The sequence below is a fragment of the Oxyura jamaicensis genome, chromosome 1, assembly GCF_011077185.1.
Source record: "Oxyura jamaicensis isolate SHBP4307 breed ruddy duck chromosome 1, BPBGC_Ojam_1.0, whole genome shotgun sequence".
NCBI classification, from domain to species: Eukaryota; Metazoa; Chordata; class Aves; order Anseriformes; family Anatidae; genus Oxyura; species Oxyura jamaicensis.
The window spans coordinates 194,244,273-194,316,361 of NC_048893.1; the positions used below are offsets into that span (position 1 = coordinate 194,244,273).

The 72,089-nt window shown below is 38.7% G+C and overlaps 1 protein-coding gene across 1 annotated transcript; it reads right to left on the bottom strand.

Moving 5' to 3' along the window:
* Positions 1-15,690: 15,690 nt before the first annotated feature.
* MTNR1B (melatonin receptor 1B) lies at positions 15,691-39,274 on the bottom strand. The gene is made up of 2 exons (XM_035328878.1): positions 39,013-39,274; positions 15,691-17,139 (listed from the first exon to the last, which is right to left on the bottom strand). The coding sequence occupies exons 1-2, from the start codon at positions 39,224-39,226 to the stop codon at positions 16,271-16,273; spliced, it is 1,083 nt and encodes a 360-aa protein (XP_035184769.1). The 5' UTR covers positions 39,227-39,274; the 3' UTR covers positions 15,691-16,270.
* Positions 39,275-72,089: the final 32,815 nt, after the last annotated feature.

A 72,089-nucleotide genomic window follows, 5' to 3' on the forward strand; every position in this document is an offset into this window, starting at 1 on the left:
CTTTGCAGCACAGTGAGAGCAGCCTGTGGGCAGGAGCTGCTGGCAGCAGCAAGAAGGGAGCTGAACTCTTCCTGGACAAGCTTTTCAGAAAGAGGCATCACAGTGGTTTGAGGGTCTCAGCTGTACTCCTACGTATTCTTGAAGATGAAATACTACATGACTCAGTCAATCTGTGAGGGCATCCTCTAAGTGCTGGGAAGTCTTTGGGACTACAGAACATCTTACTCCTCTCATGTGGGAAAAAGGAAAGTGCAACAACTAAAGAAACGCAACCCCATGTGTATTCATGGATTTCACAAGTGACCACACTGTAGCAGTGCCAGCCCTGTTGTGCCCTGTTCCCAAGTGTGAAATTGATCCCCCCACTGGGTTATTTGTAGAGCATGGAGATAACCCCTTAAGCCAGAAACATCTCTTTTAGCTAGTGCAATAGCTTCTGAGAATGGAAATAACAGCCAACAGAGCATAGGGATTTTTCTCTCAAATTATAATTCCTGTGCCATGAGTTTGGGTAGATCTGCCTTTCCTTCTGAACAGCATGCAAAGTTCAGTCTCACTCTTCTAGTTCTGTGTCTTCACTATTCATAAACCAGCTGTAAATGTCTGCCTAAGCTGTGACTAAGCTGTAAATTTCACAGAAAAGGTAACCCCATTCTGATAACAGACAATATAATGGCACCAGCAATCAGCTCCCTCTTTGCTTTTCAGGGTACTGGTGATCGATCTTTTAGATGCTCTTTTTAGATTTGAAATAAAAGGAACAGGAAGCTGCCATGCTATGTGATATCACAGCTATGTGAGATCTGCTATTTGAAAGTGGATGTAGTTTGTACTGTTATATCAAGTATCAAAACCACTTCTTATTACTTAGTAACAGAGGACCTAACTAAAAGGCCACACCTTGCTTTTCAAATTTTATATTCACCTTGATAAGAGAGGGTGGATCCAGCTTTCAGGTAGTATCCTACAGCTTAGGAAATCCATGGTCAGTTCTTAGTTTTTCAACAACTTTGCACAACTTTAAGCCAAACCCTTGTACCTTCACAAACCCTGGTTCCCATTTATGAAAGGGGGCTTATAATCTTGTTTACCTTCCACCTGTTGTCAGCCTTTAGATGCTTGTTTTGCAGGTCAGACAGTGCTGTGTATGGATAGCATCTGAGCACAACAGGGCTCCAAGCTCCCTTGCAGTCACTTGCCTCCAGTAACACAAGCAGTGAGTGAATTAAAAACGAAAAACTGTATCTCTGTAAATGCACAACACTCACAATGTGGCCGTGGCTAATCTGAAAGCACTGGGGATGCCTTCCCCTGTACAGAAGAATGAAAAATCTTCTGTTTCCATCTGTTTTCCTGTCTGACTTTCATAAAGTACTTACCTCTTAATGCCTTGGTTTTCAGAAGTGGATGTAGTATTTTCTGGTAGAACTGTTAAAAGGGCTAACCTCTCCCCCAACATTTTATGATTGCATGAATTGAAGTACTGATTGCTGAAAGATCTGGGTTGCATTTTATTCTGAGCTCAAGATTATAGTGTTTAATAAATAAATAAATCCATAAGTTCTCTTCTTCTCCGCTGGTTTGGGGGTTAGGTCCATGGTTTATTCTTTACAGATCCCCATCCAGAAGGGTGCACAGTTAGAATCATTGAATCATTAATATTGGAAAAGACCTCCAAGATATTGGGTCCAGCCATCCTCCTACCAATGTCACCCACTAAATGGGTGACAACCAATGTCACCCACTAAACCATGTCTCTAAGCACCATGTCCAACATTTCCTTGAATACCCCCAGGGATGGTGATGCCACCACTTCCCTGCAAATCATCCCAATGCCTGACTGCTCTTTCTGAGAATAAATGTCTCCTCATTTCCAAAGTAAACCTCCCCTGGTGCAACTTGAGGCCATTCCCTCTAGTCCTAGCACCAGTTACCTGTGAGAAGAGGCCAACCCCCAGCTCCCTACACCTTCCTTTCAGAGGGTAATAAGGTCTCCCCTGAGCCTCTCCTTCTCCAGACAAAACAACTCCAGTTCCCTCAGGTGTTCTTCATAGGACTTGTGTTCCAGGACAGTTCCACTTACAACCTGTGATGTGTGGCTATACCTTCTCCTCAGGTAGGTCAGGACAACACTGATAGCTGATTTTAAAAGGTTTTACCTTCTTTCTATCACAAACCTTGTGCACTCCATCCAGGTTTACACAAGCAGATTCTTGGTGTTCATCTCATGATCTTAGCAGATCACTTTCCTCCTTTACGTGGATTGTGAGTTGCATGACTGGACAGTTACACCCTCAATGTTTTTATTGGGTAGTTTATGAGCTTCTCTGTGCTATGTTATCTCTATGCCCTAATGAGGAGGCACAAAGAGTGGGCTTTTAGGCCAAGTATTTGTGGGCCAATACAAATTGTAAGACAGGCCTTGGGAAGATGTGACTAGATAAGGAAGAAGAACAGGGACAGTAGAATAAGGGAAAGAGAGTCAAAGATAATGGAAGAATACAGAGGATGTGGAAACTTCCCTTGTATTTCCCATTAAATATATATATATATAAATAATGGATTTTACAAAACCAAAAGGATGATAAGGAATTTGTATTCAAGTAAGGAGGCTGACTTAGTCTGCTTTTCATTCCTTCACACAGAATCAGAGTAGAAGTGGTCTCAGCTGAGAAAGATGTAAACGTGTAATTAGAAGCACCCTATATACTGCTAAATACTGTTTATTTTCAGAGTTGGCAAAACCACTATATTCAAATACAATATTCACACCTTCTTCCAAAGGTTTGATCTTTTAGTAACATTAATTTCTGGGGGAGGATAAACTACTACTTCACATTTTGCCTTTTAATTTATATTTTGTCCCTCTAAAACCTTTTCTACAATAACAAATTCTTATCTTCTTCTGAACATCTCCTTCATATAGTTAAGTCTCCCTCGTTCCCCTGGAGAGTAATTCCAACTCCATTTGGTTTGTGGGAAGGGGAGCTGGTGTTAATGACTTGCAGGAGTGATTTCAAGAAATGTAGGTCCCAGACTGAGTTTAGTGTATGTAAAATGAAGGATCAGAGTCACAGGCATAAGGTTTTCCTCCAAACTGGCTCATAAATTGGTTACTCTGCATAAGTCAGAATTTACTCCCTATGCTCAATTTGTACTGCTCAGTCTTATGCCAATGTCAAGAAGACCCAAGAAAGCAGATGGTCCTTCTGTCATAACTAAAAAATCAACAGTCACAGATCTTTTTAATTTCAGAATGAAAGAGGAGTAGAGGGGTGAAAGAATGAGAGGGAGAATTAAATTCATATATAAAAAAGTCTATTTAAAAGATACTGCTGTTTATTCCATTACATTTTTTTTCTGTTTTGTTTTGAAAGAAAAACAGAAAAAGAGAAGAAACAAAGTCTGTATGGATTTTAACTTTTCAGCTCAATGCTATTACTGAGTAATAATCATACAAGGTAGAGCAGAACAGCTCCTGCTCCATTACTAATAGGCAAAGAACAATTACAACGTGAAGCTGAGCTTAAACTATCAGGAAAGATCCATAACAGATGTACCTAAGGAAATTCAGATTATTAAGTTTTCCTGATAGTTTACCAGATGATTTGACCACTTCAGTGTAGTCAGACTATCATAAACTTGCAGGCAGATTTTTAAAGTTGGAGTCTGGGATTTTCAAAGAGACTTTCTTAACTCATTGGCTTCAGCTGGAGTAAGAGGACTTTTCCATTGGCTTCATCCAAATCAGAAATAGACTAAGACATCTGAGAATTTTCAAAAGCCTTAATTGTCTGAAAACTCTTTTTTTCCAAATCTGCTGCGGATGCTACCAAACAAAAAGTTAGAAACACTGCTGAGTGTCATAGAGTCACTATGCAAGGGCTTCCCACCACCAGTGAAGCCAAGTTCTACAAAACCCTCCAAATATGATTCGTGGGGACAAAATTCCAAATCATTTTAAGACCACTTATGTCTTTTTGAAAAGTGTATGAGGAAGCATGTGGGATAATGAGGGACCAGGTTCAATGGTCCAGGCATGTCTTTTAGACATATATTCCCTAAGTCCTTTGAAAGATTACTGAATTAAGCCCACAAGAATCTGATGTACACACTAGACAGTTTAGTCTGGTTATTTAAATTTTACTTCCATATTTAAGCTCCTAAATAAGTGTTTTGGTTATGAGACACAATGAACAACATTTACTCCCTTTGTGGTTAAATATCAAGATGCCTAAATTGCAGAGTCTGAGAGAATCTCCCTTTTTCTTGATACCTGGACAGTCATTCAGACTGGGACAGGAAATATTGTTTCTAGAAGTACAGGTACAGGCAAAATACTTTAAGAGAGAAAGATGCTCTTACGCTAATTCACCCTGATTTCCACAGCTGGAAATTTCATGTGAGGAATTATTCTCCAAATTTCAAACATTTCTCTCATTTTTTGAATAGTTAGAAGTGAAAAGAGCATTCTTTGGATGTTCAAAAGTATTTTTATAGACATAAATGCAAGATAAAGGAACTGCTCTGAAATCAGATCTGTAGACAAGTACTGGAGTTGCAATATGAAAACAGTGAGCAATTTATAATGCTATCTACCATTATTTCTGTTGCACACCAAGTGATAACAGAAGAGAAACTTATGTTTCTAAAATTGAACTGGCACTTTATTGAGCAGTGAGATGTTTATCAAGATGATGTGACAATTTCTTGTGTTTCCAGCTGTTCTTTGCATGTTTCTGGGTTCTGTTCTAGTTGTTACCTTCTTTTCCAGTATAGGTTCTGTTGCTTTGTGGAAGGGTTTCTTACCCAATTGTAATGGAATTTTAGGTTAATTTCAAGTTAATGCTTTTTTTTCCTGATAAATAGCTAATAAGAATAAAGCCACTGTCCCATTTTAATGACTTAAACGCTCAAAGAGGAAAAAACGTAAGCATGGTAAGTGGACAGGGAGGTCTGTAGGACACAACTCTCTTTTACTCTGTATTTGTACTACAGAACCTCACTCTTCTGGATGTGACTAGACCTCTTGAGTGCTGCAACTGAAGAACAAATCCTTGTAAAGGCCAAGCAGTCACAAAAATATGACAAGTTTCAAAGCTTGTCAGGATGGTCATAACAGAAGATGTAAGTGCTGGACTAGAAATGCCATTTATTTTTGTGCCTTTTTTTTTTTTTTTTCCTCTGTAAAAACTCACAGCTTCTTCAATGTTGCTTCTATTTGAGACTCACCTGTCAAACAATGATTTAGCAAGACCTTCCCCAAGAATCCCTGTGTGCATTTAATCATTTTTTAATACACAGCCACCACTAATATCTTGAAAGAGAGACAGGCAAATAGCAGGACTCTCCCTCTGTTCTGGCTTTTGAGTGGACAGGCTGAACTGTAAGAGTGCACATTTCAGTCCTCAGACTTTGATGCAGTATCATCACCTTTTCAGATCTGAGATTGTGGCTGGGCTCTAGGAACTGTTATTATTAGATTTCTGAGATGAAACTACTTAAAATGTTCAAAGATTTTGGTTTAATCTGTCAAAAAACATATGGCACTTAATGTGCACCAACAGCAAACTCTCTCAGAAGACCTCCCAGAAGTGAATGAGAAGAACAGTACATGTCCTGGTCCCTCCTAATTTTTCTAAGTAAACAGCAGAGAAATTCTGGAGAAGAATAAATGATATCAGAGCTGTGGTATCAGGCTGAGTTTTTCTAAACTTGCACTAACCATTTTATTCAGCAGCACTTAGTGATATATTTTGTTCAGTTACCTCTGCACCTCCAGCCTCAGGCAGGGATGCCTGGTTGGAAAACAGGTTGGCACCAAGTCCAAGTGCTGTAACCTGCCTGGAAGGCACCAGGAGGGACATAATTTCTTCCTGTTGCAATATCAAACTCCAGTTCTCTTTTCAGGTTCCTACTCCTGAAGTAGGAGACTAAAAGCAGACTGTCCCATGTAATGTCACACCACATCAGTTACCTGAATGCAAAGAAAGATGTGAAAGATTCTCCCATGTTGTCTGCCATCTGAGGTCAGATGTCTCCAGAGCTTAGAAGAGCTGCACTTGCATCATTCTTCAGTGAGTTACTGATGCTGACTTTGAACTTTAGTAAACACTCCTTAATAATTTCTAGTCTCATTTTTTTCAACAAGGCATCCCCTGTATATTCTGGAAACAAAATTTAGCTCATCTAGCCTTCATCAGTGCTGACTTTTAATCCATTTCTGTAAATCTTCTACATGAGCTCATCAGGGTAAAATACTTTCTCCACCTCTTATGGTAGCTTATCACTCATCCAGGTGTGGCCACTGCTGAGCTAAAAAGAAGTGTTAACACCATAGCCTGCATTTATCTGCCCTCCATCTAAGATGATCATGTCTCAGATATACCACCATAAGTGTTTGTGAAATTGCTGTCTAATCCAATTAATTAGACATAATCTAGCTTCTCTTACACTGCTTAAAGTAGATCTCTGGTAACCCTAACTGTAGTGTATTTAGTAATTCTCTTAGGAAGAGATTACACAGACAGTTATCCCAATGGATGGGAAGAGCAGTGACCAGCTGTTGGGCACAGGTCAGAGACAGAAAATCTTTCATCAAGGTCAGCCACAGCCAAGGACAGGATTTGTGACATCAATCTCAGGATATTTTGCATACAAGTAATATATGTGGGCCATCAGGGAACAGGTCCTGCTATTGAAGGTGTCAAATTAACTTTGAGATACAAATTACTGAGAAATTAGCACTGAGTTGTTTTGGGGATTTAATCTGGCCTAACAGGTAGTTTAAATGGAAAGCATGAACAATTGAAACCTCAGGCTCAACCTTAAGATAGCTCCCTTCCTGAAAAAGAGTGGAAGTATTTCACCTGGGTATTTTAGGAACTGTTCTTTCTTCCTCCTCAGAGAGCTGACAGTTTGCAGAATGATGTGTCAAGTCCTCCACAGATCAGCTCTATCCCCCACTGACAGCTGAGTTTAAATTTATTAAGCTTTCAGCCTATGTTGTGTTTCTTAACCCTGGAAATTGCTTTTGTTTTAGCTGTGATTTTTCAGCCTGAGGTCTCTGCACCACTGGGGACTACAGATCTGTGATCTGCAAAAGCAAGCCAGTTCTCAGTTAGCTTATTTGGTTTTGTAGGGGTTCATGGAAAACTTCTTAGAGGTTTGGGGTTCTTTCATAAGAAAATGATTGAAAGAGAAATGCTTTGCTCTGTTTCTTTTTTTTTTTTTTTTTTTTTTTTTTTTTTTACATTAGACATAATTATTACTGTCAATTAGTTTTGAGTGACTCTAATACATTTATTTAATTTATTTAATCATTTTAAGTCAATCTCTTCTTAAAAGTAGTTTCTGTACTTCTAGGTGTTTGTATTAAAGATGTTTGCATGAAATTAAGCTGACAAATTACTCATTATCTGAGCTGTGGAAAATTGGTGATTTAGGAATATGAATAAATTTGAAAATATCATGTGTTACCTGAGTCAGACCCAGTTTTGGTGGATGTGGAGGCTGTGCTCAGAATTGGAGTGTTGTCCATGGCTATCCATCAGTTTCCAAATCTCCTAAGCCCTACAAGACAGAACTATAAATTTGAGGTGAAATCAGTTCTTCTTTATTAATGCTGTAAAGCTTTAAAATCTGAAACATTTCTTTTTGTTTGTTTGCTACATTGGCTGTCTGCCTAATACCTCAGAGAATATCTGCCTAATACCTCAGAGAATCACAAGATTCTCTGCTGAAAACTTTCCTTGCTCTGGGGGTGAGAAGCACCCCACGAAGCAGCCAGGGAGAGGCAGCAGGGGGAGCTTCCCACCTCCCTGCCCACACTGTGACTCAGATGCAGGTGGGAGAGTCTCTATATGCTGTATGGAAGGCTCTTGCCTCCACCCTGCTGTCATATTACAGGGTTTTAACTCACCTACTGTGGATGTGCTGTATTTGTTTCCAAATGAATAATAAACAAACTGCAGGTACTATAAATATTCTGTGTAGTTTTTTAATAAAACACAAATGGCTGTCAATAAAAGGACCTTTCTGAATTAGTGAACTACTTGCCCCTCAATTACAACCACGCAGGATGTCAAAAACATTTAATTACCTTCTCAAGGGCTCTGTAATTCAGCTTTTAATGACTACTCCCGCCTAGTAGTCCTGTGCAAAAAATGCCCCTCTGATAAGTTTTTGTTTTGTTTGTTTTGTTGTTTTTGAATAAAGGAAACAAACAGCTCAAGAAAGGATCTTGCTGCCTGTCCATCACCAAAAATTTGCTGTCACTTCTTGTTTTCAGGACGCTTTGGTGGGATCAGATCTGACAGCAACTGAACTCATTAGCAATGAGACAACTCTAAACTAAGACATCAAAATGAAAATTGTTATGTGTGAGCCAAGTGTCTAAGCTCACATCTGAAGAGAGTGGAGAATGTGCGAAGCACTGAAAATGTGTGGAGCACTGAAAGCAAACAGCTGACCAATTCTTAGGGGCTCAATTCACCTATGTATGCAGAGACATCTTAAGTGATTTGAAATGCCCTAGGGTTTCTCCAGAATGGTTCACAACTCCCATAGGTCCTTCATCATACATGCCTTAAGTGTAGCCTCAGGTATCACTGCTTACTGGAAACAGCATTAAATGCCTTTTCTTTTTTAGGCAACCACAGAGTCATAGAATATCCTGAGCTGGAAGCAACCCTCAGGAATCAAGTTCAGTGGCAGCATTGGAGATTACAATGGTCTTTTCCAAACACTTTTCATAAAAGCCAAATGCAACCTGAGAGCTACTGACCTCTATTCAAGTGTACTTCTCAGTTAACAACTTGGCTGCAACCACAAGTATATTTTCTTCTGCTGAAGGGTATTTGAAAAATGTCTATGGCTTAGTTTACTCATTCTTTCAGAATAAGATAGTCACATGGGTGACCAGAGGATCCTTAATCAAATCTGCAGCACTCATCTCTGAATGAAGAGAGAGATAGTCATTATCCTTCCTGCAGCTAATCTCTCTGAAAAAAAAACATAGGAAATGATTCAGCCCTTATTACTGTCACATCTCATACAGTAGAGAAGAAATATGAATGTTACAAACAAAAACTGACCCTGTTTTCCTAAAGATAACTTGGGGATCTGCTTCTTCTTTCCTGGCGCTTCGCACTGCAGATGAAGAGGTCTATCAGCAGATCTAGTACAGGGAAAAGGAACCACACAGTAGCTGTGAGGTAATAAAAAACTTGCTCCCCAAGCATTTTCTTTTAAGAGGTTTTAAAAAATAATTTTCCTTCATTTTTAAGTGCTCTGTTACAATTTATCCAATTACCACTCTGAAAAAAACTGCCTAAATGCAACAGCCATGTCAGCTGTCAACCACTCGGAAACAAAGACTGTGTTGAGTATTTATGGCCTAATGGATAAGGATTATTCTTACCCTCCAGAAACATACACCTCTTGTATAAAACAGAACTCCTAAAGAAATAACTGATTTCTTAATATGTAAAGCTGTAAAATTTACGGTCTGCGTTGTTAAAACCTATACCTTTTTTTTTTTTTTTTTTTTTTCTGTTATGACTACAAAAGTACTTTGGTGTCTTGGTGTTTCCAGTGGGAAAAAAATATTTCCACATGCTTCTGTTGAAAAGTGTCATTTGCGTTGCAGAACTGTTTATCCTTTTATCCCATTTTTACCAGTCCAAGTGGTCACTTTACCACAAAATGGAGAAAACAGAGTAACAAGATGGAGCATTAAATTTAAAGTGAGAATTCCACACACTATGGAAGGAGTGGAAGACCTGTGATCAGACCTTTCAACAGCTAGTATGTCTTTATTTCCCAATTGCATCTCCCCTCTACCCCAAAGGCTTATGGTGTCTTTGTAGATGGAAAAATAAGAGTTTTTTATGGCATAACAACACTAAGGATCTTGTATATTTTTAATGGTATTACATGTCGACGGATATCTGTAGCTGATAACTAAAATATCCTTATGTGTTAGCTGCCAGCACACCAAACTCTCAGAGCAGCTCTGCACACCAAATCTTCCTTCAAGCACAGGCAGCGCAGGGCTGGTGGGGAGCACATCTCCCAGAAAGGTTTAAGTGCCCTTGAGGAATGAGGAACTGCGCATTGTAGAGCCAAGGTCCTCTCTTCAGCCACATCAGTGCTGCCCACAAGTGTCTGAGGTTGCGGAGTGCCTGTAGGGTTTGTGTGGGAACAGAGCCCAGGACCTCAATGGAGCAAATCTGGGAAGCCAGAACTGAACACTGTTGGAAATGCTGGCTCTTTACCTTACCACAGTCATAAGGAGGCCTTGTCTAAACTGGGAAAATAATACTTGTGAGACATTGAAACAATACCCCCTGCTTCAAGTTTTCCATGGAGTCAAGGAAAATACAGAATGATTTAGCCTTTTGTCATTAAACTTTAAAGCATTCCATTCAAACCAATAAGAAATATAATCTGGAAAAAAAAAAAAAAGACAAAAAAAAAAGCTTTTTATTTATTTATTTATTTATTTATTATCTGATTTGTTTCTAACACTTCTGATTGGTTTTATCTCTACTGTAATAACAGTTGTTTTCTTTACCATCTAGTTTCATGATACAAATATAGTGGCAGCACTGAAGCAGGAGGACAGTAGATTTTGCTTCCATAGTCACTGAGGTCCCATGGGCCTCTGTGACCATTTTCTGAGCAATCTGCCATGGTCTGTAAAATGTTTTTTGCAAGCATTTACTTGTCTCCCATGGGAGGGTATGAGAAGATCAGCAGAGTGTGAGGTGCTGTTACTTGTAAATGTGATGAGAACAGAGGCATTTTCCAGAATGAGTCTCGTCACTCTGAGAACCAGAAATATGCTGTTTGCTTGATCATTTATCTTACGGCAGCTCACAATACATTTGTCCTCATAAGCAGTGCAATTTGACCTCTTACTCAGCATTCTGCTCTCTACAGCAGTATAATTTGTGGTGTCAGCAGATTTATAGAGAGTAGTGAAAAGAGAAAAAGAAAGGCAGAAAATCAGCTTACCTGGGTTTCATTTTCAGCCTGATATGTAGGGATAGTTACGGTAACAGAGATTCCTACTGCTCTGGAGAGTATTCAGTATGTGCAAGTAATAGCGTGTGTGTGGTGTGTAAGGTCTAAGAAGGTTCCCATACCATGGAGATGCCTTTATGATTTTTCAGGAAGCCATGAATAAAAATTTTGAGACATTTCTTTCCATTAAAGACTGCCTTCCCAGGATGGATCTGAGTACCACAGATGTAGTATTTAGCAGGAACAAAAAAGATAAAATCCCTGTCTTTTGTATATTGTCCTGTTTGATGCATGCTGACTAAAGACAGACAGGATGGATTGAATCACAGGAGTGATTCCTGTACAGCTAAGGGGATTCTGACAGTATTATTGAGGATGAGAGGGAAAATTTACAGCTACTCATATACTGATTACCACACAGATATGAATGTTTAAGGCCAGAGGTAGTCTTTATTTTAAAGTTCCTTAAAATTATTATTTTTTTCCATTTAATAATAATTGTCCAAAAACATAGAAAACGCACTAACACTAAAAGCAAGAGGCTGAGAGAGATGTTGTCCTTCCTAGAAAGCTGTTTGTATCAGGTGTAGGGACAGATTTTAGGGTCCCTCAGACTTAGAAGCAAAATGTCCACCTCAAAGTTGAGGAAGCTAGGTTGGACCAAGCTATTTCTGACATGAAGAGTGGGGCAGCATGAGGAAAAGGTATAAGTGCAGGGAAGAGCCACAGATAAAGCCCTGGAAAATTTCTGCTAGTAGAGGATCCTCATCCTCATCTTTTATGTTCACAGTAATCAGGCAAGCTCTGTTTTGTGAAGAGAACAAAAAGCAATGAAATTCTCCATGTTTGGAGACTGTTGTGCATCCTTGTGCAATCTTTCACATTTTGCTCTCATGTAAATTCCGTGTGTGTCTTCAGTGTTTCATTGGGACTTCTGAAGGTTAGAAATTCCAAAGTGTGGGGGTCTACGGTAGAGTACCTTCTGTCTTGGAGAAGGATTATATTATCTTATTGTCTGGACTTTTGCAAAACCTTTTGGATTTTTTTTTCCATGATGAAACGGTTAGATTTACACTAAACACATATAAGCAGGTGATTTGCCACAGGGTTTCATTGTAAAGCAATTTAAAATTATGGTCATGTGGCTTGTTTTCACAGGCTTGGTTTTTGTTTTGGTTTGTTCTGTATTTTATATTTTTATTTTTTTTTCTAGGGAAAAAACACCAATGTTCATTAGTTTGTAATTAAAAAGCATAGCTGGCATCAATGGACCTCACTTGTCACTACCTATAATTTCAGTTGACATGCATTTAGTTAATTTTATCACAACTGTAGGTAGAAGGGAACTTCAGCAAGTTTACAGAATAGTAAAATTAGTTGGTATATATTGCAGACATAAAATACAATTTAAAAAATATTGTTTCTGTAGCCAGATCTTTATTCTTGCAAATAGTAATTATTTATGCAACAATTTCAGGGTTTTATTCTGCAGCCATTGAAAAATTTGGAGTTTTGCCTACACAAGAACATTAAATTGTTCTGTCAGTGGACACCAAAAATATTTCATGGGATGGTCCTAAACGTAATCAAGGACTGAAGTCCTTCGGGCTGAACACAAATCTCTGCAGTGACAGTCCCACCTCTGTGACCAAGTCTAGAGAGATACAGTTGGTCGCGTTCTTTGTGGTTTCAACCTCCAAATCAAGCTGTTACTTTCCGAGTATCCTTTTTTATTTTTTATTTTATTTTATTTTATTTTTGACAAAGCAGTTAATGTGGTTCTTACCCCAAAATAAATTATTTCCAAATTATTTACAAAGAGAGAGATTTAAAAAATATATTAGATATTTTTCTTACTATGACTGAAGGTGTTACTAACAAAAGAATGAGCACGAATCAGTTATACCTGCTAAAAATGATATCCACAGCAGTCTCTATGCATGCTCATTATAACTTGATACAAAATTTTGATTTATTATTATAGACCATGTGCAAGATACACATAAAATAGCAACATATCAACAGATGACTGAAAATAAATTTTCTTCCATAATTTCCATTGTCTGCAAATGTCTTTAAATGACAGAAATTGTTCAGATGATGAAAATTTTGTTATATACATGTAAAGAAATACAGTCTGCCATAGATATTTATTAATTGTGAAATTCCCAGACTTTAAAAATATGAGCAGGAAATAAAAGTAAACATTTTTAAATCTAAATATGTACTTAAAGGAAGTAATGGAGAGACTGGATTTCTACCCCTGAGAACGAGCCAGATAGGTTTGTTCTATTTTGCCAATAGTTTGGTATGAAAACCTGATCTCACTGAAGTTAACACCAATACGATTGCATCCTTAGCCTTAGTTTTAAATCTTCCTTTGAGCATGATGTTTTCACTTGCATAGAGAGATATCATAAGGCTATTGCATCTCTTTAATCTCATTTAGACTTTACCACATCCCAATTTTTTTCTTTACTGAAATAGGATTTAGGAGTGATCTTCACTCACATACATAAGGACAAGGTTTCTTCTAGTAGAGCTCTATTGTAAGAAAAAAAATATAATACAAGTATTTATTTTAATAAACACAAAACACAGTGCTTTTAATAAAGATAAAATTAAATATTTGAAAACACACCACGTTTTCTACAGACTTTGTCCCTAAGGCCCTGCTTTTGTCTTCACTAGTTAGCTGTGCAGAACATAGGGTCTATGACTTTCTTCCTTCTTTTGCTTAATGTATCTATGTCTGCTGGTAGAAATACTTCTGAGTCTTTATAACTGAAATAACTTTCTCAAAGATGTGTAAATCTGTACAAAGTTGATACATTCTTCCTGAGTATACTTTCAAACCATGTTATAAGCATATCACCTGTATTGATGGTTAGTTATATTTTAAATTGCATTTATGATTTTCTCTTCAAATATAAATTGAAGGAAAATGGATTTTGAATCGTAATAAGGGAGAAAAATAATTTAAGGCATTTTATGTAGGTAAATGGATAGATTACTATATGAAAAAATACTGTTACATAAAGAGATTTCAGCATAGAAGAGCTGTATTTAGTCATCTCAATTAATTTAGATTTTATAAATTTATTTGTTTTCCAGGTCAAATCAAATACAATTATTTGGAGTAATGTCTAGTATATAAGCTTACTTTAAGAGGCATGAGTTATTGTCCACGTCAGGACTCATTAGGTAGCAGTATCTGTCACATTACATCTACATTTATTTTGTGGCCACCAGGCAGAGCAGGATCCCATTCAGGAAATGTCATGGTGTAGAATCCATATGTAATAATTTAGAATTGTTTCAACAATATGCTATCATTTGTGAAGAAGGATCAACTTTTCAAGCATTTATTTCTCTGAACAATTATATGTATAAGCCTCATTTAGTTGAGGAATTACCAGCATAAGGGTCATAGAATCATAGAATCATAAAGTGGTTTGGGTTGGAAGGGACCTTAAAGCACACCCAGTTCCAACCCCCTGGCGTGGGCAGTGACACCTCCCACCAGACCAGGTTGCCCAAAGCCCCGTCCAGCCTGGCCTTGAACACCTCCAGGGATGGGGCATCCACAGCTTCTCTGGGCAGCCTGTGCCAGGGCTTCACCACCCTCTGAGTGAAGAATTTCCTCCTAACCACAAATCTATATCACCCTTCTTTTAGTTTAAAACCATTCCCCCATGTCCTACGATTATCTGCCTAAGAAAAAAGTTGCTCTCCGTATTTTTATAAGTCCCCTTTAAGTATTGAAAAGCTGCTATGAGATTGCCCTGGAGTCTTCTCTTCTTCAAGCTGAAGTTACCTGACAGATTGTCATAGGTCTTAATTAACTACTTCTTGCAGTGGATTCTAGATCTCTAGACCTTTAATCTAGAGGAAATAGTTACATTTCTTTATATATCTATTCACAGAGTTTGCATTGCCCATCAGTCTACATTAGGTTACATTAGTTTAGACACCAAGGGTGGATTTTGTTCAAGAGTACCTCCACATGTGAGGCAAGTATCTCAGTTGCAGTTATAATCAAAAGAGCTTCCTCATTTGGCCACACACTGAAGTCTGGTGTCATCTAGGGCATCCTGCTTAGCGTCCTGTTACCATTCCAGATTATAATTTCCATCATGTTGCAAATGCATCAGGTATGTCAAAGAGCATCAGATGATAATAGTTGTATATTTTTAGGAAAAATAAATGGGGCAAAATGAAAATTAATTCTTCTCTAAAGGAAGAATTTTGCCTAAAGTACCTGTGTAAGAAATCAAACACTTGTATTATATTCTCTCCCATAAAATAAACCACAGAAGATAAACAGAGTAAATACACTGGGATGGGGAATACAGTGTAATTAAAACAAAGAAACAAACAAAGAAAAAAATGTCAGGAAAGGTTCTAATATTAATATTTGTGATTATACCAACATTCTTCTCTTCAACTCACAAGTTTGATTTAAAGATACAACTACTGCCACCAGTACATGCACAGAAATCTGATGTTTAGCTTATGCATGGAAAATAGAGTATCTGGTTCACCCTTTCACAGAATCACAGAATGGTTCGGGTTGGAAGGCACCTCTGGGTCCATTTGGTCCAACCCCTGCTCAAGCAGGGACACCCAGAGCAGGCTGCCCAGCACCACGTCCAGGCAGCTTTTGAAGATCTTCAGGGAGCGAGATTCCACAGCCTTCCTGGGGAGCCTATGCCTCTGCTCTGTCACCCACACAGTAGAGAAGTGCTTCCTGGTGTTCAGAAGGAATCTCCTGTGTGTCAGTTTGTGCCCATTGCCTCTTGTCCTGGCTATGGGCACCACTGAAAAGAGCCTGGCTCTGTTCAGTTAAAATAGTAAGGAGAATACAACTCTGCATCTTTGACAAGCTGGTGTCCCCATAGGCAAGCACCTTCACTGCACCTTGTAACACCTGAATCCTGACCTTGGATAAAGCACATAAAGCTCCTACTGGAGAAAAAAATTCCTCATGTCTTGGAGCAGAATTCAGCTCTCAGAACTAAAACAACTTGCACTCACTTGTTGCTTTAATTTTGAAATGTATTTTTAATTGATATCTTGTATAAATTCTGAACTGAGAGCAATGTGCTTTATCAAGAAGATGATATTACTATCACAAAGTGCTACCCAAATGGAAACCCCCAAGCAAGCATGAAAGATGAGAACATTACAACTATATTATTGGAGCTCTCAATGACAGACTCTTGCATTGACTATCACACACTTACAAAGTATCAGTTTTCATTTGGTCATTGTTATTTAAAGCAGGAGAAGGCTTGCTCTTCTGACCATCAGTTCCTCCTTTGGATGTGTCCTGGAAGAAAAGCCTTGGCATCCACAGTGACATTAAAATTCGTTTGTATTCATTTCGAAAATTCTGGTTAAGAAGTCCATATATTATTGCATTAAGGCAGCTGTTGAAATAGGCCATGAAGTAGCTTACAATGAATAACCATTCAGGAACTTTTGGTGCCATTTCCAAAGGATCGATGGCTACAGCCAGTCCTATGAAGTTCAGAGGTGCCCAGCAAAAGGCAAAAATCACAAAAACCACAAACATGGTAAGAAAGTTTCTGAAGTCACTTGGCTTCAGTCTCGGCTTTGTTTCTGACTTGACTCGTCTTCTAACTTGAAGCACTAAAACCCAAATTCGAAGGTAGCAGAAACTCACAATGGTGATAGGGACGATGAAATGAATTACCACAACAGCTATGGTGTAGTAGGAGCTTGCAGTCTGAACAAACGTGCATGAATAGATGCGTGGATCATACTTTAAAGAGCCAACAAAAAAATTTGGTACAGTTGCAATTACTGTTAATATCCAGACTAAGGAGACGTAGAGCATTGTGTTCCAACAGCTATACACTTTGTCATAGGCAAAGCTATGACATATATAGCAATATCGGTTTATTGCAATTGCAGTGATGTTGAAAATAGAGCCTATTACACTTAGTCCCATCACAAAGCCACTCACTTTACAGTGCATTTCACCCAAAGTCCACCCATTGTGGAAAATAGCTAAGAGCACCAGTGGGTATGGATACAAGGCCACGACCAGATCAGCCAAAGCCAAGCTCACCACAAAGGCATTACCTAGGGGAAAAAGAAAAATACATAGACATAAGTCTGTAAGCAAGTATAGTTGTGAACAAGAAAAAAAAAAATTACTTTATTTTGGATATCTGCAATATTAAATTATTTATGATGTCAGTAAGCAGCAGCTATATTGCACCAATAAGTCTGTAGGGGAAATAATTTTGTCATTCAGCTTAGACCACCACAGAAATAGCTACGGCAACAGGATGTTTCAGATCTTTTGGTGACTGGATTATACTCTCTATTTTGATCTTCAATAAACATAACCGTCAATGAGCCATTATATAAGCACATGCTGAGGTGCTTCAGTATTGCTAACTTTGCAGCTGGATGGAAAAGGAGAAAAAGAAAAAAGTCTAAATTGCTCCAGGTGGGAAGGCTGCTATGTTGTTCTAATCTATAACTGGAAAACTAACAGGCTTGACAGTTATTAAGGGCAAGGGTACATAAAGATGAGGCCTACAAGGATTAGAAGGATGAATTGTTTTAAGTATATCCTGAATTGCTACACAATAAACTGTAATATAGAAATTTTCTGCATGAATGGCCTACCCTTCAGTTATTTTGCCAGTGGATTGACTAAGGAAAAGTAAATTGCATTCATTACCTTCTGTAGAAAGGCATATTTAATTATATGCACATGGTAAAAATGTGCAATTACAAGAGCAAGAAAGTATTCAAATGCATAGAAGGAGCCTTCAGATCATTTTCTGCCTATTATGTTCAAAGAGATTTTAGTGATATGGTTGAAATTTATTGTCTTTCTTTAAATGGTGAGCTGTTAATCAGTTTGAAACTTCTGGATGCTGTACTTAAAGTAACTTTAATAAAACAGTGAGATATTAAACTATGTTCATGAAAAATGAGGTTCTTACCATGGCAAGTAGTGTCCCCCTTGCTTTATTGGAAAAATAGTAAATAACTCTCTAGGTAAACTTCCCAGGAGACAGAAAGAAGTGGTATGAACTTTAGATTCTTGGTAGCATTTAAGATATTTCTGGTTGCCAAACTCACTTTTTTTTTTTTTTTTTGTTTTTCTTCAAATCCTTCACAGCATGAACTGAAGTGCAAAAGACACAAAACCTTTTAAAACTGTGTGGGCAACACTATTTTTTGAAAAAGGTATTTAGGTGATTAATCCTACAAAATCTGAGCTTTCTAGTCCTCATCAAACAAAATATTCTCCATACATTTAATTTTAAGCACAGAAATACTGCTGCGGATAAGGAGGCCATTAGCTGGGAGACAGAAAACGCAGGACCCCGTAGGATTGCTTTTTAAAAAATGGCAGAATTTCACTTCTATACTATTTTTTTCCACTTGCTTTTGCATCTGTACATTGTTTAATAAAAATGAAAGAACAAGGAACCCTCTTTTCTCTCATACAGTTTAGGAAAGGGATGAACATCAGAATTTCCACACCAGCTAGAGAACTTAATGGAAAGTGGGATTATCAATGCATAGCCACAGAAACGCGGCTCATCTCAAGACAGGTGTACAATTTTAGAAGTTTCCTTGTTATACATTTGGCAGCCTGTCTTTCACTCTCTTTATACTTGGAAGGCCACGCAAATGTTTTCACAGCTACAATTCATTGACATGGTAAACCCTAATTAGAGCTAATTTAGAGCAAATTAAATATCTATTAATTTTATGATTTGTGGGGAAAGATTGAATAAACTAGAGAGAAAAATGAGGGGTAGATGATAACAAACTTCAAATAAGTGAAAAAGGAAGGGTGCAATATATTCTCATGCCTGCAGTAAGCATGATCTTCATTTACAACAAAGACGCCTCAGTCAAGACATGGAAAAAAATATTTTAATGGCATGAAGAATGCGGTGCTGGAACATCTTGCTTTATGCCCTCTGTTGGAAGTTGTAAGAAAAAGTTAAATAAACAGTTCTCAGTACTGGCCTACTAGCCCAGCTGACCCCTGTTTCGAGCACAGGAAGGATGAAACATGACTTTGAAGGTCTTTTCTAGCCATATGAAAACTATGGTAAAATACAACACTAACAAAGGAGCACGGGTATCTTGACCAGCATGTACTTACATCACAGCAACAAGTATTACTCTTACCTTTTTCTTAGTGTATCTGGCAGTAGAAAATAGAGAAGTCAGGAGAAACAAACTTTTTTTGTTGTTGTTTTTACAAGAATGTGTGCTAAAATGAATATATCTAATCTCTCAGGCCTCCTAGCATGTGCTAATAGTTAAAATATAAGTATTCAGTTAAAATCAACTGAGCAGGCAGCTCCTTCAACCATATTTGGAAGGCAAGTGACTTTCCAAATTATGTATTTAGTTTAGAACTTCTTGAAAATTCCATCTAGTGTGAATAGGGGCAGTTAGCAATGAACTTGTCAAAAATACAATATACCACTTTGCAACACAGAAGGAAGATACTGCAATATGTATAAAGACCTCAAGCAATTTGCAACTTTTACAGCTGTTTACAAGTTTGGGTGTTCTCACTGTGCACCACAAAGTAAGGTCCAAAGTTTTTTTTTTTTTTTTGTGTGTGTGTGTGTGTGTGTTTTAATTTTATTATTTTTTTTTTCCCCATGTGTCTGACTGCAGAATGAAGTTTAGTATTATATTACTGAAATAAATAATCTACAAAACATCTAATTCATAAAAAATGTCATCAACATTTTGGGAAATTAAAGGTCTTAGAGACCTTTAAAGTGCTTAGAGAAAGTAAATGTTCCTTGATGTACCTAAGAAGCAGCATTTGGAATGACTTTAATTACATTGATAAGATAATCAGAGGAAACTTCTGGCTATCTCTAATAAAATAGAAACCACAGAATGTTCATCTAGGTCAAATGATTATCATTTTTTTTTTTTTGTTAATTTACCCAATAGATTAAGCTTCTAGATTTCAGTTTCATCAGGCAGAAGATTATATTCATTTATAAGAAACATGTCTGCTCACTGGAATGGAAAGACCACTTAATTACAAGGACTAGCTACCAGAAGCCAAATATCTAGCCAGGGACTCAAAAAGATACATATCTATACTGTTTTATATGTTGATAGCTGACTTGTCCGGATGGTTTGTAATTGTCTTTGATTTCTAATTTCTAATTGAACAATCTACTGGTCTGTCCACCAGGTTATACAAATGCCACAGAGCTCCTTTCTCTCCTACTGCAGAACCTGGGACAATGTAGCAACATATAGAAGCAGTAGGGACAGGCAAAACAGAAAGTGAATGAATAAGTTTGTAAGGTAGTGGCACATTTTTTGAAACACCGAGGACTGATGACTACAGACACTTCTATCCCTCCATTTTCATGTCTAAACATTTTTCCCTTAGGAAAACTCAGAATTACTTTTGCAGACTTCTTACTTCATTACGTCTTCATGTGGAATGTTATTGGGAAAGCTTTTTTGTTTGGATCTAGGGCTTAAAAACCTCTATAATAACCAGCACTGTGTCTATAATTAAATAGCCTTTTATACTGGCCGAGAGTGATATAAACCAGAGCTTTTTATGGTATTACTCTGACAGTTACCCAAAGGTATTTATCTGTACTATTAAGGAGAACTGTAAGATCTTGACTTTAATGATGTAAATAGGAGTTTCATCATTTAAAAAAAAAAAATTCCTTGATCACTCCTTGGCAAAGTTCACAGTAATAGATATTTTCAAGAAAATGTTAGACTGACAGACTGTCCAGGCATGTCTCTAGTGCTAGCTCACTCTTCTTTTATTCATTTGCCAGACTCTCATAGCCTGTCCTCAAAATAATCTGAAAAAGAGAATTCTGGAAGGCTTCTGATAGCTTTCTAGTTGTGATTGGTGTTTAAAGACAGCATCTGGGCTCAGTTTGTAGGCAGCTTTCTAGTCAAAGGCACAAGGTGTCACTTCAGGGATGTGTGGTTTAATCTACCTCTAAGTTACTTATATATTACACTTTTTTTTTTTTTTTTTTTTTTAAATGGTCACAAAATACACAAGGTGTGTCTAATCCTTTATTTCATTCCTGTAATTCATTAAAGGGGAAAAATATATTTTACAGTCTCAATCACAGTTCCAAAGTTCTGCAAGTGATATTCCACTTGCATATAAAATCCCTCCTCAGTAGTGACATCACCTCTTTCTAACAAAGATCCTGACATGAGGTGTGGTATGAAAGTTGCTGGTTGCATACAATTTTTATTTCTGACTACCAGAAATGGAAACAAAATGTTATTTTTATAATGTTGAACTTAATGTTATTTCCTTTACTTAAATTATGTTGGTATAAATTATCTGTCATTTAAGCCTCCTTAATGTCTGCTGAAGTTAATGGGAAAATTGCCATAGATTTAAAGGAGTCATTAATCAGACTATTAAAGATATAATAAATAAAGACCTCTTATTAACAAGAATGTGAATCATTGAAAACATTTGGTCCATATAACAAGAGCAATAGCAATAAAAAAGCAATTCCTAGAATTATGTTTGGATGTAAAAGAAAAAAAATATCAAAGTCTAAGCCCCTTTCATAGCTCCTACAAGTTTTAAAAGAGCAGATTTTACCACCAGACAGAGAAATAGGAGTGTGTTAATCCTGAGACATGTCAGCCAGGATTCATTACAGCAAGTGGCTGATTGCTTCTATTGTTTGAGTCTAAAACATCCAACATGGATGGAGATCAAAGAGGCATATGCAAAAACCTGAAGAAAGCAAGCAGTTCCGCAGCAAAGATGACTGTCCCTCCTTAATTTCCCCTTGTCTGTAATTAATAATAGAAACTATGTAGCTCTATTGCATGGAATTTCTCTTGTGCATGGTCATCTTTTTAGGTCCAAGCCTAAATACCTTTTCCAGGCCCCAATGTGGAAAGTAAAACATGACTCTGGAGGGACTGAAGAACTGGCGCCAGGTAGGTAGTCAGAACTAAGGATTGGATAGATTTTTGTTTCTGTTTCCAGAGTGTCCCCAGTAAATGTGGATCAAACAACATGCCCGGAGATGTTAGCTGCTCCTGGAAACAGGCTGATGCTTCTTCTATCCCAGCTGAAGGAAAAGGGAACAGGAACTGAGTGTTAATCCTACACCATGATTCAATTCTCTTTTGTTCATGGGATACAGCAGATATTAACAGCCTTGGATTGGCAAGTGCTGATCTGGGACATAAAAAACCACAGAAGTGAGAGCATCACATGGTTAATATCAAGCAAATTAAACTGGAACTTATAAACAGAATGTGGATGTCTCATCTTTCTCACTGTCTTTTTTTTTTTCTCTACTTTTCACTTATTTGATTAGTATTTTTAAATGTATTTAAGCTCTTACAGTATATTTTTAAAAGTATTTAAGCTCTTTTGATTTAAACTGAGAGCCTCTTAATCTGTTTAATATCACCTGTGTCAACATTTTTTTTTGTTACCTCACCATCTATTAAGAAGAATAAATCATAGAATCATAGAAACCTTAGGTTGGAAAAGATCTTCAAGATCACCAAGTCCAACCATCAACCCAACCTAACAAGTCCCACCACTAAACCATGTCCCTTAGTGCCACATCTGCACATCTCTTAAATACCTCCAGGGATGGGGACTCTACCACTTCCCTAGGCAGCCTGTTCCAATGCCTAAACACCTGTTCCATTAATAAATTCTTCCTAATATCCAGCCTAAACCTCCCCTGGTACAACTTGAAGTCATTGCCTTGTGTCCTATCACTTGTCACCTGAGAAAAGAGACCAACACCCTACTCACTGCAACCTCCTTTCAAGTAGTTGTAGAGAGTGATAAGGTCTCCCTTCAGCCTCATTTTCTACAGATTAAACAACCCCAATTCCCTCAGTCACTCCTCTTAACTCATGTTTTTTAGTCCTTTTACCAGCTTTGTTGCTTTTCTCTGCACACACTTACGCAACTCAACAAGAGGGGCCCAAATCCAAACCCAGTACTCAAAATGCGGTCTCACCCATGCCACGTACAAGGGGATAATCACCTCCCCATTCCTGCTGGCCACACTAGTTCTGATGCAGGCCAGGTTGCCATTGTTCTTCTTGCCCACCTGGGCACACTGCTGGCTCATGTTCAGTTGGCTGTCGACCAGCACCCCCAGGCCCTTTTCTGCGAGGCAGGTTTCCATCTTCTCTTCCCCAAGCCCATACCACCACACAGGGTTGTTGTGCCTCAGGAGCAGCACCCGACACTTACCCTTGTTGGATGTCACACAACTGGACTTGGACCATTGATTTAGCATATCCAGATCCTTCTGCAGAGCCTCCCTACACTCAAGCAAATCAACAGTGCTGGCTAACTTGGTATCATCCATGAATTTATGGAGGGTGCACTCAATTCCCTCATCCATATTATTAATAAAAATGTTAAACAAAACTGGCCCCAATACTGAGCTCTTGGGAGCAACACTGGTGACCAGTGGCCAAGTGTACTGAACTCCATTCACAATGACACTTTGAGCCTGGCTGTTCAGCCAGATCTTAACACAGTGAACTGTATAATCATGACTGCCTAATTCAGATGAAACTCCACTCATGTCATCGGGCATGAAGCCAGCAGAAGTGGACACCAGCAGCAGGTGGGGCAGAGAATTAAGTCTTTCACAGACAGACATTTGAATTCCCTGTGATACTACAAGTCACTACAGTAATCTTTGATTTACTGAGAAGTGTTAATGTAGTGTGATGTTCAACAATGTGTTACTAACAGAAGGTTTACCATAATGCTCCAAGAAAGTGTCAGACAGGTTTTTGTTTCCTTTGAATATGACTTTTTGAAAGCAGTGACACACTCCTTTGTAGTTTTGTTTCATGATTTCAGACACTTGTCGAATATACTGCAGATCTAAATGTAATGAGAAGGGTCAGGTGATAAATTTCCACTAGAACTGCAGTATTTTGGATATTCTGGCTAAACAAAGAAACAAACAAATATAAAAACATAAACAGTGAATTGAGGCTGGACCTTTGACCTATGGAACATTCAGCTTAAAATATTCAGTTTAAAATATTTGGTGACTTTAGTGCATTTGAGTTATTTTGTGCTTATGTATAAGGGAATTTCTCTAACATTGTTAGGAGTACTATATGCAGAACAGAAGGAGAATATTTACTGTAGGAGTTATCCTTTTCATGTGAAGCTACCTATGGGCTTTGAGAGAGCTTTCTTTTCAGAAGAAATTCAGGCTTAGATACCTGAAAAGTCAGAAGTCTGTGTTCCCCGGTAGTTTTCACAGAAAAATCTGGAATCCAGACCAAATAGGGTTTAAGCCCTAGTCATCTGCTGTCTCGATAACACTTTTTTTCCAATCTGATTCCACACTGTTATGCAGAAGATGGGAAAGACACTCCTCATTTTTAGATAAATAAACACCTGACTTTATTTTATTTTAGTGAAGAATGCTCTGCACACTCCTTTTCAAGATGTGCTCCAATGTAAATAATACAGGATTCATCGGATTTGAAGCTCAGAATGTAAAAAGTAGCTTAAGACAGTATGTTAGTGTCCAGCAGACTGCGGGACTGTGAAAGGCTGGTCTTGGCTCCACATTTGCAACTATGAGTTGAAGCTAGAAGCTACATTAGAAGGAGCTGAATGTTAGGCCAGTAAGCTGCAGGTCTCAGGTGTCAACACAGTCTTGGTGAAAAAAGGCACCTAAGTTGCACTGTTGATTCGTATGTCTTTGAGGTCATGACTTTGGCATGCTTGGCAACTAGCTATTAATATAACTCGAGCAAAGTTTCTCTTTCTTCCACAGACGGTGGTGACTCTCTGTTGTGACCTAGTGCACCAGAACTAGCCAAATCAGAGACAAGAAATTGTTAACGCATAACTACAGAAAGCAAAAGCAAGTGGTTCTTTCTTCCAAAGTGAAAATCCTCTCACTACTCAAATAGTACATTTATGCGGTGATAAATATTTTTCTGAGTTTATGATACTTTCTGAGACTGAATGAACTTTCCTGGTGCTGTTTGTTTTTCTGAGAAAAATGGAAGCCAAAGATGCAAGACAGTCTCTTCTAGAGAATCCACTATTGCCTTAGTGGTTAGGACACTTAGATAGTAAAAGACACTTTTTTTGTAAAAAGACTTGAGACTATGTCTTCCATAGTCCCAAGAGAGTGCCCTACACACCAGCCCTGCTGCTCTTCTAGGGTTAGCCTGCATGTCTCTAGGTTATGATCAAAAATTCCACCTTGGAACCAGAACACACAGGATATCACTTATACTGTAGAGTGCTCTTCATCACTCTGTGTGAAAGGAAAAAAAAAAATAATCTTATGATTTAACAGGCAGAAAACTGAGATGACAGATGCAGGGACTCTCCCAAAACAGAACTTTGGAAGAACACTCAAGCTTCATGAGCCTTTTCCTTACCTTTCCTTACCACATCTATTAGGCACACCTTGCAAAAAAAAATGTGTGCCTGTCCAGCACACTGCTCCAAAAGGAGTGGTTGCTGCAGTAGGTAGTACACTTGTGGAGCTCCTTAACAGAGGAACTTGCAAATGCAGAAAGTTTACTTATATTCAAGGGAAGGCCGGATGATTACATGAAAGAGATATAAATTGAAGGTCACTGAACAGATAGAACATACTAGGTTTAGTAAATCCTCTGAGCTGCAAGGAATCACAAACTGAGAGAATAGGGGGGAAGTATTATTATGGTCATTCTGTTCTTATTTTTTCCCTGAGTATTTGATTACATCTACAATTAAAGAAGATGTACAAGGCTAGCTATGACCCTGGTCTGTACCAACATGCCTGCTTTTATGATGAGGACAGTAGGTTTCAGTGACACTATTCAGGAGCACAGCTCCACCTATGCCTCCTCTGTTTTGCCGATTTCAGTTGTATGGTGCAACATTCTCATTCAGATACTTACCAGCCACTCCTCTACACAACCAGCCCATTTTTGTTGACAAAATGTCTGAAGAGGCAATATCCTTGTTCTGTATCTCATCTACTTGCAATTGAGCTGCATTTTGCAGTGTTCATAGGAGCGAAGTTCCCTTACACAACTGCCTTCACACTGAAGTCAGGATCTTGCCTTCATTGTAGTCTAAGAAGGTGAAAGGCCTTTCTTGTTACCAAGAGAATGTCTCTACTTAGGGGAACTGTTGCTTTTCAGGCAGGGAATGAAGGGAAGACATGCACTGAGTGCTTAACACTATGGGCACCAGTGACAGGCCCAACTTAAAAACCTCCAGTTGCTGAGTGCAGTAACTGAACAACAACAAGAGTGTTTTGTTTTTTTTCACTAATACATGAAAGAAGTTGTGTTTCCTGCATCTGTAAGTACATATCAGCTTAATTTTCTTCACTTGAAGTAATCACAGCTGTTGATTTCTTCAACTGAGGAAGAATAGGAAGCCTACAGGAAGAACACCAAGTACAAAAACTCATTTGCTGCTGACAGAGTCCAATATGGAAAGCTGTAAAACACTATGGGTGTAATCTAGTCAGACCCTATAAATTGCTAGATAACCTATTCTTGTTAATAATGTACATTTTTTAGTCTTCCAACGCTATGTTTTATTTCATATACAAAAAGTGAAATGTGTAGCTTTTTGTAGTGCGTTATTTTGTTAAAGAAATAAACAAAAACCCTGAAGCCTAAAACTTGATTCGGATCAAGACTTTTAGTGGTAATTTCCACAAAGATTTAGTCAACTGGTTTGCAGGACTCCTAATTAAGGTCAGGTTGTATGGGACTTTGAGAAACCTGGTCTAGTGGAAAGTGTCCATGCCCATGGAACTAGATGATCTTTAAGGTCCCTTCCAAACTAAACCGTTCTAGGATTCTATAACTTGCAGTGTGTGACAGACACACAACCAGTACCAAGCACATGCAAGCCAATTACAGCTGCAAAAAGAAATCAAATCTAAACTAGTTATTGCTGCTACATATTTTATGGGTTCGCAGACATGGTGGAGGATTCTAAGGTAGTCTGGGAATTATTAAAAATGGTATCTTATACACTGCAGTAAATATGGCGTCTAGAAACATCTAATATTGGGATCATGCAGGCTGAAAAGTTGCCAATGCTTCTAACATTCTCTGAAGTCCCTTCATTATGATCTTGTTTTCCTTTCTTTCCTTTTTTTCCTTTTTTTTAAATTTTCCTTCTTTTTTTTTTTTTTAAATCCCCATATTTTTTTCTCTCCTGTTTCCTATTTTGCCAAGCAAGAAAATCACAGAATCATAGAATCATTCAGGTTGGAAAAGACCTCTGAGATCATCTAGTCCAACCTTGAATAGGTAGCACTTGATTAAAAGAGCCATTACAAATCTTTCAGTAAGGAAAAGTCTTACCCTTTTTGTTCTTAGCTTTTAGAAGGCCTCATCACTGCATATGCATATGGAGTTGAATATCTTCAGAAGCTGTTGTCAGTCTGTGCCATCTGCTTCTTTTGGAAACAAGGTCTTAAAGTAAAGTACACTGACATGATTCATCTTATAATGATACTCATAGGTTTGTAAACAACATTTAAACTGATGAGTAAATAAAATGCTTTTATAAAAAGTGATCATATATTCTCTTCTAAAGCATTGGGTGGTTTGTGTTTCAACTCATTTTAAACAAAGTGTGTAATGATCACTTCCTCAATTATGGTCTTTCCTCTGAGACACTAGAAGTGTTGCAAAAAGACTGGAAATACACTCAGTTTGTTCTGAGCCCATGAGTCATGATATTGGTGAGCTAGTTAAATGAAGGGTAGTAGACATAAGCATATAACCAGAGAATCACTGAAGTTGGAAGAGGTCTCTGGAGATCATCTACTCTAAGCCACCTTCTCAAAGAAGGGTTCCTACAGCAGGTTGTTCAGGGCTCTGTCCAGTCAGGTTTTCACTGTCCCCAGTCATGGATACTCAACAGGCTGTCTGGGTAACCTGCTCCAGTAAGGTACCTGCTCCAGGTAGGAGCAGGTGTAGAGCGCATTTACTGTTCTCACTAGGGAATAGGGGGAAGGCAAAAATACTTGACCTACTAAATAGCAGAGGGCATCTAAGAATCTACATCTAAGAATCTAGTTATTATATAGGCAGAAAAAAGACATGATCACTAACAAAAAGAGAGTTCCTTGGTCAGAATGACAAGTTCTAGTGCAGATTAGAGCAGGCAGGATTTTGTTTTGACTGTGCTTCTTTCCTGACATTCCTTATGACAGCAAAATCTGAACAGTCTCTGTCTGGATATAATGGTCTGAGCCAAACAGAGAATCTGAACCAACAAAATTTTACAGACCTGGGAGGTGGAGTGTGGTAAGGCATGCACAGAAAGAGAGAAGAAGCACCAGATCCAAACAGAAAAACTTTTGAAAACCAGTTCCCACTGGCTTGGGCAGGGCCAGAATTTCCCATCTCATCTAGATATTCAAATGCTAGGTTCAGCTTACCCAGTTTGCAGAACCCTTTCCCATATGCTACTTTGATCATCTTTGTGCAGTGTGACCTTGCTGAGGGTACACTCTGCCTCATTGTCCAGATCATTAATAAAGATATTAAAAGAATATTTATCCCAGTGAACCCCTGGTCACACCACTAGCGATTTGTCTCCAGCTAGATTTTTTGCCACTGATCATGACCCTCTGGGTTCAGTCATTCAGCCAGTTTTCAATCCACCTCATTGTCCGCTTATCTAAACCCAGCTAGTCTTAAGAGGATGTTATCAGAGAATGTCAAAATCCTTACTAAAGTCAAGATAGACAACATCTAGTGCTCTCTCTCCATCCACCAAGCTAATCATGTATTTGTAGAAGGCTATGAGGATTGGATCAGCATAATTAGGCACTTGTAAATCCAAGCTGGTTACTACCAATCATCTTCTTGTCCATCATATGTTTGGAAACGTTTTCCAGGATTAGTTAATTTACTATTCATTACCTTAATGCTGAATCAAAACTGTTACCTTCTTATAGCATCCTGTAATTTTATTGACTGCCTGTCTTCCAAAATTAATTAAGTCAAACTCTGCCTAAGTTATGATATAATTAACCTAAAAAATGTCATCCAAGAACAGGAAAATAATTAGAAATGTCATGTGTTCTCATAGGCTGATGCTACCCATAGATCTGTCTTGTAAATTATTACTACAAATAAAATTTCTGGAAGTGATGTGGAAACCATTTCAACTCTTCAAATAAGTTCTGTTGGCCTCAGTGGTACTGGCAGTGTTTGGGGGTAAAAGAGAATACACAGATGCATTTCTTAGAGTTTCCAAAGTGTTTCTCCCTCAGTCCTTGGCAGATTATTTTTATTTACATTTCATGAATGAAGCACAGAGAATCCAAGAGCATTTTACTGAAAATAGAAAGTATGAAAAACTTCGGTGGAGCTACTACATATTGGATAGTGTAATTATCTGGGTTCTGTAGGAAGGCTTTAGAAAAAGTAATCTGTTTGCTTCAGAATGCATACAAGTATTCCTTGTGTAAGGAGATTGACATCTGGGTTTTGTAAATTTGAAGTCTACCTAACAAAATTAAGCAGTCTTGCACATAACTGTAATGTGGGGGCTACAGATTCTGAACAGCTTGACATCCAACAGTGGGAAGTCTATTACCTTCATTTCATACTTATCCAGAAGTTGTTGTGTACTGCTGACTCCTTGTGCATATCTCTATATCCGATGTGGTGGGTAACACCTGCCTGTCTTAGCTCTTGGCTATGTGAGATGGGGTCCTCAAGCCAGAACTCATAATTGATAACATCCTCAATGAATAAGGCTAAAAACACCTGCAGTGATGAGTGGCTTTATTTCAGAGCAGTGCAGTAGCAATTACTGTACATTTTACTACATCAGAATGGATTTGCTGAGGTGCTTTTAAGAAAATATAGGGATTAACTATACCTGAGAATCTAAAAGGATGGCTGTTTATTTTTAAAGGACAACATGGAAGAATGTACAAAAGTGTGTTAAAGTTGCAGGCTGTGCTGCTTTTGCAGATTCAGTCACAGATGGTTTGTCTAAGTGGAGATAGAAATTCCAGTTAAGGTGCTGTGTGAAACTTTTCCTCTCTAACAATCCAAAGTTTGCACTCTGTGCATTCCAGTGGGTAACACCCCTCTTCAAATGAGTTTGCTGGAACACTCAATATTCAACTTAGATTCCCAAGAGTGTTTCAGAACCACAACTTGTAGTTCACGTAAATAACTCCCAGTCGGCACATAGTGACTACACCACCTATATATCTTGTCTGATCTTGAAGTGAAGCATCATGTCCTAATAGAACATTCTCTTATTTGTCAGTAGGAAAGCTGAATAGAGTTGGCTACTTAGAAGAACATCCTAAAAAAGAGCCCTAAAGACTACATTGCTGATGATCACAGTGTGAGTAGATTAAATAGCCATATTCTTTTTAAACTATGCAGATAACATTCAGTAAAGGAGATTATTTGTACTTTCATGAAAAGGACTGTCCAAGCTATGAGTCAGAGGGAAATAAAAATCCCTAGATTGATCAGATAACAATATGCACAGGTGGTAAGTGTAAGGTCCTTTTCACTATTTGAACTCAAATTAAATATTGTGTAAACTGATATAATTGGAAAAAAAAATATTTGTATTTACTATGAGAGGGAATTTCAGGCAGGTTTTAAGCAAACTTGGAGATATGAGGATGTCCTTTATAGGTCCCTGTCTTTTCTACAGGGATATATTTTACGCTTCAGTGTTAGCTCTGAATTTATACTTTGTTAACATAATGACATTTACAAGGCCAATGTATTAAGCAGATATTTTTTCTTATTAGCTAGACTGCTAACTCCGGTGGCTGCATGTGATTTCCTGACAGCAGGTGTTGCCCTCACTGTGCAAATACAGCAGTCTTACAGAACAGATGAACAGATGTTGTTCTATAGCAGAAAGAATATGATGCTTGTGGATGGGATGCAATATTGGTATAGTCTTCATATGGGTATTTAAACACTGAAAATTAGCCCAGTTAAAGTCCATAAATAGTGGCTGAATAAAATTAGTATCTTTGTGAGAATTGGTATGTTTTTTCTCTAGACATAGTGTAAGCAGAATTTATTAGACAGTATAATCAAACATCTCTATAATTAATAAACAATTAAGAAAGAAACCCAGCAGTACAGATGGCAGCAATCAATAATGCCATTCAATGAATGTGTTTAGGCTAATGTCATCACTTGTCATACCAAGACATGACTGTCCCATAATCAGCTGCAATGTCAGGAAAACATTGACTGATACAGCTCACTCGGTACCAGTATCGAGACTAGCAGGACTCCAGAGCTGCCAAAGCAGCTACGCTTGTTAAAGAGCCCAATGGAGTTGCACCCACAGTGATTTAGACATATTTTTGTTAGCTTTTGCTGGAAATCTGTTTCATGTCCCTATGAAGGTGGAAGTTTAAAGACCAGAGTAAGTGCTCAGACTGATTTTTAGGAAGATGTATGCTACCATAGCCTATCTTCCTCTCAACAAAGGAGGAAAAGGTTTTGATTTATCAGCTCAGGATAACATAGCTGTTCTCATAGGTATTCTTGGGAACAAGGTAATGTATTTGACACTCTAAAGCTAGGTACCAGTATTTGCTTCTAAATGATAATTTAGAAGAAGTTAAAATCTGGAGCATATCTAAAGATAATGTTACTCAGAATAAGTCTGAGTTGGAGTAGGAGTAGGATTTACTCCTAGAGGCAGAGCACGGTTTGTGACTGATTTAATGAATTGACTATAGTCTCCCATAGCAACCTCAATATAATGGTTCAAGTCACTTGGTAAATACATGTCTCCTAAGAATACCTGAAAAATTACATCCTTTTAAAATGAGCTGTGCTGGCTCTGTGAGTAGATTTGGTCGCTTAGCTCACTAGCTGGTTGTGTCAAAGAGCACCATAAATCCTTGAAGATCTGCTGGTCCATCCAAGAACAGAGCTTTACTGCAGAGAGGTCACGCCTCATGCAGTCAGTGAGTCTTGAGAAGGAAAAGCCTGTCCAGAGTCCGGGAGAGAGCTGGCTGCACAGGGAGCACTGCTAAGAGACATAGGAATTTGCATTCTCAGCTGCCAAGAGGTCTTTCTAATTTCTTATCCTTGAGGGTATGCTTGCACTGTATGTTTCAGGGAGATTAAAGCAAGCTTACTCATACTGAATTGATAAAAAAGCAAAAAAAAAAAAAAAAAGCAAAAAAAAAAAAGCTGCATGACTGTGTTAGAATTGAATCTATGGAGAGCCTGGTTATGGTACTGCATGCAAAGCATCACGCTTACATCATCATTTGACTTTCCTTTGGCTCAGAGCATGAGCAGCGTAAACTTTTCCTAACTGAAATACGCAGTGTTAATATATCCTTAGATTCTTCTCTTGCAGGTTCAAGTAAATGCTTACACTTCTCCAGTCCAATTAAATGCTTATCATTCTCATTCCTCTAAGGATAAGAAACACCAATAGCTCCATTTACCCAGTAGAATAAAACTTGACATTTTTTTCCTAAAATTGAAGTATCTTGGAGTTGATCTTGGTGATACGTTTCCTATTCATTTAGCAAGAAATAGATCACTTTCTGTACAGAATTAAAAAAAGAAAAAAAGAAAAAAGAAAAAAAAAGAGAAAAATGATTTGGAGCTCTCATCTAACATGGTATTGCCAGGTGCTTTGAAGGAAGATACAAAGTACGCTACACTGTACAATAACCTGCTTCAGATTACAATTTTATTCCAACCCTTAGGTGCTAGAATTTGGTTTAAATCTATCACTAACACGTTTTGTACTTTCCTCTCTTTTTTTTTTTTTTTTTTTTTTTTTTTGTAGCATTAGCTGCTTTGGCTTTGAACGCTCAAAACTCCTTCTTAGTTATCTCTGTTAAAAAACAAACCAACAAACAAACAACACACATTTGGATAAATAAAACAAGATATTTAAGAGAAGTCAACTATTCTAAGGAGCTTAGGGACTTGAATGTGGAAAAAGCTTGGCATTTCTTCATATCGAAGATACAAATAAATAAATATCTGGAACTTGCATCCAAAACAAGGAAAAATATAAGGAGAAGTTCCATATCTAGATGCAGGGAAAGATTTCTCAGCAAAGATACCATGGGCAAGAAAATAGGCTAGATGGAACAGAAAGATATTTCCACCAAAGAAAACTTCTACAGAGAATAGTATGGAATAAGTGGAAACTGGCAAAAACCTAAACTGAATTGGCTTTGCAAAGACTTGTAATAAAGTGCCCACCCACCACATTCATAAAAGGAAGTGAAAGGAGTTACCGGGGGAGAAGGAATCTGAACAGAGACTTAAAATCAACTCAAACCAGCTGCTGGTCTGAAGAGAGATTTTACTACAGTTTATAAAAAGGACAGTAATGGTGGGCTTGGGGACGAGGCAGTCTGTCAGGTGAGGGATTATTGTACATGCAATAAAGCAAAGGTTTCTGCAGGTCTGAAAGATTGATTATACTTGATAGCAATAATTTTGTAATGTCTGTTATCTCAGAGGTGGTGTCATGGGCTCTGACAGGACAGAGCTACCTGTGGGATGTTTGAAACGGGGCTGAATGTGCTCTCTTGTACTCCCTCCTGGTTGGGAAGTGCTGACTTCTGCCATGCTATGGTACAGAGCTTGGCTCTGCGTGTACCCTGATGGGCAGCTTTGCCATGGCTCACCTGCAGCTGTGGTGCTCCTGCACTTTAGTGCTCATCTCCCCCTTCCTTCCTTGGTGCTGGTACAGTTGCTGTTCCATTCTGCATGAATGGTGCTTGCAATGAGTTGGACAAACAATTATCAGGGAGTAATGAGAAAACTACAATACTATTAATCCCCCTGGAAGATCCATTTGTTGATCATATCATGTGGTAACATGGCATCTGAATTAGGTGGGGAATTAGCTGTAGAGGATGAATGGATTGAGAAATCTTTGGGCTTTTTAATCTCACTTTAACTGCAGACAAGGCTATAGAAACAACATTTGGAAGGAAAGAAGAAACAAAGATGCGGGTAAAGGCGAATGGTATAAATTTCAATGCAAGTTTATAAAAAGAGTCGGTACAAACTAATCTGATCATCTTTACTTAATAAAAGCTGGACTTTCTGTACCTGGAAAATTGCTCTAAACACATCTAGCTTTCGAAGCACATTTGCTATGGTACCACACATTCTGCTGCTACCACTGCCTGGATAGCAATGAAAGAAAATTGTTGGACCAGAGGGAGATAACCTACATTGGACTATGATTCAGAAGGGTTAGGTCATAGAACACAGAGAGAACCAATGATTTTTCATTCTAACACAAAGTTTGGACCCCACATTGCTATAGGGAATTGTCAAGATCTGCTTTTTTCTTGAGGATTAAAAGAGTAGAAAGTGGATAGAGCATGATAGTATGGGGTATGAGGTCAGATAAGAAATGATTGTGGGGACTGAAAATGCATAAGAAAAAGAAGACCCATATAAGCAAGTTACTGCACCAAGAAGAGCCATCTGTATGATATTATCATATAAAAGTGGTCTCAAGACATAGGTCTATTCTGTCCATTCAGGGAAGGACAGAACAGAATGGGATGTCAATATTATTTTGGTGAAAGTATTGGTGGTACTTCATCTTTGTTATTTTTATCGGTTCTGTCTTCTCTTGTTCAATAAAGATAAATTCAGCTTGTATAGGAAAATTGAAATGTGTAAGACAATCAGGGAAATGAATAGTCTGTTTAATTAAAGGAAAATAAAAGCATTTGCCTAGTTTACTGTGGAAAAACAAAGGCTGAGATGGAAATATTTGTTAGTTTTCTATTAACATGGCATAAGAGTTCTCAATAGGGAGAGAAATGGTATATCCAAGTTAAATGACAATTTTAGTTCTACTAATAAAGCCCACTATAAATTAGCAACTAATAAGCAAAAACTTAAAATTATATTTAAAAAAAACTTGAACCACAGAATTATTATAATGCAATAAGATGATAAGAGAGCTTTATTTTAAGTGTTGGGTTCAATGAACTTTTGTGAACATTGAAGTCATGTTCCCATGAATTCCTCAGTATAGAGTAGCTTCAAGGCTAGAGATCCTGAATCTGAGAAAGAATGTGAAGGCTGGCTGACCACACACACAGCCCCAGGGAAAAGAAGTCTACAAATCCAGGATCCAAGAAGTCAGGAGTACAAAAGTTCTGCTTAGCATGATCCTACCTGAAACCATCTTAAGTTGATTTCATTTCACCTAAAGGTAGATGTCTACACTGAGATAGTGTCTCTTGATTCTCTATTTAGTGTAGAGAAATGAACAATATCATGAACTGAATCACGTTGTTCAAACGTAGATGTCAAAAAACAAGATGCCTGAACTGTGCACTAAAAATCCTGTTTTCTCTCCCCTGATTATAAGGAGATGCTAAAGGAAGAAGCTCAGAAACAGGTATCTCCATTGTAGTCTTCTAAAGTTAGATAAGATAAATTCCTCCCCAGCAGACAGCTGTCTTTTATCCCATTGCAAAGGAATAATTACAGGGAAGGAATACATGAGGGAAAGAGAACTGGTGTACTTGAAGATATGAAGAATAACTGGAAACAGGATATAACAGTGGAAAAAACTATATTAGACAGAAATGTGGAGTCAAGACTAGAGAGAGGGAAACACAGGGAAAAGAGTACAAGACTTGGTTATATTAATAAACATTTTTATTTAGTAGAAACACAAGTACAAAATTACAATTCCGTGTGCAAGGATGTTTCATTTCATGCAGATGTCTTTGCATATGAAAAGAAATCAGCCTTATTGCACTGTGTTGGTTGTTATATATAGAAAGGAAAATAGTGGAGGAAGAGAGTAAAGAGGGTTGACAATGCACTAGAAATATCACTTTCTGCTAATGCATTCTTTGGCAGTGCACCAAGGTTAATAAATAGTAGTTCCCAGGTCTGCGCAATTCTTTGAAATTATATTGGTGTTAATGTGCCTAATTCTCACCTCACCGTTTTCTGCTGGCTTTAAGGCCAATAAAATACAAATGGTTTGCTTTATCTCCCTCCCACAGGAGATGCCTGGTCAGTTCCTACTTTCTGAATTGCACCCTGTTAGGCTGCTTCCCCAGCCCATAATGTTTTATAGCTATGCCTATACAAGCGTGTCCTGAAATTCTTAAAATGATCTAGTGATTTTGAACCTGATACACCTTCAGGACATTTGACCATCCAGCGGTGATTGTTTAGCACAGGTGAACTTTAGCACATGAAAAGTTTAGCAGTTTAACAGCTGCCTCCAATTAGACATAATTAAATGAAGACACCCAAAATCAATAGTCTGTTTTGAAAATTCAGTACACAATGTCAAATAGAAAGACAGGCTAATTTATTTTATCTCTCTGATATACAAAGTTATATTTAATTTTCTAGTGCATTGGACCAAGTTACCTTCCCTCTAAAATTAGAAATGATAAAAGCACTAATTTCTGTAAATTTGGTCACTTTTAGAGATCAGAAATTGCTCAGCCTCTCACAAGCAGGCTGGGTGCAGTTATGTAAGAAAATAAGCATGTTGATTCATACCAATTATGCTGTGTGTTACTTGGACGAGCCTGCACAAGTTCTCCCCTCCCCCTCCAAAAACATTTAAATGTGGGAAAGAGGCTTCTGTATGCTATGAAATGATCTTCCTGTTGTAAGGCTGGCAAAATTCCCACTGCTTAAGGAGTGAATGAGCAATCTCTACAATCCTACCCAGTTCTACCCATTCTCCATTTCTCGCCTACTTAGCATAATACTTACCAACAGAAAGGGTAGCGGGTCATTTTATTTCGCTCCATTCTTGTGTCTCATTATATAACTGCATTAAAATAGATTTGCTTTTGACCATGCTTTGCTTTTAAGGAGAGTGATGTATAATTAAATTGTTTGCAATTACCAGGTTTCTCTGGAAGTCCTAAGAGAGAATAGTGTTGATAAGTCCTGGAAGTACGATAAAGCCGATTTGCTTTCCTGAAGGGAAGGTTACTATTTGTACTACAGAAGTGGGCAGAGCTGCTTAATTTCTTATAGAACATTGGCTTAATTGAAGTTCCATACTCTCATACCTATCCAAAAATCTCTTTAATTAGCTTCTTTAAAGAGAATCAGGTGTTCATGGTGCCCCTCCTTGTTTCTGCAGTCATCTAGACCCTCTCCTGTCACAATCACTCCACTGGCTTCACTTGTCTTCCTCTGACACTTTCTGCAAGTCTAACCCCTTGCATGTCATTTTCCCCTCACCATTTCATTTTCTCCCACATACCCTTCTCTTGCTAGTGCTAACACTCTGGTCTGCTTAGTAAGGAGCACCTCTAAGACCACCTTTGGGCCCATCTTCTTTCCTTGTCTTAGGCTAAGACAAGGCACTCCCAGGCACTGCCTTAGACCTCCACCACCTCCCCATTCCCCCATCAGTCCACCCACAGCCCTTTACAACTCTCTACCACTCTGCTCCCTGCATATGAACTTCACTCTGGAAAGATCTCTGAATGTTTACCAAACTATCCACTTTCAGCTTTATCTCCAAGACCCATCTCTCCCTGATGGCAAGCAAAAAACTGGCAATTTATTTAAGGCATTTAACTTCAGGAATATTACACAAAAGGAATTCTCTGCTATTTTTCATTATACTTCTTTTCATGAAGATGAAGAGATAGTTGTGATAGGGTCAGTGACATCACATGAGGGATGATCCCAGAAGCAGTTCAATTAGTATATGTTCAAATTAGGTAAGTCTGTGTCTTGTTTCAAGAGTCTTAGGATGCCATGGAGTGCTTTGATCAGTTTTGAACCTTAGTGTCCCAGGCAAACTCTCCTAGTTCAACCCTCCCTCTGCTGTCATTTGAATGAAGGAAGCTGTTCCTGAAGTCCCTCTTCTGCTCCCCCTCAGCCAGAATTTGATGCCAGGAACCAGTCTCCCTCTCCAGCGGGAGCATGAGCGCACAATCCTGCTTAGCAGGAGCTGTAATCACACTGCATGTGGAATTCTGGAGGAACTGGAACCCACTAAAAAATACCGGGAAATTCAAGCCCCCAGTGCCTCCTCCCCCTCCGTAAGGAGGCACCCGGCTGTTTAATTAGGCATGAAGTCAAACGGATGTAAAACAGAGCCCCCGTGCACCTGACTTTCCTCAGGCAAGGCTTTGTCACCCAGACCTGCATGCCCATCACACATCAAGGTCTCCAGGACCTGAAGCAGCAGACAGCAGCTGCTTGGTGCAGCGAGACCTTGGGCAGGGACAGGGCTCTTTGTCGGGGCACGGCACTTCGGGGGACGCACCCTCACCCCACCAGCACCGGGCAGGTCGGCGAACCTGACAAGATAAGTTGGTGGAAGGGAAGGAAAATCCGAGAATTTGCTACTACCTACACAGTAGAGTCATCTGAGGCAGGTGTAGCTAGCCCGGCAAGGATGGGAAACAGACAGCACTTGGGAAACATGGGATGGGAAACAGTTCAGCACTTTATATACACAGAGCCACATTTTAGAGCACACACACAAAAAAATTATAGACACGAGTGAGAAGAAAACCACTTTATTACTGGTTGTAGGGCGCTTGGTGGGCAGCCGAGAGAGGACGGTGTCCTGAGGAGTGCTGTGAGCTCTCAGGGGCGCGGGCTGACACATCACAGGCACGCTTTAGCCAACTTCTTTCTTCCTCCGATACTTTCGGGCACTCTTTGCTTCCGGTGTATTAACCATTTTGGCACCGCTTCCCCTCATCAGTAGCTCCACAAAGATTACATAGCGCCTCATTACGAGGCTCTTAATGACCTGCAATTCCTCCTTAAGCGCCAGGGCACGGCACAGCTAGGCAGGGCTGACCGCCTGCAGGTCCCTGCACACCTTTTTAGCCCCGGTATAGGGGGGCTATGGGGGCCCCTGGGCTCCCGCTACCCTCTCCGGGGACTCGACCCCTTCCTTACCTGAGTTCCTGAGCTTGCGGTTCTTGAAGACGGAGACGATGACCAGCAAGTTGCCCAAGATGTCCACCACCGTGGTGAAGATCAGCACGCTGGAGAGAGCCGACACCACCCAGGCGGGCCGCGGGGAGCCTGCTGCCTCCTCCCGTTCGGCCGAGCCGAAGCGACCCCTCCCGCCCGGGTCGCAGCAGTTCCTCAGTGAGCCATTCTCCAGCATCGCCGCCGCCCGGCGATCGCCACGACACCCGCCCCTCGCCGCCCTCCCTCCGCTGACTGGGCGAGCGGTGGGGCCGCAAGGCTTTTAACGGCCGCGCCGCGCGCACGGCCCCGCCCCGCCCCTCCCCTCACGGGGCTCGGGGCAGGCTTGGGGCGGGCACGTCGCTAGGCCACGCCCCTGGCTGCTGAGGGAGGGGAAGGGAGGAGAGGGAGAGGAGACAGATGCGGGGATGGGTCGCCCAGGGAGGTGGTGGAGTCACCATTCCTGGGGGTGTTTGGACCAGATGATCTTAGAATCACAGAATCATTAGGGTTGGAAAAGACCTTCCAAATCATCTGTTCAACCATCCCCCTACCACCAATGTCACTCACTAACTCACATCCCCAAGCACCACGTCCAACCTTTCCTTGAACACCCCCAGGGACGGTGACTCCACCACATCCCTGGGCAACCCATCTTAATGCTTTTCTGAGAAGAAATGTCTCCTCATTTCCAACCTGAACCTCCCCTGGTGCAACTTGAGGACATTCCCTCTAGTCCTATCACTAGTTATCTGTGAGAAGAGGCAGACCCCCAGCTCCCCACCCCTTCCTTTCAGGTAGTTGCAGAGAGCAATGAGGTCTCCCCTGAGCCTCCTCTTCTCCAGACCAAACAACGCCGGCTCCCTCAGCCACTCCTCACAGGACCTGTGCTCCAGAGGTCTTCTCTGACTTTCATGATTATGTGGGACAACTGTAGATTTTTGCACCAGTCTTATTTGCACCAATTAAAAAAAAATCATACCTAAATATTTTTTTTTGTAATGTAGAAAAGTGTGTAAGGTATGTGAGGTATCCTGTTTCTTTTCAAACTACAGATGATTCATGGCTTGAACCAAAGAAGGACTGTCTTCTGAGGAGTATCACTTCTGAATAGTTATTTTACAGTTCTTTCTTTGCCATAGGAAAGTATTTCACATTTGAAGATCAGGCTCTTTCCTGATGTAAGCAGAAGTTTACTTGATTTTAATTTCCTTCCTCCAGAATTTAAAAGGAAGTTTATCCAAGGAAATGCCCGTTTTCTGTATTTATCAGTGCAAAAACAAGTTGTTTGTTTGTTTGTTTTTCCCAGTGAATAATAATCCACCTGTAAGAAGAGTTTTTGCATTATAGTGTCTCCCTTTATCTGCCTGTGTTCCAATTTCCCTTTTCAGAAAGTTGTTATCGTCAGCGGCCATTATCTATGTACTACTTTAGTCTTATTAATGACACAGTACAGGCACTGTCTTATTTTGAAGAACATATAAATATTATCATTGGTATACATGCCTTGGGCTCTTTCTGGGCATCTTTCCAGCATCTACATAAGTGCTTTCAGGAAAAATGTACCATTTTGTTGTCTTTGTGTTATTACTACAGGATTTATCTTTAACTATTTGTTAAAGGCTTAAACTGTCCCTGTGCATAAATGTGACTTTTGAAGATAGGCTGTATTCCTGGCAGTCTCCAGGTTTTTAGTTTATCCACCCAAGAGGAGTGCTGTACATTTTTGCCTGCCACACACAATTGTTATATTTCATCACTCATTTTGTTTTATAACTCCCCAAAGTACGCCAAGTGATTTAGAGAAAAATTAGAAAGCGACAACCTGAACTTGGCCTGAAGTACAAGCCTGTTGCAAATTATGAGGTGAAGTAAGTGTCGCTGGCTTTTTAACAGCAGCCTGTCTTTTGTGGTTACCCTGCCATTTGACTGTGAGAAAACAAGTAGATAGGAATCCAAATGGTAGCCCCTCTGCCTCAGCAATCTGTAAAGAGCAGGTTCTTCAGCTCATATGAATTCTCACTCTGTTCATTTGTATCAGTAGCATAAGTCGGAGTTCTTATTTAGGGTTATCTATACAAGGATATTTTATAAAAGTTAATTGGATTTACTTTTTTAAATGATTGATTAAACTGCATTAAACACTGTGGATGTTCTTAGTCAGCATTTTAGTAACCTCATTTCAAATTAATTAAGTTATCTTCAAACATGAAATTTGTGTTTAAACATATTGATTATTACAGTTAATATCATCATAGAATCATAGAATGGCCTGGGTTGAAAAGAACCTTAGAGATCATCTAGTTTCACCCCCCCTGCCATGGGCAGGGTTGCCAACCACTAGAGCAGGCTGCCCAGAGCCGCATCCAGACTGGCCTTGAATGCTTTCAGGGATGGGACATCCACAGCCTCTCTGGGCAACCTGTGCCAGGGCCTCACCACCCAATATGATTTATTTCATGGCAGAAAGCACTCCGTGTCAAAGAAAGGGGTAGAATTTTAAGACCCGTTTAAGTTTTGGGAGATTTTAATATAATTCTATGTCTAGGAAAAGTAACTGTGTTTTGTGTTTATTTCTGAAAGCAATTCCAGAAGTTTCCTAAAGCAAATGGTACTTGTGCTGTAGGCTAAGACTGGGAATTGCCTAGATGGTGGAACAATCAACTATTCCATGCTTCACTCTGTGGCCAGAGGCTGTGCTATTTTTTACCTTTTTTTCCCCATTCTGAAGACAAGTGTCTGCTTTCATGCTCTTTGTTTTTTCTGTGTTTTATTGATTTGATTTTCTGAAGGGACTTATCTTTAATTGGTTATGGAAGTCAAGACTCTTCAGGAACATGAATGAAATTTCAGAAGACAGAAGTTCCTATTGGCAACATGTCCTGAATTTTGAGCAGCAGAAGAAATTACATCTCTGCTATGCTTATGTTATCACACGTTTCAAGAAGACCAAAGGGCACTCAGAACTAAAAAGCACACTCTAAACAACGTTCCAACTTTTAATTTTATCAGCTTGAGTTAACTAATTTCACAGTGTCCACCATAGCTGAGGCTGGATTTTGGGGTCCTGTACTACTTCCATTTCTATCCTTTTTTTTAATTTTTTTTTATTTTTTTTTAGTTGCATCTCCTTTTGTAAAGGAGTGGCTGTAGAAACAAAAGATTCACTTGACAACATTTTCTACTCCAAGTTTCATTTTGTTCAATGTTCAATGTTAATATTTTTAGGTAGAAATCTGTCTTATTGGTGAAGGCTTATTTTGTTCATAAACTTCCATCCCTTTTTTCCTGCTAGAAATTTCCTACCATAAAATGACATCATCTAATTCTCAATAATTTGTTGGTATTTTAGTCAGATTGATTTTCCATTGCCTATAACAGGATCCTTTTACTGTGAAATGTCAATACAAAGAGTCTCCTAGTTTTGAAAGTTTCACTTAAATATTTTGGGCAAAAAAAGATGGGGAGAATGAAGGGGTTCAGGATGGGTATATCTCATCACTTTTCTTTATCCATTTAGTAGTAAATTTGTCATCTTTCTAGTCCGTAAGTCAGCTTGAGAGGGTTGTGGGGGTGAGGAGAGAGTAGGAGAGAGAGAGTTGGGAGGAATGAGAGAGAGAGGTGAGGGGGCTAGACAGAGGGACGGGGAGAGAATGGGGGAGAGAGAAAGATGTCCAAAGGGAAGTGCTGTCTGTCACTGTTGGACAGGTGTTGAAGGCAATTGGAATGGAGTGTTGGAGGCACAACCTTGTGCCTACCTTTCTGCAGAAACTGAAGAGGAACTTTGATGACCAGCTTTGGCTAGATACTTCACTGTTAGGTGTTTAAAGATGAGTCTTTCTGAAGATTAAGGAGTCTTAGCACAAAAACATGGTCTCCTGATTCTGATCCAGTGTCAACATTTCAAATATGCTCATCTGTTCTGCCTTGCCTATTCTTTAGTGTAAGAATATATATATATGTATATATATACACACACTTCCTCTCTATACTTGTATATAAGCTACTGTTGCTACTCCACTCCCAGAACTCTTCTGCCAGTTTGTGTGGTGCTTTTCCAGTGTGCAAGTATTAGTCTTGGAATGAAAGAAGCTGATTTTCATTTCTGACCCAACTTCATATTCAAATTTGTATTTTGCAGGGGTGAAAGGCTAATTCCATAATCCCACATAACCCTTTGGCTAATCCCACTTAAGATGGAAAATGAAGCCAGAAGAAATTAATTGGTTTATATTATTAAAGTGAGCTACCACAATCCCTTGTTTGTATAGTATTCAGGAGTTGTTATCTCTATCCTTCAGCTTGTTTTGCAAGCAGCTGCTAGTTTTTCACAGCCAGCAGGCCAGGATGGGCTGGAGAGAGCTTTGCACTGGCAGCCAGGAGGTTCTGAAGTCCTAGTGGTGGTGCGTGTCCCATGGATTTGCCACAGCAGTGGGGCTTACTGTTTTCATTTCTTTGTCTCTTTTGTCACATTAAAATGAGGCTAAGGAAACACTGCAATGTATGTCTCAGAAGGGAATTGAGAGTTAATTAGTTAATTACTTAAAATGTACTTAATTTTGCTATGCAACGTATTGTATTTTGCTTAAGTTAATGCAGAGCAGTCATGGATGACCTATGCTGCATTAAAAGTAGGCTGTCTTTCTCTGCCAGTACGAGCAGGAACACATGGTTTGCTTCACAAGTTTGACCACGAGTTCAACAACAGCTGAAATTTCCAACCAGGGAAGAACTGGATTTGGTGAATCAAACTAGGTCTTAACTAATATATATATATATTTTTAAGGATGTGGGTCAAGTTTCATCCTTCACAACCTGTTTTCATCCCAAAGGTAGTATGAACGGTGCTGTCTTGAGCTCTGCAATGGTGGCAAGGTATCAGCTGAGAGAATGGAATGAAGCACTGGTCTGTCTGGGTGTGAAGGAGACTCCTTTTTATTGGGCGCTGAGTTTACCCCACCACTTCATGCTGTTGGATATGGAAGAAATAACCATCAGCTAAGGATTAAATCTATATTTAATTTATGTAAATATTTTATATTTAATTTATATCACCTCAGGAGTTATAATAGTAATCAAGCTGGACAACACTTTGGTCAGGTATTTGATCCCAGATCTCCCTAACAGGAACAAAGAAGAGTAAGAGAAATTTCATGTAAAGTCTTTATCGAGTACAGGCTTGAGGAAAACAATAGCAAGTAACTGTATTCAGGATTTTATTCAACACTAAAGATGTATTGTTTAGAACATAGAGTGAGCATTTGAATTGTATGCTGATGTCAGCAAGAAGGACTGAGGTGCAGGAAATTTCCTGGGGCTTAAGGGTCCCTAGGGCTGAATGGGCTCATTTGCAGCCTGGGGCCATTGATTCTGAAGACTTTTTAATCCCCAAGAAATACTCTGCCCATCATTCCTTATTGCTTTTTTTAGCATGCAGGATGAAAGTTTCATCTTCATTCTTAAGGATAAAACATAAAAAAAAAGAAAAACAACACACAAAAATGTGACACGTTGAGTTTTATCTTTGTGTCAGAAAGCAAGGGTGCAAGATTTCTTCCATTTGAAGAATAGGAGAAGTATCTATGGAACTACTATCCAATATATATTTCCTCATCAGGACCCTTAATATCAACTTCCAGTATTTTTAAATGGAACTGTTATGCATTGTGAAGCATCAATTAAGAAATTCAGCAAAAGATTACCTGCTGTATCCATAGAAAAAGTCATCCACATCACACTTTCTATTGTTAAAATTCAGGATAAAAGGAAACGCGGAGACGCAAGAATAGGATTACAGATCCCTCTCCCTCTAACCAAGTTTTAATGCAAAACTCCAAGGCCGTAGATTCCGCAGTCTACTTTTTTACTGTGTCTTTCCTATGTGTTTCTTTATCCCATGGTTTTCTGTTCCATATGCCCTAATCTAAGGATAGCTCCTTTTTATGTCCACAGATCCTTTTCCTGTTCCCTCTCCACTTGTCATGGCAAACAGGACTTTCTATAGGCTTTATATGTTCAGGTTGGTCTGGCAGTGTGCAATGTAGACTGACCAGATTGCTGATGCAACAAAAACAAAGCACAGAGTTATAGCTGCTTTTTTTCTCAAAGGAATGGAATTCTGTCTCTTTCACTTGTAGCCAGCTCCTGATCTTCACAAAACCGCTTGGAATATAATAACCTTGAGTCAAAGCCATGACTCAGATCGGGTGTACTTTAGCTAATGTTTGAAAGTGATTGGGAAAGACTAATAAAAGAACAGATGTGTTAATAGAAGGCTTGATTTTCATAAATCCCATTTCCTTGAGAAGTTCAGGTTACATGTGGTCGGTTACTTAGGGTGCATCTATGCAGATTACCAGGTGCTGTATCCACTTGGTTCTTTTATGCCAGGGAAATAAGGACTGGAATTGGAGTGGGAACATGATGGACTGGTGGGAATAAAAAGTAACCCAGACTTGGCGATTGCTTGATTAGAACAGATCATTTTCTGCATTTTCTGACAACCAGCTTCACACTGACCAAATAGCATGCTTAGCTGTTTTTTGTTTGTTTGTTTGTTTGTTTGTTTGTTTTTTCACTGTTACCGTATGAGTCAGAGGCAACGGTCTGTGCTTTCACTTTGATAAATAACTAGAGTACCAGTGAGTCAGCAATGGATGATGGTACGATGCTATTCAGTTGAAGTGTAAGATGACAACTCACAGGGTTGGGAGATAGAACAACAGATTATGTAAATTGAAAATTATTGTCTGGATTAATTACTTTGCTTGAACAGCAAAAGCTGACCCACTAAATTATCCGCCACCCTAGGTATAGTTACTGCTTGTGGGAATGCATTTAGAGTCATGTGACACTTTCCAGTGAAAGTTAATATAAAGTCTAAACACCACTTCAGTTACTATAAGTGTTTAAGACAGAGACACTAGTAAGTTTTCTCTCTCAAGCACTATTATAGTGACTGAAGTGGAGTAGTGCTCTTGTGATGGCCTTCATTCCAGGTCAGTTTCATCTACTAAAGTGGTTGAGGTGGGGTGTGGGTTTATGGGTATGGAGCCATTCACTGCACTAGACTCTTTCTACTTACTGTTGAAATTATACATCTAATCTGGAATTTTAGTATGTCAGTTTCAGAAAGGATTGAACAGAATCTCAAACTCTTTTCATCTAGGGTGCAGAAATAATTATGCATTTCTTCTGGCATGCTCATAGCACAGAGGACAAAATCAAATTAGAGGACAAAGTTATATTTATGGTAGATGTTAACTATTCATGCATTGTCTGGAATTCATTAACTGGACAAAAGGCCTGGAGGTATGTTTGCGGAAGTGGTTCAGAATTGCTTTTTAGCTCAGTATGACTATTAATTCAATAAGAAATGAAGTACTTCCAGACTTGGTATTCCTGACATGGAGGATATGATTGAAAGCAAAATATCAAATGAAGATATAATCATAGAATGCAGGAAACCATTTGGAACATGGTATAATGGCACTATGTTTAAAAGTAACAAAAAGGAAAAAGTCAGACTAGTGAGCTTTATAAACTGCTTGGCTGGCAGAAGGTGAGGGTTGCATGGGTTACAGAGAAATGATACAGGATATGGATGAAAGATAGGAAAGGAACAGATGACAAAACTACTTTTCTAGTTTTAAAATGTAATAAGTACATTATTGAAAACAGGATACTTGAAAAATCACAGAATCATAAAGTGGTTTGGGTTGGAAGAGACCTTTAAAGATCACACAGTTCCAACTGGGAGTGGGACTGTATCAAAGGTATACAAATCAAGGTATCTGACATAAGTTGCTCTTCCTTTATCCACCAATGCTGTCACTCTGTCATAGCAGGCCACCAGGTCAATCAGGCACAATTTGCTCTTAGTGAAGTTATGTTGGCTCTCCCCAGCCACCTTTCAGTCTTCCATATGCCTTAACACAATTTCCAGGAGACTCTGCTCCATGATCTTACCAGGCACAGAGGTAAAGCTGGCAGGTCTGTAGTTCCCCTTTACAAAAAGTGGGTGTTAAGTCTCCTCTTTTGCAGGCACTGGGTACTAAGATAAGCTCTTATTCATCAGAATAGGATCTTCTTGTCTTCAGTGAGACTGGAAAGGCTTCAAAGGGAAACGAAAAGTAGCCCTGCACTACTGTGTCATGGGACTTTCCCATTTTTGTAACTCTTGCAGAAATGCTAAAGTCCAGTGCACCCTTACTGTTGTGATGAGTTTTTAGTGCTTAGAGTACAACAGTGCCTTTGACCCTTATTTTGCACTTTGCTGTGTGCTGCCTGCTTCTACTTCTGGTATTTAAAATTGTATTGTTACAAGATTTATTTATTTATTTGGAAAAAAAAAAATCAAATGTAGTACTGAAATAAAGTATATCTGTCTAAAATTTGTGTTTGTGTCAGCAAAGTCTTTCTGAAATTCATGTTTATATAAAAAAAATGTCGTTGAGAAGATTCCACTAATAGTTTAAAATACTATCTGTAGCTTGAACTTTTTTTTTTTTTTTTTCCATGTTAATTTTACTGCACTTGTCCAGCTTGTTTTTCAGTTTTAAATGCTTTACCTCTTCTTATTTTAGGTATTCTTTTTTTCTTCCCAAACCTTCTGTAATGCATATTAGAGGGGCCTCAAAACTGATGCTGCCCTTTTCTCCCTTTTTTTCTACTTCTGGGGTTCATTCCATATATGGGTCTGCTACTTAAACCCTGCTTTACTCTTATCCCTCTTTCTGAGGTCTGATTGCTGCAGATAGTTATCACTGTTAGAAACTCATGGACTCATTCCCGTGTCTATTATCCTTTTGAGTCTTGTTCATCTATCAGAATTGCCCTTGCTTGTTGGAACCTCTGTGCTAATTCAACAAAATAAATGGTTACCAATCTGATTCAGTTGTTGCTGCTCAAGCTAGGTTCCCATACCATTACCTTGATTTTTTTTCTTGATTTTTTTTTTTTTTTACTAGTTTAACCAGTCACTCCATAGAGGTATCGCTGTTTAAGAGCATTGTCATTTTTGTTACTGCTTTAATTTGTCTGGGAATTCAGTCCTTTGTGATGGTGATTTGCCTTTACATCTCTAGCCCTTCCATTTTTACTACAGTCTTGATAAGTCAGGGAGCTATTGGTTTTCTCTGCACGGTTGTCTGTATTGAAGAATTGTTTTTTCAATACTAGCTGTCTGTATTTGTGGTGGTTTTACCATGCTAGTCAGCTGAACACCACAACCGCTCTCTCACTCCCCCTCCTCAGATGAGGAGGGGAAGAAGTAAAGGAAAGAACAACTCATGGGTTGAGATAAGGGTAATTTAATTAAAGAGAAAAAATATTATTAAGGAAATATTATTATTAATTAAACCATTCAACTAAAGGGAAAAAAGGGAAAGGGGAAGAGGGAGGGGGAAAGGGAATAACAAAACAAAACAAGTAAAGGCTATGTGGAAGTGCAGAGGAAAGAAATTACTCTACTTCCCACAAATGAGCGATGCTTGACCACGTCCTTGAAGCAGGGCCTCAAAGCACATAGCTGGTGTTCGGGAGGAGGACAGACGTTTTCACAACGAGAGCCCACCCCTCCCCCTCTTCTTCCTTTTTCCACCTTTTATTGCTGAGTGTGACATCATATGGTATGAATATCCCTTTGGTTGGTTTAGGTCAGCTGCCCTGCTGATGTTTCTTTCTCACTTTTTTGCCCACCCCCTAGGAGGGTCAGAGAGAGTCCTGATGCTGTGCCAGCACTTCTCAGCAGCAGACACAACACTGGTGTGCTACCACTGCTGTTCTAGCTACAAGTGCAGAGTGCAGCACTGTATGGGCTGCTGCAGGGAAAGTTAACATCCCAGCCAGACCCAGTACAGGTATTGCAGAACTGTTTTTTCAATACTGCATATTGTGGTTTGAAACTCTTCTGTTCCAGATTGCCCGGTGCAATCATCATTATCAGTACCCAGTGTGGATGGGTCTGGATCATTCTAAGATGTTGATAAGCTTCAGGCAGCTCTATTCAGTCCTGCCTGCACTAAGTCTCACAGAACAAGTAAATGCTACTTTCTTGCACTTGCACCCTCTCAAACATTTAGATTTCAGTTTTGCCTCTTAAAAATACGTTTCAGCAGAAATGGCTATGTGGAGTAACAGAAGGTGTGCAAAGAGGAGCTACCATTTGATCTAAAAGAAATGATGTAAACATGAGCAAAGTGCTGTTTCTGTCTCCATCAGGCTTCTGAGTTGCTTCTTTCCAGTCAGTGAGGTCAGCAGTGGACTCTCAGGATGTGAGTACGGGGAGAGATTGCCAAGTTTTGGCAACTGATTATAAAAGGAATGCTTTCACACATTAATATTAATGCACCCTGCCCACAAATAGCAATGGAAGGTTAATTTTAGATGACTAAGTCCTATTCAGTGGAATAAATATCTGAAGAGATGTTGTATAACTTAAGCAGCACAACAGATATGAAAAAATGAGTTTTGTGTCTGACCATTAGGCCAGGAAGTTTTATCATATTAAACCTGCAGGTTTTCATGAATGGCTGAAGGTACACGAACTCCTTCATCAGTTTCACAGCAGTTTCATATTCTTTCCTAATGAATTGCCTCATCAGTTTCACAGCAGTTTCAAATCTGTTGCAGACAGATTTTAGTGAAACTGGTTACTTTGCTATTAATTATTAAATGAGACCATATTATCCCTAATGTACTGAGCCACAGTTTCATCACCAAAAAATGTTTTGGCTTCCATTTTGGCCATGCTAATAATAGCCTCACCTGTCTTGTTGCATGCTACAATTACTGTAGTGTTTTACCTGCTGATTGCTCTAGAGGCAACAAAACTTATTTCAGTAGCATTGTTATAGAATATATACAGTTGCAGTAAAATTTTGTTCTTTATTGTCTTTTCAATGCCATTACATGAAATCCATTAAGTGCTTACAGCGGGAGAAAAAAAAAAAAAAAGTAGTGACATATTCATATGTCTCAGTGACTCAGCGGCAGGTGTATTGAGTTCATGGAAAAAATCTAATGTTTAATCCTGCAAACTCAGTTTTGATTGTGATCATTAACTGTGTTCTTGACTTCCCTATTATCTCCATAATTAATAAAGAAAACATTTTGAAGTGAACACACTGCTTTGTTCTTTTTGTCATCTATGAAATTGTTCTGACAGCCTCCTATCTTCTCCATGAAGGTATTTCTGAATCGATGTGAAACTATAATTAGAAGAGACAACTTACCTTGATTCCCAGAACTCCTGCTGAATAAACAGGATTTGCAATTAAACAAACAACAACAACAAAAACAACTATGCTTTTTAAAATTTGAAGCTAAACAAATTTGTTACTGAAATCAGTGAAAGAGTAAATAGAGAGCTCCAAATCACCTTGTAGATTTCTAGAATACTTTAGTTGTTTTAGCACCAATTCTCATCCAGAAAAGAAGTATTTCAGTTTGAATGTGCTTTAGTTTGACTGTGTGACCATCTTGACAAAAGGCAAGTGGTAATCTTGGTAGTGATCTGAATTTGTCAGAGCAGAAACAAGAACTCCAAGAGCTCTCCCTTCATGAAGTTGTTTCATGCTAAGCTTCAAATCACGTGTTCTGAATTGTCATATATTTCAACAAATTAAAAGGATTTTTTTTTTCTTTAATAAACTAATTACCTTTAAACAAGGGATCAATCAATATTGTTAATAGTAGAATCCTTGCAATACCTCTAATTAATCATACCCATTTTCACATAACGATGCATCTACATGCAGTTTGTTTAATAAGACCTTTTCCCTGTCTGCTAGCTGTCTGCTAGATTAAACAGTAGCTGAGTAACAGCTGTGTCAAAGGAAAAATACTTTTCAATTGCTATTTTTTCAGAAGCTTCCCTTCCACTAAGGATTATGAGGCTGAACTCTGAATGGCAATGAATTAGATAAAAGTTTTGAAAGGGCACTGCATGGTGGTAGAGTCTGCTACTGCATGTGGATTCCTTTCTAGTTTTAATTTTCTTAACAAAGAACAAAAAGATCACAAGGGTATCATAAGGACTATGTTGAATTCTCTGTGAATGGGTGAATAACTCTATTTGCTCTTCTGTTATTAGAATTTGCTAATCTGTATGTAGTCATGAAGGAATTGCTCCCACAGGGCATTCACAAAATACAGATTAATTTTTATTTTAATAGCCAACTCACCTTGAAAAAACATTCTTCTTCGTCTGGTGATTTCATCAGAGAGAGTAACATCATTAAGGGCAACAAGCAGCACTTTTTCAGGATTTTGAAAATTCTTCCTCAACTAATCAGAGAAAAAAGGAAGCTTTTAATTGACCATAAGTTTAGGTGCATCATAATTAATATTACAGGACCTGCTATGCTTTTTGAAGATTGTGCGCAGCTTACATTAGAGTGACTGTGAGAATATCCTACCATTGTGGTTGCCAAAGTCCTAGCTCAGGAGATGTCAGACTTTCTTGTGACTTCCTCACATTGCAACATGCATCAGATCCATAAACCCTTCTCTTTTATACAGTTTGCAGGGTTACTTAGATGACACACTACAGCTTCAAGGTTTTTTAAAAACTGGGAATCCAAATTGGTAACAATTTCCCCTCCCTAGGATTAAAGATTATGGATTGTAAAACTGCTCCCATGGTAATATGAATATTGATAGGTTATAGCTGTGCTCTCATTGTGAAGGGTTCAAAAACATGTTAGTTCTGCTCTATAACCATGTGATATATCACACAGTTACAGCCATGTATTTTTATTGTCAGCACCATGTGCAGTGTGCCTGTGACATTATCTCAGATAGATTAAAAGATGTTTCTCCAGGTAGTGAGCATTTTAAATTTTTATTATTTTATTTTTTTATGTCAGCAAGGTGGAATATAATGAATTGGTGTAATTTACACAGCAAAGTAAGATTGATGAAAGATGTTTAAAGCAGGAAAACTAGCCAACAGGAAAGTACATATAAAATAATTCAAGACAACAAGACACAAAAAAATGACTTTACAAATGTTCCTTTTAATCACCCACCATTTCTAATTTTTGGCCAGTTTCTTTCTTAACTGGCAGCAAATAAGCAACTTTTCCTCTACTTATGCTGTATTGCTTAATGATTCTCTTTCCTTATTGTCTTGCTTTTATCTCTTTAGAGTAGTAGATTACAGTGAGCAGCTGGACATCCCACCATCCCACCCCTCCACAAGGAAGCCTCAGTAAGAGTGGCTGTTAGCGTCTTACAAAGGGAGAAGTCACTGGAGGAGAAACATGAGGCAAGGTGCAAACTGTCATCTTGAAGAAAGACTTTCATCACTCTCTTCCATCCTCATGGAGATGCTGATGAAGTATGGGCTGTGTGAGCAGACAGCGTGGTGAATTGAAAACTGGCTGAATGTCTCAGCTCTGAGGGAAGTGATGATGGCAGGAAGTCTAGTTGGAGACGATTAACTAATGGTGATCCCCCAGGCTCAATACTGGGTCCAGTCCTGCTCAACATCTTCATTAATGATCTGGATCTGGGCAGAGTGTAATCTCATTGAGTTTGCCCATGACACAAAACTGGCAGAAGTGGTTGATATGCCATGCTGCCATCTAGAGAGACCTCAAGAGGCTGGAAAAATGGACTGACAGGAACCTCATGAAGTTCAGCTAGGAGAAGTAAAAAGTCCAGCCCCTAAGGAGGAACAACCCTAGGGACTAGGACATGCTCTGAGCCACCCAGATGGAAAGCAGCTCTGCAGATAAGGACCTGGGTGTCCTGATGGACGCCAAGTTTAATGTGAGTCTGTAAAGTGCCCTTGATGCTAAGAAGATTAACAGTATTCTTGGCTGCTTTAGGCAAAGTATTGACAGCAGGTCAAGAGAAGTGATCCTCCCCTCTGTTTAGCACTGATGAGGCCACACCTGGAGTCCAGTGCAGGGCCACTGAGATGATGAAGGGACTGGAGCACCTCTCTTATACAGGAAGACTGAGACAGCTGGGACTGTTAAACAGAAGAGGATGTTCAGGGGGGAACTCATCAATGTGTATAAATACTTGAATGGAGGGTGCAAAGAGGATGAAACAGGCCCTTTTCAGAAGGGTCCGGTGCCAGGACATGAGGCTATGGACACAGACTGAAAGACAAGAGGCTCTTTCTGAACTTAAGGAAATACTGCACTAGAACAGGCCACCCTGAGAAAATGGTAGAGACCAAGGATGGGTTGGAAGTTTTCAGGATTCATTGGAATGCAGGTCTAAATAACCTGGTCTAATCTTGTAGGTGATGCTGCTTTGAGCAGGAGGTTGGACTAGAAACCTACTGAGGTCCCTTCCAGTCTGGATTCTGTGATTCTCTAAGACTCTCTGGTCTTTGAACTTCTCAGAGAGAATTATTGGATTTGTTGTTCTAGCCTAGGGTTACTTTCCATTTTATGAATATTTTTCAAGTACAAAAATTCACCCGTAATTCATTGCAGAACCAGGACAGCAATTAGCATAAAACCCCAAACATATGAAATGATATTTTCAGGCTTCTCCATATTTCTCCCACATTTTCAAGATTTCAGAAAATTTATCTGCCAGCAACAAACTCAAAATCTGTGAAAGGAAAAATAAGGCTGTGCTCTTTTTAACTGTTGTACTGGGTCTGGCTGGGATGTTAACTTTCCCTGCACAACTATTTAATTAACTCAATTAAAAGAAAGAGAGAGAGGGAGAGAGAAAGAAAAGAAAGAAAGAAAGAAAGAAAGAAAGAAAGAAAGAAAGAAAGAAAGAACAACAAACTAAATCCAACCAACCAAAAAACAAACAAACAAAATAAAACCAAACCACCAAAACCAAACCAAACCAAACCAACCAACCAAACAAACAAAAAAAAAACACAAATCAACCAAGATTGTTTCATTAGAATATTGGAATATTGCTTACAATCCAGGAGAGCTGAGTGTGGCTCCCTGCTCCTTAGCACACCAGAGCCAATGTAACTTGATTAGAAGAGGAACTTCTTTTGCTTAGTTAAGTACTCCACCATCTCAGAATCATGGGGGAACAACTCTGAAAAAAAGAAAGCGACATAATAATTTATCTGCTTGCCTGATGTTGGTTGCATTTTAAGCATGCTAGAGATGAGATATATGTTTTAGCTGGTTACTGTTTCATTATGATAACAGAGCTAAATTTCATTTTAAAAGCCTGGGAATGATGCTCTGACTGTGTCCTTGTTATCTGTATTGGTATTTTCCACAGAGTAACAGTGAATTAAAGGACCAATGAAGAGGCACATATAATTAATACTGCAAAATGACTGAGGTACACAGTGCTTTGAGTCAATAAAAAAAAAAAAAAAGAAAGAAAGAAAGAAAGAAAGAAAGAAAGAAAGAAAGAAAGAAAGAAGGAAAGAAAGAAAGAAAGAAAGAAAGAAAGAAAGAAAAAAGAAATAAAAATAGAAATGTTAACTGTGACCAGATACTTAGATGAATTTTAATGAAGAGATAGAGGTGCAGAACAAGATAGTGCAGGGAGGCATTTAAGACCATTTAGATAAATTAGATGGATTCAGTTTCTTGAGATCTGCTGAATTTGATTCTGAAGTCAATAAGAATTTAACTGTTAAAAACTGCCTCCAAGGATTTCCATAAGGGAAGAGATCTGAGCAGGCTGCAGAAAGCAAAATTTAAAATCAACAAGACAAAATTCAATAGAGACTGTTAGGAAGCAGAAATTTAAAAAGGTGAATAACTCAGTTGAAGAGCTGCAGAAAGTGGTACAATAATTCAGAGACAAACCCAACAAGTTAACATATCAGAGAAACTGACGTACAGTGCAAAGTTTTCTGTTTCCAGAAATATAAGTTCTGTGATGCATTAGCAAGGCCAGATTGTATTGGTCCTTGAGCAACCTAAGAGGAGATGCCCCTGCCTACAGCAGGGGTGTTGGAAGTAGTTGATCTTTAACAGTTCCTTCCAATACAAACCATTCTGTGATTCTATGAACAGAAGAAAACTGCATATGATTAATATAATTTTTACAGTCTACTAAGCACTTAACTAAGCCTTCCTGAAATACTGCGTCCAGTCTGAACATCATATTTAAAGTAAAATGTAGACAAATTCTTATTGCTCTCAGAGCTCCCTCCAAGAATAACAAAAGGATTGGATAACATGATGTAAGAGAAAGGTCTAAAGGAACTGAGTATATTTAGTCAAGTAAAGAAAGCAGGAAAACAAGTATAAAAATAGCATTTTGGAATGTAACAAGTTGTTATAAACAATGAGCAATTGTTCCCCACATTCACCATGATTCTGGGAGACAAGAAGAAGAGTTTTGATTAATTGCAATAAAGAAAATTGAGTTTCTATTTTAAGAAAAGTTCTTAACTGGAGGTCGGAAGTAGTTTTTGTGGGGAGATAATGAAACATCTAGTTTAAGAGTGGGAAACCAAGCTCAGAGAAGAGGCTTAAGGTTTGTTGCCAGAGAGCTAGGTCCTAGGAACAAGGTGAATGTGGACTCTAATGCAGAATTTGTGGAATTTCTTGAATATAAATCAAATAAAGTCATAACTCATTCATGTCCTCCCATAGACAGACCCGTGAAATAGGTAACTAATTACTGAAGTGTCGTGCAATGCTGTTATTAAGGAGTGTCTGTACAAGACATGACATACTGTGTGAAATGTGCAGTCTTGATATTGAGCAGAATACATATTAACCAATGAATGAAAATAGTGAATGCAAGACTGTACATCACTTCTGAAAGACAATGAAAATATTTTAACATCACTGCTTCTCATTTCTGCATTGTAACTGTGTTCCCATTTTTCTATTACCAGTTTACACCAGGAGTCAGCCCTAGAGTAGGAAGGAGAAAAAGGTGGAGCAGGAAGAGAAACTATTGGAGAAGCTGACATTGTATTTAAGGCTATTTTCAATGGCAGAGTGTATGACTCTGAAGGGAGGAAGGACTACAAATCCATTACAGTGTTCTTTAATTGGAAGTGATAATAATACAGCTGATAATAATACATTCTTTAAGGATGGATTATGCTCTACATAGGTGAAAAATGCTAAGGAAGGGGGTGGGTGGGGTGGGGTTATTATCATCTGAAGACGAGGCCTTGTGATCTCTGTGGAGGTTTACAATAGGCCACTGTGTCTGTACGTCCCAAAGTCTGTATTCCAATGTCAAGCTTCTTGAACACCCATACATCTAAAATGGATGACCAGTACATTCTCTTAATGAACTTTAAGGTTATGAACTTTGAGTTAAGCTGAGGAGCAGAATAATTTTTCAATTACATTAGAGCATTAGAGGTGGATGAACTTTCTCATTCTTTTCTTCTTTTCTTTCTTCTCTTTCCTTTTTTTTTTTTTTTTTTTTTTTTTTTTTCCTCATCTGCTTTTACCCTTTACCAATACAGGCAACAGGTTTTACATGGCATGCTGTACATAAACACAGAGAAAAAGCCAGGAGGCATTTTTGTTAATTCATCACTCCTACTCAGGATAATTCTTTGATGCCTTTAGTGGCTGTTCTTGCAGAATATCTGCAAGCTGATATAGAATATTTATGAATATTTGTGGAAGGTATCTTGCTCACTGTAATTATTCTTACACTAAACAGCTGAGAGAAGCAGATTAGTCTTCAGTATCATCACAGTGCTGATGAGTCACTCAACTATTATTCCAAAGGAGACTGGGCAATTTTTTTACTGTCCCATTGTCTTCCAAAGGCTATCAGTATTACATGGTGTCTGTTGAGCATTGATAGTATTTAATGTTTTTTAAGACATAAAGCACAATTCCTCCTGTTAGAAGTTAAAATCAGGAATCTGGTATTCTGTATGCCATCTCACTGTGAAACTGCAAAATAAAATTGATCACAATTTATAATCATTAATTGTTACAGATTTAATTGGCATTTTCTTGAGGGCAGTATGGAGAAATATAGTGAAGCTAGGATAAGGCTTAAGTGAATTGTATAATTCCATATATATACATTTTTATAAGGTCATTCTTAAGCGCAGCAGGTAAGTGTCTTCCACAATGAAGAAAAACTTATCAGAGAAATAGGGCTGATTCTTTTGAATGAGTGTGGGATATTTTCAACTACTTGTTCATAATCCCATTAACTTTATATTAATGAAGTGGGAATTTCTCTGGTAAAATTTCTTTCTTGCTGAAATAGATATTTAAAATAACTCATGAGAGTGACGTTTCAAGAGTTCTTCCACCACAGATATCTATAGTTGAGTTGAATTAGATCCTTGATTAGTTTCTCATGATGACTGCTTGCTTTCTCAGCCTGGGCCAAGAAGAGGTTTTCTGGCCAGACCTTCAAAAAAGCAGATAAATGTGACAACTGTGAAACAGCCTGGCTTTTTAACAATAGTTACATATGGGACATTGCTAAAACCAATGATATGCATTTAACCATTTTCAAACTCTTTATGGAGGTGCTATATAAGAAGCTCATAATAGTCGGTCTCTGAGGCAGCAATATAGTTTGAAGAACATTTTGCCTAGATTAGCATTTACCATTGAATATTCACTTTGTCTCTTAAAAGGAAGCCTAGCCTCACTAGCTCAGAGGTGGATATCTAGAGGCAAGATGAGTGGCTCAGAGTGCACTAAAAGATTACTGCAAATTTGTAAGCTTTGCATGTCTGCAATGATTAAATTCAAGTTAGATAAGGCAGGGTTGAAGTGGAAGTGGTGAGAATGGCAGCATCTGGACAAGTCGAGGGGAGAAGCAAACCTCCACTGACTGGAAAAAAAATGCATGTACCTTTGCTAGCTTATTTCAGTATTCTAGTTGCAGCCCTTCTTGTGTGATCTGAGGGCACAGGAGCAACCACCAAGGAGTTTTTTTCTTTTTTTTTTTTTTTTCTTAATGCTTCTTCTTTCTGGAAGCATATTACTTCCAGACATTTCTTGCTCCACCAAAAGAAGCACCTTTTTTTTTTTTTTTTTTTTTTTTAAATTAATTTATTATTTTTTTCTATTCCACATAACACAGCATGCAAGAAATTATCATTCTCCACATATTTTTATTTTCAGCAGTTTAAAAGGAAACAGTGACACAACTCTGTGCAGTTTCCCTCTTCCTGTAAAGACTAAAGCCATGGTCTAGAGGTGGATAATTCTCAACCTTAGACAATCTTAGCCAGATTGATGGCACGCACTCTTGCCTTCAGGCATGCTCACACAGCGGCTGTTTTTACTTCTCAACTCTCTCCAGGGGGGTTGAGAATTTTTGGTGCTCTACCTCATAGATATAGAGCAGAAATAATAAATAAAAATATTATGGTCAGAGCCCAAACATTGATCAGTAGATATGCTCAGGCTCTACCATTGTGTAGGAACACAGAACTGGGGTAATTAAATCCCATCCACTTGTAAGTGAGGGCAACCATGTACAGAAGTTAAACTCAGAAGTTGCCACAACATCGGTTTGTCCCACAGTGTTCCTCTCTCACACTGCAAAGATCTGATAGTAGATCAAACGCCCAAAATAAATACAGTGTGTCCAGGATGATTCACCAGAACAGGAACAGTTTGCCAATATACATCTGACACAAATCAGTGTTTTCACCATGGTCCATGTGATTTGGCAGTTAGAGCTCCAGTAACACTTACTCCTTGAAAGAATGATGAGAAAAACCTCTCTCACAACATAACTTGCTTTATCATAAATATATATGAGCTGAAGTCCATTCTGTCAAATTATAATTATAATTCAAGCTATGTGGAGGACAAAAAGTTATTTTCTTTCATGACTTACTAATTAACTAAGCTGACAGATATGTACTACAGTGAAGAGGATATCTGACTTGCAATTTATTCTTGACAAATAGAAATGTTTCTCACTCTCTTCTTTCTTTTTCTTTTCATATCTTCTAGTATAAATGAATTTTCTAGTCAGAACAACAGCTAAACAAAGCAGTTTGCAGTAGGGAGTGAATAAAAGCTCATGTACTGTCTTTACCAAGGTCTAATGACTCATACAGGTGTCAATGATGAGTGAGACATGACTCTTAATACAAGATCACTAGGTCATTGGGTTCGTTTATTTCCCATTGTCTTCCTCAGGCTGTCAGGAAGAGCTTGGCCATGAAGTGCAGTCACCACTGCTCATTTCACTGAGTGTCATTGCTCCTCATTATACCATATAATGGGTATGAGAGTATTGTCTCATTTTCTCCCCTATACAGCTGTTACTTTTACTTTCTTTAAGCATCATTGACTGTTTTGGGTCACTCCAGTTTTCTAAAGTTGGCTAATCTCATTTGTAGCATTTGAATACACCAAGCTTTGTAAAATACACACCAGAATTACCCCAAAACTGTGACGGATTTGGTTTGAAATTAAGATCTTTAAATCGGGGTATCTTCTGTAACATATGTACTATGTTTATTCCTCTCCATTTATTAGGAAAAATTGATTCAGTGATCATGTGCTCCTTATAATTTCTGGTGTGAATTTCACAAGGTCTCGCTGACTCATATTCATTGTTTGATGTGTCCTTTTTGTGCTCCAGCCTACATTTGTACCTCCCTGTTGAAGTTCACGTGAATCATTAATAACCTTTTTTCCAAATAAAAATCTAAGAAGCTACTGAATACTTGACTATTCTCTATATTATCTCTCATTTGCTCTGCAAATAACATCAGGTGTTACTAGACCTGTCCTATCCTTTGTTCTTCTAATTTTCAAACATTATTTGAAGGAATATTTTCTTACTGCTTTTATGTTACCCACTAAGTGAAACTCATTTTTCACCCTTTTATTATTATTAATATTCACATAAGCTTATGATATTCTTTATATCTTTCCATAGTCATGCTCACTATTTCCCATTTGTATGATTCTCTATTGATTTTCAAGTCTTTAAAGATCTCTGATGCAGTCACAACAGCCTCTAGCTATATTTTTCTTCTTCAGTAGGATGGTTTGCTATGTTACATCTATTTCAATAACTTTCAAAGCTTCTGCTCTCATATTTCTCTTAGATTATCCCAGAAAGTTTTCCTAGTTCCCAGCTAGTTGTACAAACTTCTAGCTCTTTGAGTCTGACAAAGCGTGATTCTCTGAAGTTGACTGCTGATTGCAAGAAAACATGGCAGAATCATTATGGTTTGGAGGGACATAAGGAAATATCTTATCCAGCCTCCTGGTAAGGCAGGGACATCTATGAGATCAGACCAAGTAATTCAGAGTTTTGTCCAGTTGGGTCTTGTAAACCTTCAAGGGCAGAGATTCCACGACCTTTGTGGACCGTTAAAATATGATAAGCACCTTATTGAAAGAGCATATCTGAGACCTTCACTACCTGGCAGGAAAATAGTAATGCAAAACCACTGAGGATTAGGGTGTCATGTTGTCTGATGGAGTTATGTCCACATCACAGACGTCACCTTGAGGGAACTTTTCAAAAACAATAGCTATAAGAACTATATTATTGCAATTCAAGTGCACCCAGAATGGGAGGGAAGGGAACTGGAAAGTCATCTTGAGTGATCTCTGATCTTTCTTATTTCACAGCTGCTTCAAATGCAAGAGTTGGGCACACCCAAGGATGGATCCATGACTTCCAGCAAGGTTTAATTGGTGGAAAGTGACATTAATGACTGAAGAAGCATGAATTAAAAATGAGAGAAACTTTAATGCTAGCTACTGGACCTACTATAGCAGATAGAGAGATCCCAATTTTAGGTGCAAAATTAACCCAGTTTTCCTATGTCAAGCAACACTGTACTTCTCTTTAAAACAGCTCTGTAGATTCTTGCAAAATATGTTTTCTCATTTACAAAAAAAGCAGAGGCTATGGCTTTAGCTGAGCTTTGATGTACAGTAGTATTAGCAAAAAGAATTTGGCTGTTACTCTTATATGCAGTAATTTTGGTACACCATCATTTTTGCATGTAATTGACAGATTTGGGATTAGGATTACAAGGCTTTATTGGGTCAAGTCTGTTGGAATGACTTGAAGTCTTAGACATGTGCTTCCTTGGTGGAAGAAAGAGGAAATTGACTTTACAAAGCTCTGCAAATCCTAGATAAAAAAGTAAACAACTAAGAAGTTAGGGAATATCATTTCTTATGGAATCTTAAAATTTCTTACAGGACTGCTGAGGCATCAAAAACTGTTCCTGACCTTGCTGAACATGCTAAAGAACATGAGTGACAGATTTCTCATTGTATAGCCAGGAAAAACAAGAAGCATTGACAAGCTGATTTTGTCTGCTGAAACCTAATGGAACAGAGCAATGTTCTGCGCAAGCAGGGTGACAGACGAGACATGTCTTACAGGGAGACATCCTTACTCTTACCTGATGATCACAGAATTCACTGCAAAAGTAGCCACAAATAGACTTGCACTCTGATGAATGAAAATACTAAAGCAAACTTTCAAACGAGGACGGATTTATCTTTATGTGGTTGTTATGTAGGAACACAGTTTGAATACTCAAGACAAATGTTTGACCTGTTAGAAAAACCCTCTAGAAATGTGAATATAGACTTTATCATATGAGAAGAACAGCTTTGGGAATAAATAGAAATGAACAGAAATACTTCAATAAATAAATACATTTAAATTTATAAATTTAAAACAAATAAGCAAATAGATAAATATTCTGACAAAATCAGCATTTTTATAAGGTCTGGTGGGTCAAACTGTGATGATAGCTTCTAAATTAATTCTCTCCCCTTTTAGGTTGCCATTTGTCAGAATAAATAAATGAGCAATAAAGACTGTACTAGATTTATCTCTGTAAATGACTGGTTTTCAGTGTGTATATAGTGTTGCTTTGCTTCTTTTGCTTCTTTTCAACCTCATATTAAAAAGAATCACTTACTGTGAGAAATAAAGTTGTGTTTTTGGAGTAGAGAATTATTTTTCTTTATTCCAAGGTAGTTGTGTAGTCATAATAAGAAGAAATGCTAAGTAGCTAAGTGGACAGTAGAAGGCCTCACTGTTCCAAAATAAGGCAGAAGCTTGAGGAAAAGAGGATGAGCAGTGTGAGAACAGTAAAACAAAGATCACAAGTTCTCAAAACATAAGAAAGTAGAAATTAAAGTGTTGAAAAAAAAGAAAAATTGTACATATATGGTATAGAGGAGCATCGAGTAGCTTGTGAACCTGTAGTACTCAGCCAATGAGGAAACGGGAAGTGATCAGGCGTCGGGTAATAGGGAATAAAAGATTATGATTTGTTTACTAAAATGAACTCCTGATTGACAGGACACCTGCCATTGCAATCATGAATAAAATAGCTTCACAGAAGATCCTGTCTGTCTGAAGAAAATTGAGATTTTTCTCACATTACTCTCCCATCTTCTTGTTTCTGTTAAGAAACACAAGAGTCATGCAGTCCTTGGTTATAATGTGTAGTGTCTGCCTTAACCTATTCCATAAAAGAGATGGATTCCTTCAAGAGTGTGCCGTTCTAAAAGACTTACCTATTTCCTGTACAATTCCTGTAACTAACTCTTGTTCATACATCTGCAGTATCTTTTATTCTCCTGCATAAGCATGTACTCAACAGTTGTCCAAATTCTTTTTTGTTGGATCTACTCACACTATTCTCCAAAAATTGATTATTTGGAGAAGTATTCAATCAAAAATCAAAAACAAAAATTTAGTCTTCTAGTCTTTTTAACATATAGAATCTATGAATAATGATTCTATGATTCTAAAAGTAAAAAGAGTAGAAGATTGAATTTTTAAACCTCACTCACTCTTCTTGCATCTTGCTTTTCTCCTCCCTCTCTTGTTGTTTTATTTTTTATTTTTCGGGGGGGGCCCCAAGGAACTTCTTTTATGATAGCTACAGTGTAGGGGACATGACATAAATGGAGCTCCATGAGCTAGTTTATTGAGTGAAAGAATAGAGTGAAAACAAGTCTAACTCTACTCCAAGCAAATGAAAAATTGGTTAGACATTCTACAACATAAAGATACTTTCTGAAAATTAAGACAGATCCAGAGGATAAGGATATATAAGAAAATCCATATACAGCTTTCAAAAAGTGACCTGGCACTATATGCAGACATAATTATTTATTTGTTCTAGCATTACAAAGAACCAGATCCAGGTTATGGAATAAATAAATTTTATTTATCCTCTTCAAGAAATTGTTGGATACTAACGAGGCCCAGTGAAACCAGAGCAGATAATGCAAATCTCTTAATAAGTGATGTGTATATTCCTAACTCAATAAATATAGTTTAAAATGTGTGAGTATTAGCTACAGGATCAAAGAAGAGCTTAGTCTTGTTTGGCCTTTCTACAATCAAAATAAATAGTTCTCTTAAAGTTGTATATATCACCAGTAAAAGTACTACACGTTCCAGAAGAGTAACTAGCAACAGTAATTATCTTATCAGATATAAAAGTTTCAGAAAAATGAGTGCCAGTACATATTGATTCTGATGGAAAACATCCAAAATCTGCCATGCAATTGCTACAACAGGCAGTTCAGAAGCAAGGAACCATAAGCTTATGACTCATCTGTGCCCTTTAAGAGGTCAGAGTGTGCAGGACAGAACTGTCTGTGGGTTTCATTTCTTCTCAACAGGAATGGAGCCACAGGACATGATCAGCTGACGCAACAATACCGATAATCTCCCAGACTTCATTAACAATTGCATACTCCAAAGAGACAGTGTCAGAATAGATGAGAACCCACCAAATCCTGGAAAAGACATATTGTCAAAGCTGGCACACAATTTCATGGCAACTTTATTTTTCAGCTTGATTTGCTATATTCCATTGGTATTACAGGACTTTCAAAAAGGAACATGTGTCCTGGTTTCAGTTAGGACAGTTATTTTTCCTCCTAGTAGCTGGTAGGGTGCTATGTTTTGGATTAGGATGAGAAGAGTGCTGATAACATGCTGATGTTTTAATTGCTGGAGAGCAATGCTTACACTATGCCAAGGACTTTTTTCAGCTCCTCGCTCTGTCCTGCCAGCGGGCAGGCTGGGGGTGCAGCAAAAGCTGGGAGGGGACGAACCCAGAACAGCTGACCCAAACTGGCCAAAGGGGTATTCCATACCATCTGACGGCATGCTAAACAATATATAGGGGTGGCTAACCGGGCTGGGGGGGCCGGCTGCTCGGGGTTGGGCTGGGCATCGGTCAGCGGGTGGTGAGCAATTGCATTGTGCATCACTTGTTTGTACATATTATTATTATTATCATTATTATTTTCTATCTTAATAAACTGCCTTTATCTCAACCCACAGGCTTCACTTTCCCGTTTCTCTCCCCCATCCCAGAGAGGGAGGGGGGAGGGTGAGCGAACGGCTGTGTGGTGTTTAGCTGCCAGCCGGGTTAAACCACAACAACATGCCACTGAATAGCTAGACTACAAAGCAATATTTATGACCTATGCTAATATAGGAAAGATATGTCAATGAACGAATAAAAGTGGTACAATGAACATTTGTCTAAAAGTTTGTATACAGCCAAAATGTGATGTAATGTAATTTACATGTAGCACATAATTTACACACTTTTCCAAGTGTGAGAACATGACTGGTTCTGTTAACTTGGTGACCAAACACTCTTCAGAACCTTTTGGCTTGAAATAAATTTTTTGTTAATGGTTTTCCTCAGTATCAATTTATTGAGATCAATTAATCTATCAGGAATCGTCCACTTGAACGTGACCCATTTCGTATTCTCTAACAGTCTTTCACACAATATCACCTTGGAATGGGAAATCTGCAAATCAAGCATTGGTGCCTTTCTCCTATTACTATTTTAATCACTATACAATAGAGACACATGAACATATTATAAGCCTGAGAAATCACTTTGAATGATTAATTTTACTGAGTGTTTTTGTAATTAGCATCTATGATCGTGTAATAAAGTCTATTGTGACTATGAGTCAAGCGCAGTCTCAGATACAGACATTATTGGGTCATGTCTATGGTCTCTGTTTCTCTGATGTTTTTTGTTTGTTTGTTTTTCCTGACTCTGTGTATGATTATAAAGGAGGTAGTGAGAAATTCCAGTTCTCCTTATTTTTGTCCTATTTCATTCTCCATTGGATGCTCTATTCATCTTTCTTAGGTGGACCCCATTTCAGTTAAAATCTCTGATAACTGCAACATTCGTACTGCAAGCCAGCAAGCTTAAATCTGAAAACAACATGCAGTCTGTATGAAACCATATGACTGCAGTCTGACATAGAATTATCTTTGTGTACATATGGCTTTGTTACATGCTCACCCTTGTAATGTGAAAAGTTTTGTTCCCATTCTATGAAAAAAAAAAAAAAAAAACACACACAATTTTCAGACTGTATGGTTCTTTCTGTGGTGATTTCTCTACCCCTCTCTTTCTTATTATATCCAAGCAAAATAAAAATAAAAAGAAATAATAATAAAAAGCTATGAAAATCTGAAGTAGATTGCCTGAGAACCAGACTAACAAAATTGTCATATTATTTTAATAATATGAGGAAATAACAAGAGTCTTTCAGCAGAAGATGATGGAAGTGCAATTAGGAGGGAAAGTGCTTAATCTCCCCATTATATCAAATTTTCATGTTCTATTTCCTCCTTTAGAGTAAGGACCTTTAGAGTAAGGATCTTAACCCTGATGTGGTGATAAAAGTAGAGAATCTTTCAGCGAAGAATCGTATTTTTTTTTTTTTAATTATCCATGTGTCCTGAACAATATATATATATCATATTGTAAGTATATATATATATTTCATGTCTTGAAAAATCAATAAAAAATCTCTCATACTGCGTGCTGTGATTGCATGGGAAACATTATCCAACTGATCACAGCTTAGGGTGGTGTCACAAGTTAGGGTGGTGCGACTGTGCGCAGTTCCACAAGGCACCTAGCCAAGTCCTGGAAACTGCAGAAAATTGGAAAGAGGAATTGGACAGTCAGACAGACTGTCGGATCCATCCCCAGTCTCATCTATTTCCAAGGAAGGGATTTCAGTGACTTCTGTATGTTACAGACATTTGTAGATTATCTCATCCTGTAAAACCTATGAGCACTCCTGAACAGTGAACTTACTGAATAAAAGATGCCTAAATTAATTTTGCTCTTCAGCTGCTTAGAGCACTCATGGTACCATGACACCGCTACTTCTCATGTATTAATGAGTATATCCCGCAGTGCCACTGATAACGGGCAACAATTGCTATCTTCATCTATACTTGGGGAAATGTATCACACAGAAATGAAACAGGATGTAGATCTAGAGGCAGAGATCTAAATGTAGGTGTTGAGGTGAGCTAAGTGTCTGAACTCCTGCAGGAATTAAAGCCCAGAGAGCAGTGAAGCTCACTTTACAGCGGGTATCACTAAATTGCACTGTCGCCTCCATTTACAGTACTGTTCATTCACTAATTATAACCATTGCATAATTTCTTGATTATAATTGGAACTTAGACACTTAAGCCTGTTCAGTTATTTTAACACAGGTGTCTAGGGTCATCTGAGGTCCCCTTTGACTTTCAGCTACTTCAGTAGAAGCACATGGGTCTGATACGCTAACCCTGCGTAAATGTGTCAGTTTCCCCAGAAGATTCAGTTGGACAAGACTCCTGTCTAGGAGCAGAACAAGGAGCCATGTTCTTCTATCGACACTCTGCAATCAGGTGCCTTAGTCTCAAGATTAATTCCCAGATAACCTTCCTGTGATCATAAGGAAAATGAATCACAGCCAAGAATAAAACCCGGCTATTGCAGAATTGAACCCATTTTAACACTTTGATCAAAAGACCATCCTTTCATCTACCTCATTGGAGTTTCCTGCAGCAACCACAGCCTGGTTTCCCTGTGTGTTTTACCTGAGTACTTAACTTGAGTGATGTCTATCCAGCTGTGGTTCATGTCATGTCCATAAAGCAGTTCTTCTTTCCCTGTTTTGACACTGTTTCCCACAGCATTCTCCTCGAGAAACTGTCTGCTCTTGGCTTGGACTGGCGTACACTTCGTTGGGTCAGAAACTGGCTGGGTAGCTGGGCCCAAAGAGTCGTGGTGAATGGGGTCAAATCCAGTTGGAGGCCGGTCACTGGTGGAGTCCCCCAGGGCTCAGTACTGGGGCCAGTTCTCTATAATATCTTTATTGATGATATGGATTAGGGGATTGAGTGCACACTCAGTAAGTTTGCAGACGACACCAAGTTAGGTGCGTGTGTAGATCTGCTCGAGGGTAGGAAGGCTCTGCAGGAGGATCTGGATAGGCTGGATTGATGGGCTGAGGTCAACTGTATGAAGTTCAACAAGGCCAAGTGCCGGGTCCTGCACCTGGGGCACAACAACCCCAAACAGCACTATAGGCTGGGAGATGTGTGGTTAGAAAGCTGCCTGGCAGAGAAGGACCTGGGAGTATTGACTGATAGTCAGCTGAATATGAGCCAGCAGTGTGCTCAGGTGGCCAAGAAGGCCAGCAGCATCCTGGCTTGCATGAGAAACAGTGCAGCCAGCAGGTCCAGGGAAGTGATTGTCCCCCTGTACTCGCCTCTGGTGAGGCCGCACCTTGAGTACTGTGTTCAGTTTTGGGCCCCTCGCTACAAGAAGGACATGGAGGTGCTCAAGCGAGCCCAAAGAAGGGCTACAAAGCTGGTGAGGGGTCTGGAGAACAAGTCTTATGAGGAGCAGCTGAGGGAGCTGGGACTGTTCAGCCTGGAAAAGAGAAGGCTCAGGGGTGACCTTATCATTCTTCACAGGTACATAAAAGGAGGCTGTAGTGAGGTGGGGGTTGGTCCATTCTTCCACGTGCCTGGTGACAGGACGAGGGGGAATGGGCTAAAGTTGTGCCAGGGGAGCTTTAGGCTGGAATTAGGAATAACTTCTTTACTGAACGGGTTGTTAGTCACTGGAATAGGCTGCCCAGGGAAGTGGTTGACTCAGACTGGAGGTCTTTAAAAGACGTTTAGATGTAGAGCTTAGGGATATGGTTTAGTGGAGGACTTGTTAGTGTTAGGTCAGAGGTTGGACTCAGTGATCTTGGAGGTCTCTTTCAACCTAGATGATTCTTTGATTGTGTGAAAGAATTGTTTTAAAACTCTAATACACTTTGCACTTTTGACTACTGTGTCATTATTCATGCCACTGCTTCTGATGAGACAAGTGAACCAAGCCAAAACTAGGTGCTTGGAAGTCACAGCTGCCCAACATGGGAGAGACACTGAGAGATAAGGAGGACCTCCTGTAGCACATGGGCTAATGATTCACCGTCCTTTTTCCTAACTATCCCCCAGTCTAACAGAGGGATCCAGGGCACATCATTTGGGGTTTCAGTTCTGCTTTTAGCTGCCTGAAAATAAATCACTGAAATGTGACGTATTTGTTTGTAGCAGGAAGCTTCACTTATTAAGAATCAGTTTAGCTCTACAACAACAACTATAGTAACATTTGAGATGCTGTAAGATCTGCCTAACTGCTGGATGCAGGCATCTTTCAGGTTCTGTGCCAGCCTTGGGTGGATGCACTGGGTGATGTCACAGGGAGACATCCTGAAATGACATCAGATGTCTCTGTGGGGGCATCTGAATCAAGCTCTTCTTTTTGACTAAAACATTAGTTTATTTTTATTGATAAACACTCTGGCAACCACATACTGTGTTTGCAAACCCCCAGATCCCTCAGGTTCTGCTCTACACTGCTTGCTCATTAAATACAATTTATTTTTCGAGTCTAAATATTAAATAACAGCCCATTTGCATTGCTAGGGGTTTTAAGCTAATTCAGTCAGAAGCAGAAACCCTGCACATTCTTTTGATTTTCTTTGGCTGATGCATTTATGCATAACTAAGCTGGCTGAGCAGAGCAAAAGCAACTTCTTTTTGTTTCTGAAATGGCAATGTTGGCATGCTGGGTACTTGGTATTTGAGTCTTGAGAGAAGAAACTAAGAAAGTGAAATGAGTAAATTTATTTTGTGCAGAAGTGAAGTTGCACCCATTGGCTAGATGTGTATGATGCACCCTCCACATTCCTTATAACGCATGCTTTCGTTGATGATGGGAGAAAAATGACTCACTGGTGTGTGGGTGGGCTACCAGCTCAACTGAGATTTCTAGCTTTGACACTGCTTCTTAATTGAATCTGACAAGTCCATATCTATCTTTTATATAATATTTTATAAAGCCCTAAGGTCAAAATGCAAGTTCCGTTCCTCTTGCTTATCTTCTCTTACAGAACATTAAATAAATAAATAAATGGACTAAACCAGCTGGAACTATGTATTATTTAGGTGAATGTAGTGTAAAGTAACATTTTTTCCTTCCCAATTAAACTCTGTAAATATCAGCAAACCTGGGTTGTTTGTTATTGAATGTAAAGCTAGTCAGATATTATTCCCCCAGTGTCTGGAAGGCTTCATTGATTATTGGATGGAGAAGTCACCGTGTGTATGCATGTGAAACACCCACGGCTGACAGTGATTGCTCCGCAGTGCAGGGTAACTCTCAACTTTATGGAGTCCTGCAGCTATAAAGAATGCTAATGCTTAGAGTTAGGGAGTCAACAATAAAACTATGATTTTAAAATAAAATCTTCTTTACTAATATGACCCTGTTCTAAATAACTAGAATTGTTTACTAGGAGCTCCTCTATGTATGGTTCTGTTCCTCTACCAACAAGAGAAAGCTGATTATCAGGAGTCCTCTGTCTTTATACTGGATTACAGGAAGCACAAAACTTGGCAGATGCAACATTATAAAAATATTAACTAATGAATGCTAAGGATGCCAGATGCCTAGGCCCTTGAGATAGTGTTCACCTATCTAATTTTACCCATTTTGGTCTCAAGTGTTAAGGCTAATCATCTGTCTCAAGTGTTCAGGCTAATCATCTGTTATCCATGGGGAAAGAGCTGTGTGGTCCCTCATGGCTGATTCATCTCTCCTCAGCCATCTCAGAACACGGTTAACTGTCCTCTGGAGATGCTAATCTCTCTCTTACTAGCTTGGTCTCAGGGTTAGTTTTTAGATGACTGGTGCTAGAGGAGATGAATCCCAATCTCATCTTTTGTTTTGGGGAGACAGGTACTAAGGTTTTTTTTGTACAATGACTGGCCATTAGTTTTGACAAGCAGGTTATGCTTTGTGGTGGAAACTTCCAAGTGCTACTGCAAAAACTCCCTAAAATATCATTTTATCTTAGTCACTTCATCGGGTATTATGATAATTCAGTTCTTTGGGCTGATGTTAAGTACTGTCTTGCCCCAAATGATTATGTAGATAGATAATCAGAAAGATAAAAGGTCAGAAAAGGTTATAACAACTGAAATTTGGGGGCATACATGTTATTCACTGCAACCCAGATAGTCAGGTTGGTTAAGTAGAAAGATAGATGAGGTAAAACAGTAGAGGTAGTTTGTGTTACCTGTGCATATTTATCATGTGCTTCACTTGCTGCAGCTCAAAAATGAATTCACTTGTTTTAAAAGTAGTGTGGTAACATCAGCAAAACTGCACATGAAGAAAATGAAGTCAAAATTGAGTCCAGGAAGACCACAGCAATTTATAAGTTTGAATGAGAGGTAAAGAGAATTGCTTTTGAGGAGTCTCCCAGTGGCTTAGTGGAAAACTAACATGGTGCACTGCAAAGTGAACAGCTGTGTGCACTGGAGAGTTTATCATTCCTGAGGCTTGCTGTGCCACCCCCATCTGTATACCACCATCTGTGCAGATTTGTGTATATAATTCTGCTAAGATACAACATGACCATACAGCACAGGGAAGAGCATGAGAAAGGACATGGGAGTGTTGTCAATAGCCGTGAGTCAGCAGGAGATATGCCTGCTGCTGGTGGTACACCTCGTTCTTTGGAGTTCTGGCTTGCAGGTTGCATGAGGAAATGAGGGGTTTCAACAGCAGGGAGAAGAAAAAAAAAAAAAAAAAAAAAAAAGAAAAAAAAGATGGGGGCAGTGCTGATCAAAATCATTGAATCCTGGTGAGAATGCAGCAGGGAGAAGATGAAGCATTGCAGCCCACAAGCTCAACAAAGATTCAGCACTTGGAGGGGAGCATGAAGGCATGAAGAAGCTCATCACACAAATAAAAGCTGCCTGCTCTCCACCCACATCCCCTGCCCTTTTCCTCCCATTCCTCAAATGCACACTTCCAACCACCATTTCCCACCCACTCCTTGACCTATTCACTTTGTCTGATCACACTGATGGGTTTTATTCTTAACCGAATGCGAGGCCTGCACTGCCTAAACCGTATCTCCCTATTGCAGGGCTTACTAGGTTACTCGGCTTCAGTGAGTAACTAGCTTTCTACAGCAAATCACTACTTCCCATGGGGAATAGAGGATTGCTGGCTACCTCCTAGGCCCCCTAAGTGGTTAACTCCGGGCTCCTAACACTACCATGAGTTGCTGTGCTAACATCAGTGAGGACCAGGAGTCAGGCTCAGAAATCCTCCTGCTGAGAGTTATCACCAAAACCAGGACCTCAGACAACAGAGCACCTGGTCTTATAAAGCTGTTTATCTACAAAAAAATACAAAAGTGATATAGTTCATTGGCCAAAACTGTGTTCTGTTTTGTTTTATTTTGACAACTAGCAATAAGATCTGAAGACAAATGTGATAGATGAGGTCTCTTGTTCAGGAAGCTCCTCTAGTATGAACCTGACTTCCCCTAACTGACCGCTCCTTATTGGGGAAAAAAATGCTCTAGGATAAAACTTACAATTTCCCTTGTACAATTTAAAAGTCCTAATTGCAGGCAGAGAATTAACACTCTCTAAGGAAACTAATTTATATAGAGACTGTCTCTCTATATTGACATACACGAACAGTCTTTGTAATTTGAATATCTGACATCTTAATACAGACTTCAGAATAATTTTAAATCTCAAGTTGATGACAGTCATCAGGCAATAAAAGTACTGTTCTGTTTTTTAATACATCTGGTAATCAAACATTAAAAATTCCCAGCCAAGCTGTGAGGCCCAGGAGAACATGACAGTAGGCAGTCTGAGAGGTACTGCAAACATCAGATGAGTATATGAGACAAGTAGGCTTGTGTGGGCTGGCAAGTTTTTAATAAGCATCACAATACTCTGTAAGTTTCCATGCTCGCTAGCAG

Excerpts from the sequence above, each read along its gene's own strand:
- MTNR1B (XM_035328878.1), bottom strand. The coding sequence starts at position 39,226 with ATGCTGGAGAATGGCTCACTGAGGAACTGCTGCGACCCGGGCGGGAGG. Across the intron at positions 17,140-39,012 it reads CCGCAAGCTCAGGAACTCAG|GTAATGCCTTTGTGGTGAGC; the intron begins GTAAGGAAGGGG and ends TTTTTCCCCTAG.